Genomic DNA, 72,089 nt, shown 5'->3' on the forward strand with positions numbered 1-72,089 from the left:
TAAGTACTTTGAAAAATAATCCATGCAAAGGTATGAGAGTCGATGACGATAAAGTATGTATTTTATGCATAAATGAAAGGAAATTAATAAAAACCAAGAAGTCATAATAGAAACTTACGTAGGCATAGGAAGATTGATGAATTTCGATTTTCGGTTCTATTTTCCATATATGTACAGTCTTAGAGCAATGCTCTAATTGTACAGTGCCACTAATTTTATAATTCCTATGGTATTGCTCCATAAATATTTCATCACATGAGAAAGTCAATCTTAAAGATATAAAACGTGCAGGTATCAACAGCTTTTAGAGTAGTTTTGAGTAGTTTCGCCTGTTAAATAAAGTCTGTAGTTTTCATTGACGTACAATTATATGGACGTCGAGTCCGCACTAAAGTGTCCGAACTTATAGGGCGTTAAAATCGTATACAGAGCGTCATTCACGCTTTAGTCTTCGTTTGTTCGATTGACAGCGAAGCAAGCAAAATGAGACAGTACTGCGATGACATTACAATTTAAATTGAACGTTTTAGCTTTTTCATATTCCTTTACATGTCACTACGTTTAAATAGGTTGACTTGGGACATTTTTTTCGTGGTTTTTGTATTAGACCCGTCGTCCATTTATTTGTAAGTCAATGGTAGTTTTGCATATTAAATTAAATACATAGAATTTGGTGGCACTGTATTATATATTTATTCTATTGGCAACCCACCTCCGTTTGTAACTTATAACTGTTCGGTGCTGACTGGTGCTAATTCTAGATAATAAGCTTTTACATTTATATACTACAGAGATATAAGTAATGTTTTGAAGTGTGCACTCGTTTTTTTATTTTTTTTATTTATAACAACCGAGACTCACGTCTTAAATTGTAGCAAGATGCTGGGCGCAAGCGATCCAAGACTGTAGTGACACTTAAATGGAGTGACGTGGCTTTTATTGTAAAGACAACAATTATAGGCAAATTAAAATTACCTAACAATAATATTGTAATAATTCATTTTTAGTTCATAGGGCTTAAAGTTAAATTGAATTTTGCTTCACAGCGCGCACTTCAAAAATGCCTCGATTTAAATTCAAGTACTATTTACGTTCATTGTTGTGTGACTTTAATACATTTTTGTTGATCTTGTGTGAAAGTGTGTATGATAGATGTGCGTGTGTATTTATATTTATTTTGAAAATCTTAGATTTTAATTGTGTAAATAAATCAATAAAATATCTTAATAATATATATATGTAGTTTTAGTCGAAAAATTTTAAAGCTACCAGTCTTAGCTACTTAGTTTCTTTCAGTGTTTAATTATTTACTACTTTAAAAGAGTACAAGCCAAACACATATACAAGGGCACTTTGCATAAAAATAGATTTACAATTGCATAATTTAAAAGTAACGTGATTTTAGCGCGCAATCTTTTTTTTATACGTTATCAAGTGGCGGAATGAACAAGTCATGCGCCTGGTGGTAAGCGACCCTCCAGTCCATAACAGTTGCAGTGCCAATCAGAGCTTTTAATCGTAAAGACATGAGGGGCACTGCCACTGAGCCCGTCACCCTGAGACATAAGTTGAATAGTCTCATGTGCCTGTAACTTCACCAGTACCCTTTTAGCAGAAAATGTAGTAACTAAAGTACCGGCACGCTATGATGACTGTTTTAACGTTTGTCCACTGATCCAGTTTCGTATTAATTCATAACTACGTTGAAGGAGCTAATTGCTGTACATTGTTGACAATAGTGACGTGCAATAAAACTCATGGAATGTATAATTTTACGACACAACTCGAAATTGGAAATTTAAAAAAGTAAAATCTAATACGATCGCTGGGCAGGACAACTTCTACCTCCGGCAAACTCGCGTCAAAGCTCAATGCAAAACAAAGCAGTTTCGAATTGACGTTGCTTCGAAAAGAACAAACTGTGATTGTGAAAATATATACAGGGTTATTTTAAAAATGCTAACAACTTCTCAGGTGTGTTATACTAACACCATGAACAACTACTTTTGTTCCATGACTTTTGAAAATTCGTTACATTTTACTTTCATACAAAAATAAAAATATTTAAATAGATTGCTCTAAACGTTACAACTCTGTGACCGCAACGCACGCAACAATCACACAAAGACAGTTTCATTCAACCGCGCTATGAGTACACTTACAAGCTGGAGGCGCGTGTGTGCGTGAGCTCTGGCGGCTTCGTCGCGTACGCGCGTACGGAGAGAAACCTGTTCAAACCGGGTCGGATATTCGAGCACCTTTTTAAAATAATTCCCTACTCATGATACCAATTACACATGATAGTCTATTATTGCAAATAATCATGAAATAAAAAAACAACAGAAATAAATAAACCACGTTAAATATTCAAGTAAGTACCTAGGTGCTTATTAGCTTAGCGATTTTGATACCCAGATATCAAACGCTATCGTCCTACAAACAAATAGGTACGTCCTACGGGTCGATGACTTTCAATGTTGCACTGAACACGTGCATTTGTTTGCCGTTCCATCACTCAAATCATGTGTCGCATGTCACACGTATTCCCGCGAATTGCGAACCAAGAACTTCCAGAATACACTGTAATTACTACACCACAGAGACAGTCCCTATGGAAATAGAATCCACGACCCCCAGACTGAGAGATAAACACTAACCACTACACCATTATGGCAAAAAAAAAGGTTGCCAACTACGCGAACCAAACCCACGACTATCGGAACAAGACTCTAACATTGTAATCACTACACCATATAACTTATGGGAACAGAACCCACGACCACCAAAACAAAAGCCTAACATTCTAATCACTACACCATAGAGGCAGTCACCTTTTTTTTCATGGTAATAGAATTCACAACCTCTAGATTGAGAGATAAACGCTCTAACCACTACACCATGGTGGCAGGCTGTCAACTACGACAATCAAACCCGTGAGCACCGGAACAAAAGCCTAACATTGTAATTGCTACACCATGGAGGTGGTCAACTATGGGAGTCGAATCCACGACCTCCAGACAGAGAGATAAACACTAACTGCTACATCGTGGAGGCAGGCTGTCAATTACGGCAATCAAACCCTCAACCACCGGAACAACAGTCTAACACTCCTGCTACACCATGTAGACAGTCAAATGTGGGAGTCAAACCCACGATCTCCGGAAAGCCTAACACTGTAACCACTACACCATGAAACCAAATCACTTCCATTCATCAATTGCGAGTGCTGGTGGCGAAAAATCAAAAGAATTTTGGCGATATTTTTTCATTGTTTTGCCGCCAAAAGACTTGCAGTACTTCTCTGCGACTGCGCGTGCCGCCCGTTTTGGTATGTAGGTAGGCTATTAACTACGGGAATCGATCCCACGACCACCGGAACAAGAGCCTATCAATGTAATCACTACACCATAGACGCAGTCGCCTGAGAGAATAGAACCCCCGACCTCCAGACTGAAAGCTTAACACTTTAATCACTACACCATAGCGGCAGGCTGTCAAGCAGGTACGCGAATCAAACCCACGACCACCAGAACAGAAGCCAAACATTCAAATCACTACACCATAGAGCCTAATCACTTCCATTCGTCAATTTTGCTAGTGCTAGCGGCGAAAATATAAAAGGAATTTTGGCGATATCTACTTTTTCATTGTACGTCCTACGGTGAACGGTGAACTTTATTCGCCATAAATTTGTTGTGACCCGGTGTGACCTTATTTGTAAAGTAATTGATTTTTATGTGGTTTTCTTACTTTATTCATATAATTTGTTGTGACAGTGTCATAATTCAACAAATATGTGTTTTAGCGGTGACAGTTGTATTGATCGCGAAAGTTAATTAACGGCGAATTTAAAGTTTTCTTTTAATGATAAACTAAAAGTAGTCAAGAAAGGGCGATGTGTACCCGACTTGGAGTTATCTCAAAGTAAATGTAATGTAACTCGTCAAATCCACAGTTCATATTACAATTTTGTTGGCTGACTGGATATATAGGTTGTTTTTATTGTATTTTATTCACAAACTCTCCAAATGTTTGGAATGACAGCGGTTATGTCGATCTGAGTGTGTGCGCGTAATTCACGCAGTAACACTTGATTTGATTTTGGTAAGTACTTAAATTATTTTTGCTTTTTTAATATTTTATTTTGTATCTATCACAACTAAAATTGTGTCAAAGTGTCGTCGATCGAATTGTATTAATGACAACACACGGGAGGCGTGTTGTTATACAGACCTACAAAGTGTCAGAGAGTACAACAAAATCTGAAAAAATTGTTAGCATTTTCAAAATAACCCTGTAATAGATATGCATTACTATTGACCCTTCCTCGTTAATATGGATTTTGTTTATGGTTTAATAATCTAAAAACTTATATGTGCAACTAGCATTTGATTATATTTTTTCGATAATGTATTGAAATGTCACCTCATTATTGCAATCTGTCAAAACGGCCATCAAAGCGTGCCGGTACTTTAGTGAGCCAAACTATGCTGAAAAGAATTGACGTGAAAACAAACAATAACGAAATTTTATATTTTAAAATATTGCTTTAATATAAAAACAATATAAATGCTAACGTGCGTACAGAATACAAACAATTTTATAGTGCTATTACCCCGCATTGGCTTCTTCGGATAGATATTTTGACATTGTCTGCAAACATTTGACAGCTGCCTTGTGAATCGTTTTGTCCAGCGCGTCTGAAATAAAATATACTTTCATTATTATAAAATAAGGGAGTCACACTTATCAACGCGAAATCGATGTGTGGCAATCGTGGTTGACACAATAAGCTGATGCACTGTTCGGGCGTTTTGTTACTACCATTCGGACGCCGACACAGTGACGAGGCGTATTATCAAAAATCTGTACTAGATAGCGCGCATACTCCACCATTTAACAAAAACTTATGTTAACAAGTATAAAAGTTATTTAAAAAAACAAAAAGCCGATCGCAAAAATATTAAGCTGGAAAGATAAAAAAAATATTCAACCATGTCATAGGCTATAAAAATAATCAAAATAGTGAGGATTTTGATTATTTTTATAGCCTATGACACTCGCACAGTCAAGACGAGTCTAACGACTACTCATAAATAAAATCCATTAAGCCGTTTAGGCTATACAAAATGAAAAAGAAATGGACAAACATGCATACATTTGAAAAACATAATATAGCAATAATAAACGCGTAGTCACCTGTCCTTGATAATACGGAACGGAGTATGATGGATCTCGACCAATCACTCAGCCTACCACGCAAGCAGGTCGGATTGGGTTCAACTCACGCTGGCGCAGAGTCGAAGCAGTTGTAAAAAATTAAAAGATAACTCACATATCTTATGTTGCCCTTGGATTGGGAAACGTAATTTCAAGCTCATGGGATTGGAACAGATGAACACATATGGACTATCGCTTTCACCGTCGGGGTATCTGTAAAAAACATTATACAACTATATACGTTACGCTAAAAAAGAAGTTAAGACTTAAAAACGCCGCGCTGGCCAGTGCGTCATGGCGAGCTCTACTCCCGATCGCGTCGGCCTGTGATAATGCCAATTACTTTTGTACAATTACTATTGTACTTCTCACCACATTTATAACTATCATGATAATAATAATTAAGCAACAAAAAGAAAAGAAAATACATTTATTTGTTAACCACAAATGACACCACAAAATAAAACTGTAGAAAAACAAAACACAGTCAAAACACGCAGACGTGATGATTATAAATGCAAAGATCGGACACACAGAAAAAGTTTCGTCGACCCGGTGGGGCATGAACCCGCGTCTTCATCGCAATTTCATAGGAAGCTAAGTATTTGTGTTTTGTTTTTGAAGGTAAGTAAAAATAATTCTATAAATATATACACACATCAAAAGTGTCTAGGGATCAAGTACGTTTAAGAGTATTGCTGCAATTTGGGTTAATTATATTAACTTTTTTGTATCGCTATTGATACTTTTTATGAGTTTTAACATTTAAATAAGGAATATTGTTTATAATTCGATAATATGAAGAAAATCGATTGTCAATGTGGTTTTGTATACAAATGAGTTATAGCGTTTTGACAAAATCATTACAATATCTGCATCGGAACCGAAACAATTTACATTATTATGGAGAGACGACATCATTTAACCCGAGAAGTGATGATGCGAGCCGTCGGAATGTTGGAAGCTGGTTCCAGGCAACGTGCTGTGGCTTTCACTCTTAACACTACACAGAGCGTCATAAGTCGCCTCTGGACGCGCTATCGCATGACGGGCAGCGTGGCCGAGCGACATGGAGGACGATCTCGCATCACGACTCGCAGACAGGACCGGTATATCCAAAATACTGCTCGACGGAATCGTACCATGACCGCCATGATGTTGGTTACGAGGCTCCACAGCTCCTCAGGCTTGCTAATAAGCGATCAAACAATCCGAAATCGTTTACGTGAAGTGGGTCTGCGATCCCGAAGGCCGCTCAGAGTTCCACCTATTGCACCCTGCAATCGCAGGACCCGTTTACGATGGGCTCGCGAACACAGAAACTGGGAGGAAGAAGACTGGCGCTATGTGTGCTTTTCGGATGAATCCCGCTTCGGTATGAGACCGGATACAAGACGTACTCGAGTTTGGAGAACATCTGGACGTCATGAACGTTTGAGATATTGTCAGGAAGTTCATCCATATGGTGGGGGAACAATAATGATATGGGCCGGTATTTGGATCGGCGGAAGAACCGATCTCATTTGGATCAGGGGTAACCTCAATGCTCAAGTTTACGCAGAGAGGATTGTTTCAGATGTTATCATCCCTTTGCGAGGCCAGTTGGGTGATTCATTTCAACTAATGCATGACAACGCACGTCCACACACGGCTAGAGTCGTAACACGCATTCTTGCCGAAGCTCGTATCAACGTTCTGCCGTGGCCTGCTCAATCGCCAGACCTCAATCCAATTGAGCACGCATGGGATATGCTTCAAAGAAGAGCTGTGCCGAGTATGCATACCGTACATGCTCTACAACAATATTTTGACTTGTTAAAAAACACATGGGCGGCCATTCCTCAAAGTGATTTTGATGAACTCATCTTAAGCATGCCAAATCGCTGTAATTGTGTGATTCGTGTTAATGGTGGAAATACAGATTATTAATTTTCTTATCTTTACAATAAAAATGGGCAAAATCATCATTTTCGCCATTTTTTTGTCATTTAATTGACGCCGTTAATTTGAGTTTTTTCCCACAATTTGCAAAAACATCAATTTTAGTTTATTTTAATTAAATATAGGGGTAAGCGGTTAAATAAAACATAAGCATTAAAGTAAGAAGTCGTCCTGGAAGACTGGATTTGGTAAATATTGCTTAAATAATTTTTATTTCAAAAATATTCACTTGATCCCTAGACACTTTTGATGTGTGTATTTCATTAAATAGACATCTCAAGATTGTTTACATTTAGTTAAGTACTATAGTGAGATTTTTGAATAACCTTCTCAACTCAGACGTAAACCATAAATAAATAATTATTAAATAAAAACACAAACAAAACTAAAACGAAAAAACAAAATATAAAACATGAAAAAAATTTAATTAAAACACAAGCTATTTATATACAAACACTACGTAAAGAGATACTTTGTGTGGTGCCAGCTGCGTTACAAAAGGGTCACTAACTCAGCATTTGTTGGAAAACGCAATGCGTTCTTTTTCGCTTAGGACCCAAAGTGAGGTCACGGAACAACCATAAGCAAGCATACTTACTTAAATATGATAATAAAATTATCACGACAAATATAAAATATAATAATATACCTTCCTATTTACTTGGAACAGCAAAATGCTGCCGCTAGCAATGTCGTTCCATAAGTTTGTATCAGAAACGTATCCAAACGTGCTAAATGTCAATCTTAGGAGTCGATACTATAGACTGCGTAACTCAGACTGCTTTGAGAGAGGTACTTTTATAAGAGAAACGACGACTATTCATAAATATAACATGTATTCCATTTGGAATCTTGGTCTAGAAATATTAAGATGTCCGTTTGATCAACCCTCTATTATTTATGTAATTCCAAATTCAAAACCTAAGCTGCCTGCTACAATACTACCCCAGCTTGAATTCAAATTTTTCCCGTACTAATTAATACGGTTAATTTTTCTTGGGTCGAGTGACAGGAACACTGGCTTTATTTCAGAATTATTTTTTTTAGAAACGAGAATTAAAGTCATTTGAAAAATGTATATCGTATACTAAACATCATTGACTTACAATTATATGGACGTCGGGTCCGCGCTAAAAAGTGTCCGAACTTATAGGGTGTTAAAATCGTATACAGAGCGTCATTCACGCTTTAGTCTTCGTTTGTTCGACTGACAGCGAAGCAAGCAAAATTAGACAGTACTGCGATGACATTACAATTTAAATTCAACGTTTTAGCTTTTTCATATTCCTTTACATGTCACTACGTTTAAATAGGTTGACTTGGGATATTTTTTTCGTGGTTTTTGTATTAGACCCGTCGTCCATTTAATTGTAAGTCAATGCTAAACATGCTCTATTTAGTTCAGTTGATATAAAAAAAATCATTAATACATGTAAAGTACCTACTGAATACAGCGGTTTTCTTGTAAAATTTCGAGGTACGTTTGTGTTTTTTTTCTATCGTGAATATTTTTAGAAATCGTGTTTTCACTCCGTATAGTAATTAGTGTATCCTCAATTTTACTACATATTTTTTCCAAAGTGATCAAAACATTTCTTCGTGTTTATTTAGTTCTCACTGTTTGTCATTTTTAGTCAAAAATTAAAGTGACACAAACTATAAATCAGCATGGCTAATTACCGGATATATATCAGATAATTATTGTTAAGCACAGACATAGCAACACTGTTCGCGCACCGTGCAGTAAAATTTAAAGAAAGACGTTTAGAAAGGAGGAGGTTTTCAATTCGGCTGTATTTTTTTTTTATATACGATAATCGTATGTTACGCAATAACTCCGGATTTGTGGACCAATTTTGATAATTATTTTTGTTGGAAAGGGGGAACCTCAGTATTGGTCCCATTTAAATTTGAAGTAAATATTCAACCCCTAAGGGTGGCAAACTAGGGGATGAATCCGGTTTCGCGCACTTTCCGGTATCCGATTTCAATATACCATTTCAATATACCAATATAACTGGGCAAATATATGTAATTCCACGAACTTTTGAAGTCGGTTTCTTTTTATAAAAAAGTTACAATTATTGAAATTACCTTTTGTCGAACATAATAAGTTAATTTACAGTCCACTAGCATTTTATGTAACCACTGGGCCTAAATGACATGACAATCATCAAAGAAAATAAACGTCTTGATAAGTTCGGAACCTTGATTTTAGTAACTATTGACTAAGCCTTGTTGATATTTAAGTTGTTTTAACATATTTATTATATTTATTATATTTAATATAATAAATATATTAAATATTTATTATATTTAATATATTTATTAAAGTCTGTTTTTGTTGAATAAAATTTACTTTCCAATTAATTTCAATTATCAATATGATTGACTCACTGTTTGATGTACTCCTCCTGCGGCAAGCAGTCGTCCACATTGACACAGCCAAGAAGACAGCCAGTTGGGTAGAACGATGGGAACTTGAAATTTTTTTCTGTAATTAATTTAAAATTAACGGTAAAATAAGTAAAAGTTGGGATGTGGTTATTTGAGTAAATGAATGTAATATTCTTTATTGTTATTTAAACATTACAATGACAACACTACTGCTGCCGGTAGTTGAAAGGGCTTGTGACAAAATCTCAAATACGAGAAAATAATGTTTTAAAAACAATTAAATTAAAAAATATCTATTTTTATCTTACGGCAACTTAATTCCTTATCCACGTAAGAAAAAATAAAAATAGTGACAGCTCGGCCTTTTTTTACTGATCACGAAAGAATACATAACTTTTTTTTAAATGTCACATGCCATCTTTCAACTAACGGTGGCAGATTAGAGCTCTCAGTCTTGTTGTATTTCCGCATTCCGGGAAACAAATATCGAGATGCAGTACGGTCTCGAAAATCCCGAGAAAAACGCGACTTTCGAGACTGTTTCAAAAGTAGGTTTCCACTTATAGGCTAGATATTTAGGCAGTCAAAACTCAAAACATGATATTTTAATTTTAAGTTCTCAGAAGTTATAAAATGAAAAATTATTTATGAAAATTACTTTTCCATTTATATAATGGGTACGTAAAAAACAAAGGGCGTTTATTATAATTTACTTTTTTATTTTTTTTACGGCCGTTCCCAATATTCTATCTATCGCCCATTTAGGCATACTAAAGATAGAAAAATCTATCTATCTCTGGTTTTAATGTCTCAATAACCTATCGGGGAATAAGGAGTCCTAAGCCCTAGTCCTAGAGAACCTAATTTTGTTACTGCCGTTCTTCAATCTCCACAGATTAAAGTTAGCTCCGCTCTACAGTGTTGCCAAGTGAATGTAACCCGAATAAAAAAATACAGTTTAAGACTTTCGTGGTTATCCATTAGATGAATATCACTAATTACGGGTTTCCTACCTAGGTACGACTTCTTTGATAATCGATTCGAAATGTCAGGAAAATAAGAATAAGTCATACCGTGGTAAGAAACTTGTAATTAGTGATTTAAACTTTTCAATTTAATTTAAATGACATTTGGTTTAGTACATTTTTAATACTTTTTAATTCTTTTGCTTTTTAACGTGTCGACACTTGGAGACTTCTAAGTTGCTGCTGTGGGGTATCTCTCCTTCCAGAGACCAATTCGAGATTGGTTAGTTTAATACTTTTTAATTAAGTGACATAAATCCCGATATTCCCGAGACTGAAAAAATTAATTTATTTTTCAAAATTAGTCTTGAGTGTCGAAAATGCCAAAAATTGGCGAAATTGAATTTTCGAGATTCCTAGGAATAAAACCCTAGGCAACACAGAACAGTAATGTAAGTATGACAGAATAAGCTAATATGCAACAGGCGATCTTATTACGAAGATTTTTCTATTGGTTTCGCACGAAACCAAAAACCTTTAATATTTTAAGACATACCTGGATAAAGCACCCGGTACTGGTTTTCTATTGCTTTAATGATGTCAGGCTCCGGGGGCTTGGCGGTCGATGCAATCCACAGCCGCCCGCGGTGGCTCGTATACCACGTACGCCCCTCATGCCTGACAAATATGAAACAGTTATCTCTTGCTAACAAATCCTACAAAAAATATTTAAAGTTTTTTTTATGACACCAAGTGACGGGACGAACAAGTCGTGCGCCTGGTGGTAAGCGACACGCCTGACCATAGCAGTGGCAGTGCCACTCAGAGCTTTAAATCGCAAATGACACTGCCACTGCGCCTTTCCCTCTGAGACATAAGTTGACAAGTTCCATGAGCCTATAAACTCACCAGGACCCTTACCATTCAAAACCGGCGGCAGAAATAGGTAAGGCTAAGCCAGCACTTCCCTGGACGAACTCTTTCACAAGGAGCTCTACTGCTAGTAATACAGTGCCAAATCATCGGTGAACACAAGGAATACAGAAATAATAGACATTTATTTTCTTAGGCAACTATATACAGTTTGTTGTTTAATATATACAATTTTACTTATTTATAAATAAGTAACATATTGCACGTTGAAAACAACACCGTCATTATATACACAAAACTAGTTTTTTCAAATATACAACTTAATTTCAGAACCATTTCTCAAAAATTTACTTTTTCATTTAGTGACGGTATCGATTTCAACGTGCAATAATCATTATAAGACAACAAATATCACATACTAAAATTCAGACAATATTCAAATTTAATTAATTCCTCAATTTCCTATTCACACAATTACAGTAGGCTTGAGTAGTTCATGAACTAAGAACTATTAGGAATGAATTCCTGACACGGACCGCAAGGAACTAGTTCCTTGTGCATGGTGTTTTTAGTTCACCTGTATTTTTAGTTCAGTCGGAATGGGACCTGTTTGCGGAGCCACAAACGCGAGTCGATCATATGAGTCTACCAGTCTCTTTAATTCTTTCAGTTCACAAGCGCGAGGCGAGACGGTGCAAACGAGACAACTAAAGGACCATCATTGCTTTTAGTGCAAGTTCGAGTGAGATGCACAATTATACATTTGCCAGCTCGTATAAGAAATCTACAGTGTGTGCGTTATTATTATTACAAAAATCCAAATAAATATTAAGATTTAAATAAGGTTCAAATATAAACTTATAAATACTTATACAATAAACTTGTATCATAGTTATTTTTATTTTCTTTATCAAATTTAACACACTTGCACACCATGTGTATTTATTTTAAACATATATACATATTAATAAACATATCTATATAAAATATCAAACTCAAATACAACAAATATAGTATATCGCACTGCTGTTACAATAGTGTTGTAACTCAAAATTCGTGAAATTCAATATTATATCATAACTGAACGTAAAATTTGATATTCTCTACACGTCAATAAAACCGTCGTTTGAATATTGTAAGAAATACTAGAAATAGTTAAAAAATATCTACTTAACTCCTAATGTGACACACGTTTAAACAAATAACCAGCTTTTCCCATCTCAAATTTTTTTATTGGGAATCGCTCCTCTTAAGACCGAAGTAAGGCACAAGTCCAAATTAGTGTTTCTATATGACGATTGTCATGTAATACAGGTATTAAAAGGGTTTCAAAAATTAACCGCTCAGAAAGCGACAGCGCCCCACTCTCCCCCACTCGCATGAGGGAGCGAACGATCATCGAGGGCTGATGGTGAGCCACCATCGCCTACCTCACGCTCAGGGCGCCGCGCCACATCTCATCGTCGCGGCTAACAGAATCTCACGTAGTGTGAAACTCGCTTGAAGAGCTTACTATAGAAATGATCCTATGAAGTAAGGTCTTGTCTCACTAAAATTGTACGAGCCGGGTCATTCATCGAGGGAAAATCTTAACACCGCGATTCAGAAAAAGTGTAAAATCGTTCAATGCCATCTAGCGGTGCGCCACTAGAAATAATCGCTTCTGATGCGAAACGTCATATGACGTCACAACACAAGGCCACATGGCCTTGGCCTTGTGTCGAGGTTGTTATAAAGTGCGACGTTGTTTTGACACGTAGTTTTGGCAAGCCAATAATTTATTTAGCAATTATTTAATGAAAAATTAGTTAAGAAAAAATGGCCAAACTGCTACAAACTGTTTGACCCTTGACTTAATGTGTTTGCAATGAGCATACAATTTATTTAGGTGTTAATATCATGGTCAGCCAATATCAACCCACTGCTGGGCATAGGCCTCTTCTTTATAGCGCCAATATTTTCGATCCTGCGCACTCGCATCCAGCGCGATCCCGCAAATATGACGATATCGTCAGACCATCGGACTGGAGGTCTGCCCACAGGCCTTTTCGCTTCTCTTGGCCACTATTCCGTGACTGCTTTAGTGTATAGATGTGTTAATATGGTGTTTATAAATAATAATAATATTATTATTATTATTAATCGACTTCAAAAAACCTTGCTGTTAACGATAACGTTATGACAATAAAACTTGGCAATTTGAGATCGTTTTTTTAATAAAAAAGTTGTAATAATTTTGAAGTCAAGTAAATTGAACCCTTAGTAAAAGCTATTATTTGTACAACCTCTAAGAGCACCACAGTGTTCACAAGCCAAGTTCCTTACATCTTGATTCCCTCAACGAGCAGCGAAGCCCACGGTTGGTGCATGGAAAGACATTTCCCCATATCGCTCATCTCCTGCAGCATGGCGTCTTGCACCTTGCCCGCCGCCGGCAGCCGCGTCACTGCAGCGTACTCTTTTTTTTCCACTGTCTCGTTGAACTAGAAATACCATTGAAGACAAATAAAAAAATTGCAATGAAAATAAATTTCAAAAGTATTTTTTTTGTTCAAAATTAAAATGGCGGGCTGCAAGGGTGCAATAACAAAAAAAAAGAACAAAAATTATCGAATTCTTAGGTTTTTGCGATTGTTACACACAGGAAATTAAACTATTTTTTCTGATCTAAATCACGTAAATTTGTTTTTTCAAACAAGTCGACGTTTCGGGCTTTTTACGAATCCCATGGTCAAGACTGACAAAACTAAACATACACGGTTTGAAGAAAACAAATATACGCTATAGTAGATTAGTCGATCCCAAAAAATTTATTTTTTTCCATTTCCTATGAACAAAAATTCCTTTTTCTTTTAATTTATTTGGGAAGCATACAGCATCATTATTATAATATATTTCATTATTAACACATATGAAACTAAAACTAGCTAAACAATTTCCACGAATGTTTAAGACAAGTTACAAATTTGTACATTCAAATAACCAGGCAATAGCCAATATTATAATTACTACCAAGTAACAAATTGAGACGATCAGCGCAATAGTGGTGAAACCCAAATTTTTTTCTACAATATTACTTTATACTTTATATGATACTAAATTACATGTATCCAAGTATCAAGTATCCATAAAATATTATGTGGAATAAATGCCATTTAGTTGATTTGTTTATATTACTAGAAATTAGAGTAGCTTTGATCAATTGTAGTTCCTCAATTATTTACAAATTATACTTATTAATACAAAGATTGGACACCGGAAAAAAACCGGCCAGATTCCAACCGACGTCTTCTAGACAACGTATGCTAGAAGACGTCGGTTCGAATACGGCCCGATCGAAAGAAGTGTTCGATCATTGTATTAATAATTATAACAAACTAGTGGAGTAATTTCACATAAAAAATAATTGAATATCAATTCAATAAAAAAATATTTACAAACTGCTTACAAAAATAGCTATTTGGTACTCATCGCGACATCTGGTGTACAAATGGGTACTAAATACCCGCTGTTTTGTACCGCGATTAGCAGTTCTATTGAATTATTGATCCATGGTAACATTTAAAGTTTATATTGTAGAAACAAAATGAATGCGGGTTACACCACTGTGCTGATAGCCTCAATTATAAATCACTGTACCATGTTATAAAAGCTTCCTAATGTGGATTTCAATTGGAATGTCTCGAGTCAAATATATCAATTTCTGGATATTCATTATTAAATGAAATTCGTAAAATACTTATAATAAAAATAATAAGGTGGTGGCTGCCGCGAATCAGTTAAACATTGCCGAACATAACTTATCAAGGCCAGGAGGAAAGGGGGGAGGAGGAGGATTTACGTCGATTGGATTCGAATACGTACTTGTACCAATACCGGATCAACTCCCGGGGCAAGATCCCTGCCTCCGCTACCTTCAACCAGCATATCGTTCTTGAATTGAAGCTGCGCGCGCGGTTTGCTCGCGCCCGTAATCTGCTGTATTTTATCCATGTCTATTGCATGTTCGATCGTATTTTCTTCCACTATTTGACGACCTGAAAATTATTAAAAATTTTATATAAATGTGAGAAAACTTTACACAGGTACATGTTTAAAAAGCCATGTACAATATATAATATGAAGAACTTCTTGAAGAAATTGTTAGACTTTACCATTCAAGCAAGTCTTTGCTTCATATGTTACTTTGAATAGAATAGAATCATTTATTTCATATTATCAATGTCACAATATTACAATTAAAAATACAGTGTCAAGGTATCCCTTATGTGGTATATGATCGTCACTAACGCAAACAATAATAATGAACATAAAATAAAGTAGTATAACTACTGATTGTCTAAATACAACGAAGTCAAGTAAAACATAATTACAATTGTTTCAAAAGAAACTCATCGACACTGTCGAATTATCCAATGAAATGAGTTTTAGTTGGGTATTAAACGTTTCGTCATTTGTAACACTTTTCAGGATTGTTCGTAGAATCGGGGACGTATAACCCGCGGATTTCCCGCTACGATTTCGGTACAGTGGGCAACGGATTTTACTTTTTTCTTTGCTTTTAGTTAAGCTTTATTTTAAGAAGAAGGTTAATTATGTACATAATATAGGCTCTGTAAGGTCCTTTAATAAAACTCCGTATAGAACGTGTAAATGTGTGTGTATTGAACTCGATGTATGGACTGTATAATACACACTTATGAAACTTATGACTGAATATTTAAGAGCTCTCATGCCAAAAAAGTTTTGACGTTGGCTCCGACCAAATTTGTGAAACAAATATATGCCTGAAGTTCGCGTGACATGCGACAGGAGATGTTGAATTTTGCGTATTAAAAGTACCAAATTCGTTTTAGCGGAATAACTCTAAAACTACAGGGATTTAAAAAAATCCGTAGTGACAGTTGTCGATCATGCATAAATATAATTAATTATCTAATTTTTGTCCTAATAACCTGTAGCATTTCGAGGATAAATCGAAAAAATGTGAAAATTAGAGGTCATTTCATGATTTTTATCTATCGAGGAAACTTTATTGTTTTATGTTTCTGATTAATGTCTATGCTTGAATATATCGTGTAGTTACTCACACAATATTTTATTTTTAACTTTAAAGTGGATATACCCCTCTAAAATCAAATCGAAGATTAGGAATTTTTCCTCTGCTCCCTCTTAAATCTTCTTAATCTTATACAATCTTGGTCTGTGTCTATCTGGGGGCCAATCGCGCTATTTTCGCAAGGTTTAACCTTACAACATTTGAGGTTATGGTTTTGGTTAATTAATGGTTCTACCGACGCACAAAATGCAATCGCGCTATCAGTTTTAATGAACCTAAACCTCAAATTAACCTCAAACTATAACCTCGTATTAAATTTTAAGAGACGTGCCTTGACTTCCTAAAACCGACTAAATTTTACCGTAAAACGCACTGAAATGTCAATATCTACGAATTCAAGTCTATAAAAGAGCGATTTAAAAAAGTGTGTAAAAGAAATGTCATTAAATTCTTTTGTAAACAAACATATGTGTTGTGATTTGAACCAAATTAATTGAATTTAGTGTGTTGTTGTTGTAGATAAAACACGCAGAGGCAAGTACCTACACATTGTTTTCCTTTTCTAATATTCTATTTAATAAAATAGTATCTTTTTATACAATCAAATAGGTACGCTAACTACTATTAATTTCGAAATGTTAGCAATGTAGAATTAATAATGATGCTCGTATTTCAGCCAGTGTGGATGCGGTCGGACGGCGAGCGACCACTGTAAGCCAGCTCCATCTTTGCTGGAGTTCGAATCGCACAGAGATTTGGCTTGAGAATGACTTCGCTCGGCGTTGTTCGCGCGTGTTATCAGCACGCCTTTGGTGCGAGTGTGTGGCTATTTTGTGGCCCCGCAATAGATCCCAAAAGGTGAGCTATAATGCTAGGTAATAGGATACAGTGAGTGGATCACTCACCGTTATTGTACCAGAACTCATATCACTATAATATGCAATGTTATTATTGTTATTCAGGTATGGAATGGTATGAAAAGCAGGGTGAGAATCTACGCCACATCGACTGCGGCAGAGGCCCTACCAACCTTCCTAAAGGACACCAACTCTAGCACAAAGTAACTAAATAACTTCAAACATGCAATTAAATAACAAACTTTCTCACTCTTTATTATTAATTAAAAAACAAAGTAACTTTCAATTTGAGCAAATTCTTTCTCACTCTATTACATCACAGTCATCTATTATTTCGTTGACAGCGAGCTGATGAGCGTTGGAGCAGAGCCGGGTAGAATTCTTATGCATTGAGGAGCTGCGAGCATGCGAAGCATTCTTGCAGCAAGTGAATGCTGGCAGGGTGCAGGCTGAGGCAACTATTATTTCTGCCAAAGCAGATGATCTGCATGCCCAATCCGTAGCTGCCATTTGCAAAGCAATTACCGAGTTGGTGCCTGCAGTTAACCTTTTTGATAGAATATTTAACAAGAATGACAGGTTTGTTTTCGACATGTTTTCTTAATTCCTGCTGATGATATGTTCAATTGTGGAAATCTGAAAGAGCGTAAGGAACGAAGGTCTAATCTGTAGACTTTTGTCCCCTTTATATTTCCACAGTGATATAAACATTTTTTAAAATGTATTTTGAAAAGGCCCCTAAACATTCTGGCGTTTATGTTGGCTTCATACTGTATGTATATAAATACCCATCCTGCTTTATCTGTCACTACTCTCATGAGAGGTATGGCACAGTCTTAAATTTAGGTCTCCAATCTTACTATATACATATTTTTGTTTCAGACTTCTTTGAAGAATCAAAAGCAAGCTCGCTCTGGAAATGAAGGATCATTTGGGGTAGATTGAGGCAATAAATAAACTAAAAATACACTCCTTTTTTTATTTCAACCTCTTAAAAGTATACATCAATTTAGATATTAAGATAATAAACAATTACAATAGGTATACATCGTCATCTTAGAATGAATACCTCATATTTCTATGTAATTTTTTAGGATGAAGATAAAAATATGGTGTGAAGTATAGTAAATGCAATAATGTGTGTAGTTAGCATTTTAATTACTTAAATTATACCTCTTTTAGATACTATATTATTACATTATTAATTTTTATTCAACAAAAATCAGTAAAAACTAACTGAAAATGCATATGTGAGGCTTCACTGTAAGGGGACGATATGTTGTATAAAGTCAAGTGTTAAAAGAGATAAATTGTAACCTTGTAATATATTTTTATACAACTATACATATTTTACCTATATCTCTCATTTTTATTTGATAATAATAACAGGAAATATTAAGACAAGAACTAATAAATATGATGTACATTGTAAAGCTTATTTTCTCACCGCCTTTTAATACCATCTCTTTCGGCATGCCTTTTAGGAAAGCTGCATATTTATTCATAATAACTGGTTTATTTGAAGCAGCTACCGCTTGTGCCTTTCTGACACTGGCTTGGGAAAGGGTGATAAGCACTTGCCAATGGGGGTCTGGTACACCCCAGTTGTTAAAGACTATACGAGCTATTAAAATCTGTAACAAAATTAATAATGATTTACACAGTATAGAAATTTTGGTTATTATGCAAAACTGAGAACTTTCGGATTCCACTTAACCCTTACCTTTGTCTCCACATCCAATGCAACAGACCGTCCTTTAACGAGAATATGTAGGCATAGTTCTTCCACCAATCCTGAAATGAATTCCGTGGACAAACGGTATATCGTTTGCGGAATTTCTCCTCAGACATGTTAAATGTGATCGTCTTTCTATGCTTTTCTTTTATTTAAAGCCCGTTCTTAGGCCACATCCACCTCATAAACACTTTCCGAAACATTTAAGTAACCATGGAACATCTTTAATATACGATAAATGTAGTGAAAAGTTACTCTCCATTAACTGCCACACAAACGTTAATCTTTCAAAGGTTAATCTATGCCCCCAAGGTTACATGTGAGGTTAATACGTCAAAATATTTAGCGCGATACCAATTGGCAACGTTTAAGGTTTAGGTTTTACCTTTGACAATTAGCGCGATACCAAATGTGCGTTACGTGTCACACGTCTAAGTTTAGGCTTAGGTTTTTGTTTTGACAGTTAGCGCGATACGAAATGTACACAACGTGTCAGATTGGCGAGGTTGGAGGTTTTGGTTAAACCTTTGACAATTAGCGCGATTGGCCCCCTGATTTAATATAATACCGTAATCTTATAAGTCAATCGTAATACAATTTTAAGTCGCACTGTATCTTGTTGGATTCCTACATATTAGTATTGAGTTATATACGAGGCAACACTTTTGTACCTCTCGCTTGGTTAGTTTGTCACAACACCTCGTGTCATAAAAACGTCCCACCTTACACCTCACCTCATGTCATAGCCTCATGTCACAGCCTCACTCATGTCACACTGGTTCGAATTCAATAAAATAATGCAACAATGATTGGTCCTGTACTGCCCGCCTTTTAGCTAATTTCACATCATATGATTCATCGAGTATATAACCAGAAACAGAGACGAAATAAGGGCCATACTTTCCTGGTAACTCATCAGTGATACATCACTTATAAATATCAACTCTCGTTTGCACTGATATTACAAATTAGAAAGCTGAAATAGTACAGCGCCAACAACTGACCTGTGTGTACGTCTCCGTATATTCCAAAAATATTCTGTATTTATTGTAATAAAGATAATATCTCTAACAAGGGCGTGCTATTCTATTCGGTGGTGTGGGGAAAAACAGCAGAACACCTAATTACAAAACAAACGGAATCAAATGTCATCGGTAATTAAATATTAAAAATGTAATTTTACAAGTTTCGTCCATTATAGCAAAGCTCAAGTTAACTGGTCGATTTGAACTTAAACCCATTGACGACACCCGTCAATTGTTTCGAATTCGCGCTGGCCAATCAGTGCGCAGTTGTCACAGTAATGATATGGCAGAATAGTTTTCAAACAAATTAAACATTGACATACCAATAAATTAAATGACATTTCGTCTCTATTTTTGGTTATATACTCGATGATATGATCATACTGCCACAGTACTAAATAAAATTAGTATATATTAGTATTAGTATTTATTTATACTATATCATAACAGTTAAGTTATCCAATTGAGTGACACCATCAAGTTATGAAAATGTGTTTAATATTGAGTCATTGCCGTAGGTGGAAACATTCTTACCACTATGTCACCGCATTAAATTGAAGTAGGATACTGTACCGCCTCATTTTTTATGAAATGAGGTACTCACTCAAAATCATTTTAATTTCATGTCCTACGGACAAGTCGTGCACCTGATGGTAAGCTACACGCCTGTCCATAACAGCCCGTCACCCTGACACACAAGTTGACAAGTCCCATGTGCCTGTAATGTCACCAGCATCCTTACCCTTCAAAACCGGAACACAGTAATGCTGACATTCCTGCTTCTCGGCATAAATAGGTACGGTGACAATACTTCCCTGGACAAATTCTTTTACAAAGAGCTCTACTGCTACTAACTAATTAAATTGTTGAAGAGGAAATGAAAATTCTGAGTTATCAATTTTGTTGTGAGTTTTAATTTTTTTTAACAAGAAGTAAACCGTGGCGGAGACTTTACCACACACCTGTTTATAATACGTGCATTAAAGGTATGCCAACAATCATCGTGGCGTGGCTAAGTTCTGGGATGTGATAATATAGTGTATGTGAAATGTCTGTAAGTAGTAGTATGCCATAAGAAGAACGATTATCTTACTCACCAGCGAAGTCGAACGTCATCTTCTTGCTCAGTCGCGAGGCGTGTTTCTTCTCATGCAACTCCTTTTTATATTTATCAAGCTTTTCTTTCTCGTCGGCGCCGATCCAAACGCTGTTCGTGTTGAAGTAATCGCTGTCGTCATCAAATACTTGCGTACGTTTTTCGCTGGAATATATTATATGAATTTGTTGAGTTTATTGAATATCTTTTGTGTGTTTGAATATTGTATTAAATATCTTGAATGTTTTACTACCATATTACAATTTTTTTCGTGAAATTACTACTACCACTAGTTTAAATAATTCCTTCGACAAGTCTGTATTCCAGGGCCTTCAGCATACCGTGCTTGATGAAGATGGAAGAATGTATAATATGAAGATAGAAGAATTATTTTACCTCGTCAGGGTTTCTGCTTTGTGTTTTCTTATGCAAACACAAAGTTACATCTCAGGGTGAAATACGAATAATATTTTTTTAAATTTCATATTAGCGTAACGATGAGTTGTTTACATTAACATCCCATTAATGCGATTATTAACAACAAGCGAGATTTTATGTTTGTGATTTCAGCATCTAAAACTAGTATTATCTTATTCACTCATGACTAATGTTAAATGTACTTATTTACCGATGACATTTTGTTTAATATTATATAAGATGTGTCAACGAGGGCAACTTGTAATTAGCTTTACTCTAAGCTTATATACCATGATAATATCTTATGTAACGCCGTTGGTTTTCTTAATAAATAAATAAATTTAATGTTATTCCTTTAAAAACTCAACGATGAACTTGTTGACCCAACAACGGTTGCGCGGTGGGCACTGGATGAGGCGGTCCCGGGTTCGATTCCCGGAAGGGCCAATTTGGGAAATGAACTTTTCTAAATTGATTCTGGTCTGGGTGTTCTGGGAAGTGCCCTGGAGTGAAGTCCGTGAAGCCCATGGGTACCAGACTAACGAACTCGGGTGAAAAAAAAAACTTTGGGTGTACTTTGTGGTTGTCTATGTATGTGTGGCACCCGCCATACAGGGTTTCCCTAGTGCAGGACTATAAGCGCGTGCGTTGTTATTATTACATTATTGTTAGCAGCGTTGCAAAGTATAAAATATACACAATGTATGTATAGCACAACAAAAACAAAAACACATGACAGCGGGTACTTAAATTGGCTCTGTGGCCGAACGGCTATACCCTCCCGACGCAGTCGAGTCGCCAAATGGTTTATTCGTGTTCCGGCTCGTCGAACGGGAGTTGCCATTAGGAGGTCGAATCTGAACAGTTGCATTGCATCCAACGACGAGTAGTAGCTGCTTGTACTGTCACACTGTAGTTGAGGTCTTGCGATTGGGCATGGAGTATTATATACCATACTTCGATGTACCCAATGGGCCCCAAGCTCGTCCATGGTTTAACGCTGACTGTAGTCGTGCTGAAACACAAAAACAGTCTGCGTACCAAGCTTGGGCAGACGCTCGACTACGCAAAGCTCCGAATACTCGGAATCTGAAGAAAGCCGCTAAGAAGAGCAAAAGTGTGTTACGCAGGGCCAAGTTCATCCATGTGCGCCGCATAGGGGCCAAGCTTGCCTCTTTTCCAGCAGGCAGCAAGTCCTTTTGGTCCCTGGCCAAAGCGGTCGAACAAAACTTTAGTAGCCACTCATTACCATCTCTGCTTAGGCCAGACGGCTCGCTGGCTCATACTGCGGAAGAGAAGGCGAATCTCTTCGCCATTACTCTTTGCAGAGTTCGCGTCTGGATGCCGCAGGATACCACCTTCTTTACCTAAGACTGCACTATGGCGCCAGTTCGCATACGCCAAAAAGAGGTACTCAGAACTCTGCGTTTTTTATAGGTCTTATAACCTATCTCAGTCACTTCCATACTCTGCAAGACTATGGAATGTGTACTTAACAATCGTCTCCTGTCGTACCTTGAAGACAACGATCTCCTCGGTGATCGCCAGTACGGATTCCGAAGAGGCCATCACTGGGGATCTTCTTGTGTATGCCTCTCATCTACGCAATGAGGCTATAGAAGAGCATGGCGAAGCCATTGCAATGTCTGACATTTCTAAGGCCTTTGACAGGATCTGGCACGCAAGCCTTTTAAGCAAGCTTCGCTCTTATGGGCTTCCTACTGACCTTTGCAATTGGATTTCGGATTTCTTGAGTGAACGTTCGATTCGAGTGGGCTTAGAAGGCTACTCTTCCGAACATATGGCGATAGATTCATCTGGGTTCCGTACTGTTTGCAACTCTCTTTCTGCTGCATATCAATGATATGTTAATTCCAAGTACCTTTGCGTATGCTGATGACAGCACAGTTGTAGATAGGTGATTGACCAAAGCAAGGATCAGTGGAGAGGAAATCCAGTCTTGTCCTGAGTCCATGGTTAGCCGTTTGGATTTGACACTCCAGGCAGTCTTCGATTGGGGCGATGCCAATATTGTCAAATTTAATGCTACCAAAACGCAGGCGTGTCTTTTCTCCACTAAACGGAGTCCTTTCACCTGACTCCGACTTTTCGTGATACATCCATACCGATAGCCGACCGTCTCCAGCTACTTGGAATGGACCTGTCGTCCAATCTGTCCAATACATGGCCAAAAATGCAGCCAAGAAGCTTGGCATCCTTTCCATGATGAAGCGATGCTTCACACTGGGACAGTTGCTTCAGCTGTACCAAGCACAAATCCGGTTGTGTATGGAGTACTGCTGCCACTATACTACTAGTGTAGTCCAACTATTAAAATAAGCATAAATAAGGCACTAACGCAATTAGTAATCATTAGGACGTCGTAACCGTCCCAATTCAGATACTTTTGATAAAATTTTACCTTCTTTCACAATCTATCGCTAAAACCGTCGACAACAACTACATGACTATTTAAAATTTTATGAAAACTGGCAACCCTGCTTATGTCATTTTACTCCATCTTCAAAAGACAGACTAAATTTTACCATTACTTTTTATTTACTTTTGATTATTATCCCTGTCCTCTCAACCAAAAATGTATCATATTATTTTTAAATTCATACATATAAATCTTATTAAACTTATTAAATATTATTCACGGATTAACACTATATTTAATATGTATACATGTTTCTAAATACTTGTGTTGTCTAATTTGAGCCGTCTCTTTTGTTCTAGGATTCAATTTGTGCAAAACTCTCTTCGATACTCCCTCTGAGTGACCAAACAATATTGTCTGTGTATTGTCTAACACACCCTCCATGACCTTTATGAAACTAGAAAGCGGACACTGGCAGAATTGAGACTAATTAGTCTCACAAGTAATTCATTATGAAAAAAAAATTAAATATAAAATAATTATTATATGTTTCATACAGCATCGACATGCTGTGGTTGTGTATGGTAAATGCCCTTCTCCTAGACTTACCCGTTCTGATCGAATTCGAGCAGCCTATTTCTGTGAGCCAATGCCTCTTCCCAGCCCTGCGGTTTCTCGCGTTCCATCAAAGAGTCTTTCAGTTGAACTCCGCTCGTTGAGTTCGAGTTTATCTGCTTCTCCTCTTCCTCGGTGCAAACCTGTAAATATATCTCTACTTAAAAACTTTTAAAGTATCTACAATCAGTCACTAGACTTCGGCTTCTCTTAGTCATCAAACACATGCTGTCGTTTTAGTCCCATGATGTTGCCAACATCAACCAGTGCTTTAGCTTTGAACACCTTTCGGATTCGGATGAGCTCCGAGCCAACTCCTATGTTTACGTCTAAAGTCCATTTCTTCTAGAATCGTTGAAATCTCTAGGTATTCATGGATTTCAGTGTTCCTGACATATTATGTGGCACCACTGATAGTTTTAAAGATGTTGTTATGGACTCTTTGAAGGCATTGGATATTTTACTTGGAAGCGGTGGACTATAACTAAAGGACCATAAAGCCATAGAGACTACAATATGGCGCAGTACAACATGACCTTGTGCTTCATGAGCTTGCTCATGCTCGCTTAAAATTGATGATCATTTATTGAATATTATTTTCTTCATATTTCATAATTCATTTTTTTCTTTTCACACATAGTGTGGGGACACTAGGGAAATATTGAATTGTTTAAAATTGTGCAGGATGTAACTGATGCAGTAATATTTAATAAAATATTGATTTGAAATTATATTACCAATGCACCGCAGAACAGGCACGGGCCCGAGCCCTCTTGTGTGCAGACAACGCGCCCGCACTCGAGGCAGTTGTTAATCAGCTCATGTACCGACGCTTCGCAGTCACACGCATGACGCCCTACAAGTTCAAGCAGTAGTTTAAAGACAGAAATTTTCATCATTTCATAGGTATTAATTATGTAGCTTAGTGGCGAAAAAAAGCATAATCTGAAATATGAACACTAAATTGCGTATATTTGTTTTTTCTAACAAACCAAGGTTTCGGGCCCTTCCATACCATGTCACGGTTCGGTACCATGGTCACGGTTAACAGATTTAAATCCGGTAAAATGGTTTCATTTTCTATGTGTAACAATCGCGAAAACCTAATAACTCCAACTGTAAATAGGATTTTTAAATGTTTTGTTATTTTCGAGGGTAATAATATAACAAGAAACATAATTAAAGTTAAATAATTAAATTTCAGAATGTTTCACCACCTTGTCATTCAATTATTTTTTGTGAAACTACTGCACTCGGTTTGTTTGAAAAAACAAATATACGCGATTTAAATCCGGAAAAATAGTTTCATTCCTATGTGTAACAATCGCGAAAACCTAAGAACTCGATACTGCACTAGTTTGTTATAATTATGAATACAAAGACCGAACACTTAGAAAAAAATCCTTCGATCCGGCGGGATTCAAACCGATGTCTCCTAGCATACATCATCTAGAAGACGTCGGTTCAAATCCGGCCGGATTTTTTCTGAATGTTCGATCTTTGTATTAATAATTATAATTTGTAAATAATTGAGGAACTACAATTGGACAAAGCTACAGTAAGTGCCAGACGCTATAGCCACGGAACGAATCAAAACCAGCAGACCCCGCGAATTTTTTATGTGCTTGTTGTTGATTATAATTAAACTGCTTCATACTATCCAGCCATTATAATTTTACTCTGCAAAATAAGCTATTCTGTTGATAACATCCAGAAGATTCCTTTTGCAATGAAATTACGCAAGTTGCCATTTGCCTTGCAGTGTTTGACACAACAAAACAATCACATAGTCTCACAAATTAAAATTACTTCTAAAGCCAAAGTGTATCATCCTTAATATAGGAGTATGGCTGTACCTAAGTCAAGTTCTCTCAAATTTTAGTTCAAACCCTATTTAGCAGTTGTTTATTTTATAATTAGTGGGCTAAAACTTATGATTGAATAATCAAAAATACCTTTTAGCAAAATGACCTGAGCATTCTTTCCTTCCTTTGAATACAGGTTCACAAATTTGGTTTTCTTTTTTTTGCCATCTTTAGTCTCCTCCTGAACGGCAGGCCTGGAAGCCTCGTCGGGAGTCTCCACAGTCACAAATTCCTGTTGAGGTTTACTCTTTGCTATTTTTTTCTTCTGTTTTACTGGTGAAGCACCTGGAAAGAAGTAAAGGTTCTCTGTGTCATGTCTTGTCGTGACGGCACCTACTTTTGTGTGCAAAATAATTATACGCTTTATTAATAGCTCACAAACTATACACTTTTATACTAGTAACATAATGTTACCTGGGTAGATTTCTGTACCTTTTTACATTTTACAACTTTGTATGTGTACAATGGACTGTGCCTTTCACACATACTACAATACATGCATATTACTATCACACCTTTTCTTTACAAGGGTACGCATAGAAAATGGACCTTCTCATAATGTTTCTGAGACACTTATTTTGCTCCTTCAACTTGCATGGGTCATATCTAACATGACCATACGTCCCGCTTGGAGTGGGACAGTCCCATTTTCAAACTTCGTATCCCACTGTCCCCAAAATACTTAAAAAGTCCCACTCAGGACACATTTGTTTATTTTATTTTTTTATTTATTATTATAAGTCCTGTACTAGGGCAATCCTGTATCACAGGTGCCATAGAAACACACATAAACAACCACAAATTACACTCTAAAGTCACAAAAGAAGTAAATGTATGCTATACTAATATTTCTCCCTGCCCAGGAATCGAACCCAGAACCTCCACTATGCAATCCAGCACGGTAACTGTTCGGTCACGGAGCCAGTAACAATAAATTTAATAAAATTGCGCGAAAGTGTAGCACAAGGTAAGTCTTTTCTTCCGCGACTTTTAATTGTTTTTTGCAGGAATGAATCTATGGCATGATATGCCAGGCTGCCCGCTGCTGTAGACCGTATTTAAAAACTGCACCTGAAATATTAAAGCTTTACTAATCCGAAAAATATACACTATAATAAAGCCAGCCCACCAGCAGATTAGTTCTTTTTTGAATTTTTGATTAAATAATTTAATTCTATTTTTAATTATTAAAAATTTCGTAACTATCCCAAACAAGCAGTTTATTTTTATAACTATAATGAATTTATATGTGTCCCGTTCCTGAGGAAAAAAATAGTGGTCAGTCAGGTTAGTGATATCACATGTGCCGTTTTCGGGATCCTCAATAAATATTTATGTTTATAATGTACTTGTACTCTTAGGGTCGTATTCCAGAACTCTACTCAATGCTCAAGTAAGGACTTGAGCAGACTTGAGTATGATTTCAAGCACTGGAAATATAACACTAATGGCAAGGACTTGAGTATAATTTTCAGTGCTCAAGTCCTGACATAAGTATTGAGTAAAGATCTGGAATATGACCCATAGAATGGCAAAATGAACTTTCGATTTTTTAAATGTCTTTTAAACAGCGTGAATCATTATTATTTATTATTTCATGATACTTTTTTAAGTGGCCTTTTAAAAAACCATCTCGCATCAGGTTAATATTATGTATGCCAACATTGATCATTACACATGTTTATAATTTAATATCATATCAAAAGATTAATTCAGTATATCAGACATGCTGTTTTCCTATCTCCATTTTTATTAACAACTACTAGTTGGTATTGAGAATGAGTAATAGAGAATGTATTTTACTTTTGCAAATGAATTATTACAAAAAAGTTTTGAAATATTGTGCAACTATTATACATGTATAGCATGGATGGATAATCTAATTATACTCTATTTTAACACAAGAAGGTACAAATTACCTTTACTAGGAAATTTCTTTCTGGACAACTCAATAAAAAAAGATTTATGCTGTTGATTACTAAAGTCCAATAGAGTCTTCATGTATTCATTGAAATCTGATTCTCTTTTTATTTCTGTTATATATCTGAAAAACAATCATTATTAATAACTATCTAATAAAATTACGGAAGCTATTGTACTAGAAATAAGTTATAATGGCATCTATGTTAAAATAGGTTTAGGGTACCATATGATACACAGGAGTTGTAAGAAGTTTGTTTCATATTTCTTTTACAAAAAAAAACGGTAGCACAAGCACATGAAACAAAAAAAACATTGATAGCTAATAGGTGACTTTTGTATTTTCAGTAGTATAATTAAATAATATTCATTTTTATGTATGTAACAACAAGAACATTGAAATAAGAAACAAAAAATGTGTCACTAACTTTACCAAATCCTCCGGTACTTGAAAACCTAATACTTTGGACAGTTCCTCGTTTATCCAGTTCTCCATATTTTTAAAAACCAATAATTCAAGGATTTGGTTTAAAAAAAACTTAAACGTTTTCGATTCTATTCTTTTTCTATAACACAGTAGTTATTAGTTTTGTGATAATACAGAAAAACAGATGTTTTTTTTTTCCTCTTTCTTGCGGAAAGGCAAAGTTCAATGGACCATGCAGCCTAGTTTTTTTTTAAATCCATTTCGATATTTTTTTTTATTAATAATTTTGGCTTGGATACAAGTTCTGTGAGCCATGTCTTCGGTTAATTATGTTTCTGTAAATATGGCCGACACAAAGAGGATACGCAATTTGAGGCGGCGTGTTTGGATTGACTCGGGATTCCTTAGAAAGAGCCGATACGGGTATTTTAGTTCGAGATTCGTATAATTTCGCGTTTTAAACTTCAATTAAGGCACAATAGCACTATCCTATTCCACTTTAAACAAAAATAATCTAATTATTCGTTTATAAACATAATCGAAACAATTCGATTGTTGAAATAAATTTTCTACTAAACTTCACTTTTTGATTGTTGAACAAATATAAATTGTGAATCGAAACAGTTACTAATCTATTATTTACTAATATTTGATTGTTCATCAAATATCGTAACAATAATAGGATTAATTGTTATTAAATTAGTAATAGGATCGATTTTTAACATTCCGTACTATAGTACAGAGGACCTTTTTTGAAATTTAATTAGTAATTACTAAACTAGTATAATAACTATATTCGATTATTTTCAGTAATGACGACTAAATTTAAAATCGAATATAGGATAGTGCAACTACCGATTTGTTCGATATTTTTTTGTTAATAACATTCGCCCATCGCTACTCTCTACTCTATTTTGTACATTATAAGAATGTACAAATAGAACAGAACAGACGCAAACCGTACCGCAAACATACGTATAATAAATAAGTAGGTTTCATTGCAAGGAGATCAACTTACCGCACAAGTGCACATATGATCTAGAATAAGTCGTATAATATTATACTTGAGAGGAGCTGTTAGAAAAATGCAGTTAATTTCTATAATGTTTATATTTAAAATTCCACTCTAATTTCGTTAAAGTATAACGAGGGACATACGTAGTTTGTAGCTTGTGCAAGCAACAGGGGCGACCCCACTGCTTAAGATACATCGTCGAGTTTAAAATTACATTAATTAGAAACTAGAAGACTATAGAATATAACAAAACTGTAGAAACTATATAGCCTAACTCCGAAATCACTATTAGCAGTATCTCTTGATCTGTATGACGAAAAAATGTCGAACAATATAGCATGCAAATTAATCTAAAATTACTAGCAGGGATAGTGTTCATGAATAGTCGGTCATGGACAAAATTCCATTTTGAAAAAATCATAGTTTCAGAAAATTAAATATTTCGAGTTCTTAGGTTTTCACGATTTGTAACAACACATAGGAAATGAAACTATTTTTCCGGATTAACCGTGACCATGGGATCTGTAAAGGGCCCGAAACGTCGGTTTGCTTGTAAAAGTAGATATACGCAATTTAAATCCGGAAAAATAGTTTCATTTCCTAAACTAAATATTTTTCCGGATATTTTTCGTTTATTTTTCTAGATTTGGCGTTGGGCCAACAACAAGTGGTGGTAGCGTGGTTGTTGGAGGTTTTTTCGCTGTTGTGAAATCATTTTAAAGCACGTTTTTCTTTATGTAGTTTTTAGCTATACAAGTTTATTTTATAATAATTTACGCTAATAAAACTTCAAAAGATATTTCTAAACGTAGAACGTATATGAGCCTTCCAAATTATATTTTTCCAATTTTTACAAATTTTTCAAATTTTCTGGTATTTTTCCGGACAAATTTCCACTATTTGAAATTATTTCGAAAAATTCCCCAACAGTCTCTACGCCAACAGTAAACAGGAAGTCTTGCTCGGAAATGGAAACACTAGAACTATCTGTCTGTCACTGTCAGTCGTTGTAATCGACAATTTTTCGACATTGAAAACAGAAAAAATTGATTTCGAATAAATTTAAGGGTATAAGGGTAAGTTCACATAGTCTTTTGACATTTTATTAAATATAGATGACGTAAGATTTATTATGATAAGATCAGCACGCAATTAAAAATATAAACATAAATGTTTACGTAATTTTCTAACCTAATAAACTGATCTGTTTATTCGTTTTTATTATTGTGTTTTAGGGTAAAATGTCGCTGTCTCCGTTTTTCCGGTCCCCGTTTACCGATATCACCGCTTGTCTGATATCTCATCAGACGTTTGGCAAATGCCAAAAAGAAGAGATGCGCTACATGGACTGCCTTGAGGTGTACGGCCTGGAACGGGGAAGAGTCAAATGCGAGAGACTTTTCGCCGATTTCCATGAATGCCAAACGAACACTTTGCAATTCAAACGATTTATGGTAGGTACCTACTTCAAACTACTATGTATTAGCGCTATGCTCCTTACTAATAATAAATAAATTATAAAATGGCATTTATTTATCTATGAAACATATGCAAGTATAAGCAAACAATTAAAACCAAAGAACAGTAGTGTAGACAAAAAGGATGAAGACTCGGCATTGCTGATTTTCAGGCTTCACCTATGACTATTCGCTTGCTGCTTCAGACTGGCAAGTGAAGTGTGTACTAAACACCAGGCCATTAAAAGAGGCTGTCTGTTTTGCACTTTGTATAAAAATTTAATGTTGTAGTTAAAAAAATTTCATAATTTTAATTATTAATTTTTATTTACTGAGAACGATGATGTCATAATATACCATTTTAACATAAAATGTAAATATGGGCAAAAACATGTTTCACATAGATCTATATAATGTTTATTATGTAGTATTTACACATATATTTCTTAGAACATTCTTAATATTGAGTTCTTAGGTTTTCGCAATTGTTACACATAGGAAATGAAACGATTTTTCCGGCTTTAAATCATGTATATTTGTTTTTACAAACAAACAAATATATTATATATTTAAATATATTGTATATTTGTTTGTTTGTAAAAACAAATATGCGCGATTTAAATCCGGAAAAATAGTTTCATTTCCTAAACATTCTTAATACTCAAGTCAACTGTATCTAATTCGGAATAGTTTGATTTATGTTAATTAATTTTAGATATAACTGGAAGATGACTTTACCATCTCAGTCAGCCGTGACCTACATGTAAAGAGTCTGAATTTTTTTAAAACAAATGTACAGGATTTAGGTTTTTTTTTTATGTAATATTTATTTATTTATTTAGGACAAGTTAAAAAACAAACAAACAAGCGGTCAAAACAATAGATATTGTGGCTCGAGTTTTTGTGTTGTTTCATTTACAAGTTGCCATGGCATGCGTTTATACATAGGAGTATTAAAAAAAATAAAAGTAATGGACTACTTACAAATTAACTGTTTAAACTTAAAGTTACATGTATTTATTGGTTTAAAAAAAGTATATTATTCATTTCCAATGTACTTATTTCATGTCATCTCCATTTCTAATTCCTCCTTACAGGCAATGCGCGCGGAAAGGGATCGACAAATAGCTGAAGGTAAACTTAAGGGCGATGAAAAATTCGTAACTCCAAGGATTGACAGTTTTTGATCATTAATCACTACTTTGTAAAGTAAAAAAATAATATATTAGCAATCTGTAATAAGTGTATGTAATAAAGTTAATTATATGAAATATTGATTTTTCTTTTTTTTTATGATTCCCAGTTACAGCAGTTCCAGAGCCACGCAAGAGCTTTAAATCGCAAATGGCACTGCCACTGCGCCCGTCACCCTGAGACATAAGTTGACAAGTCCCATGTCACTGTAATTTTATGAGCACTCTTGCCAATGTAAAACTGGAACTGAAATTTTCACATTACCTACTCGTAAAATCTACAAGTTGAAGGTTAATCTTGTCAGTCTTTAGTTTACTTTAACTGCCTCCGTGTCCGAACGGTTACCATGCCGGACTGTCACGCAGAGGTCTCTGGTTCGATTCCTGGGCCAGGAGAAATATTTGCGTGTCCTACATTCGTCTCTTTCGTGTCTATGTGTGTGTCCATGGCACCTGGACAACTTGACATTTTTTGACACTCCATAATTTTATTTTTACAAACTTGACGCTGGCGAACAAAAGCCTTCGACCAATGTGTGTTGCCAATGATGACTTGGTCACTGAGACGTGGTCGCTCACTATGGGCCTATGAAGCCTCAATCTCAAGAAGACTCAAGGTCACTCAAAGGAAAGGGTAATGCTCGGAGTTTCGTTGCGAGACCAAATCGGTAATGAGGATATCCGCAAAGGAAACAGAGTAACCGATATAGCCCTAAGAATTGTAAAACTTAAGTGGCAATGGTCAGGGCACATTGCTCGCAGAACAGATGGCCGATGGGCCCGAAGAGTTCTCGAGTGGCGACCGCGTACCGGAAGACAGCGTGGGCAGACCACCCACAAGGTGGACTGATGATCTGGTGAAGGCAGCGGGAATCCGCTGGATGCAAGCGGCGCAGGACAGGACGTTGTCGCATTCTTTGGGGGAGGCCTATGTTCAACAGTGAACGTGTTTTGATTGAAATGATGATGGCGCTGGCGAAGTCTTACTAAACGCGCCGCCAATGAAAAATGACTAGCTAATTTGCTTCAATGTGGATATGTCCCTTACTTCGTGTTTTCATTGAGTACCTACCGCCAATAATATTTTACTTTATGTAACTGACATTGTTGTCACAATCAAAGAGAGTTTTAATGTGTGCGTCATAATAATATGTCAAACTCATAAAAAAACAATTTGACGAACAAAAATTTTAGAACAAATCCACTTTTAGCTAAGATTTCTTATTAAACATTTCTTAACAAAAATGGCGTCATCGCTTTCGCCATTTTTACGGCTGCCCATCACGGACGTCACATCGGGATTGATCTCGCATCAGATATTTGGACGATGCTCTGTACAGGTAAAGTCGTAGTGTTATCCAACTTATTTACATACATCTTCATCCAAGTTATGCATAAAGATGTATATGTATATTTATATACATCTTTATCCAACTACTGAGGACGAGCCCTCATTTAAGGGTGTATTATCTAAAGTCCTTTAGATTTCCTGCAACACGGACCTCGCGTATGGAATGATCTCACATCAGGGGGTCTACTCTCGATCTCCGTCCGACACCCGTCCGAAACAATTACTGTCAAATAAGTAATATTCGACAAAATTAAAAGACAAGTATCAAGTATGAAGCTTCATTCGCATCACGCGTCTTTTCATTTGGTCAAGTATTGCTTATTAGGCAGTAATTGTTTCGGACAGATGTCGGACGCAGATCGACAGTAGACCCCCAGATATTTGAACGATGCGCTATACAGGTGCAGTCACATCTTAATCAACTACTGCCCATGAGGTCTTATTTAAGATGCGGGCCTACAGTCGTAAGTATACCCTCTTTCATGCAGGTCACTTAGGGAATGATCACACATCGGATATTTGGACCATGCGCTATAGTCTACAGGTCTTCTAAATCGGACTCTCACCATTAAAATAAGTAAACTGCTTTTTAGTCCTGCAATTAGCTCTATTCGACGATGAATATGAAATGGTTTAGTCCACGTGCACACCGATAATTTTAACTATGTTTTACTACAGGAAATGCAGCTGATGGACTGTTTGGAAGCGTACGGGCTGGACCGCGGCCTCATCAAATGCAGGTGCTATATCGACGACTTTAAAGAGTGCCAAATGATGACAAAGCAGTTTGCCAGGTTCATGGTTAGTCTGTGGTTTGTCCTTCTTATAATTAAAATGATTATACACAGCGACTTTGAATAGCGCGTGTGCAGTGATACGTTAATTTTATACCTTTACACGTACGTGACTCAGTAGCGATAGAATCGCGATGCAAATGCGATACAGTCGCAACTGTAATGATACGATCGAAATTGGTATAAAACGATTATAACATTCATATATTTAGGAAATGAAACTATTTTTCCGGATTTTAATCGCGTATATTTGTTTTTTCAAACAAACCGACGTTTCGGGCCCTTTACAGGTCCCATGGTCACGGTTGACTGAGGTGGTACAGTCTTCAACCAGTTATGTCTAATATTAATGCAAACCACCCTATTTTTTCACTATAATTAAATATTCATTTCCTATGTGTAACAATCGCGAAAACCTAAGAACTCGATATTCATATATTTTTTTAATATATAACGTAACCTACGTTGGCTCATGGGAAGGAATTAAGCACTTTCAGTAGGCAACAAACTTCTAATGTCTTAAACTGTCTTAAAACCCATTTGGACATACAGTGTTCAGATGTGAGGTGTGGCTGGCAAGAGTATATACTTTGTCTCCAACGAGTGCAGAATTGTACCCTGTGGCCGATTATCAATGCCCCTTGGTTCACTCGGAATGAAGAGATCCATAATTACCTAAACGTGCTATCGGTAGCTGTTGAGATCAACCGACACAAAACCAAGCCAAAGAACGTTTATCCTGCCATCCGAACGAACCTACTAATCGCAGAACTTCTAGAGCCATCAACTATGGTCAAGAAGCTTAAGCGAGACATGTTCTATAGTTGGGAGGTGCGGCACTGGCCGCTCCACCAAAAACGCCCAATCCCGTTCAAAAGATTCAGAAGATATATGGCTTGGCGGTCGATCGCAAATAAAATAATTGAAAAAAAAAAATGTATATATATATTTGAATAGAAATAGTAAACAGCCCTATCAAAATGACGAATTTCAGACAAGTCAGCAACAAAGCAGCGTAAAGCACTTGATAGTCCGCTTTACGCCAATTCCGATCTAGACACGTACCCTGTTGTTCAGGGGTACGATGATGGTGAGAAAATAGCGGAGGCCCAGCCACGTCACTGTTTTATAGTCAGTTCAAGCGCGGGATTGTATTCATCTATCGGTACTAGGGGGTCACAACTTTGTTTTTTTTTATAATACCAAGTGACGGGACGAACAAGTCGTGCATTTGATGGAAAGCGACATGCCTGTCCATAACAGTTGCAGTGCCTTCAGAGCTTTAAATCGCAAAGATATGAGGGGCACTGCCACAGCGCCCGTCACTCTGAGACATTAGTTGACAAGTCCTATGTGCCTGTAATTTTACCAGCAACCTTACCCTTCAAAACCGGAACGCAGTAATGCTCACATTATTGCTTGGCGGCAGAAATAGGTGAAGTGGCAGTACTTCCCTGGACGAACTCTTTCAGAAGGAGCTCTACTGCTGCTAACTGAAACGTATTAACCTGAGCAAGGGCAAGATCTCTCAGTCTTAATTGTAATTTCCCGCCATGACCATTAAGCACTGTATTGTGATCTTGTAACTTATAAATTTCACGGAAAAAATTATGTTTTTGGAAAATTAAATTAAATTAAAGTCCCCTAAAACCCTTATATTAGGATATTAGGACCTATCCTTTTTGTTTTGTATTCGGCGGATGTCATAAAGAATGTGAAATACTGCAATTGCCATCTTTATGCGGATAATGTCCAAAACTATATTCATACGAGTCCACAGGATTTAAAACTGTCCCTGATCAACTCCGATCTTGATAGTATTGCCCGATGGTCAAATCATAATGCTTTGATTCTGAATCCAACTAAATCTAAGTTTCTGGTTCTGGATTCAAAAAACCAGGTTGTGAGCATCCTTTTACACAATCCTAGGATTGGTATTCTTGGATCATCGGTAGAATTTGTTAACCAAGCCAAAAATTTAGGTGTTACTGTGGACAGTGGTTTGCGATTTGTGAGTCATGTAGAGTCTTGCCAGGTCTTGTCTCTTTCGACTCAAGGTACTATATAAAATTCCTCATTTACTCAGTGAAGATATTAGATTCAAAATGTGTGAATCGCTTATTTTATCAAAATTGAATTATGCGGATACAGTTTTCGGTCCCTGTCTTCTCTCTGCCTCAAAAAAAATAATACAACATGTTCAAAACGTGTGCATTCGATTCTGTTACAAAATTCCACCCTAGAGTCACATAACACCTTTGCTAAAGCTACACGGTATTCTGAATATGGAATCTAGAAGAACTTTTGCATTTTTCTACATTGATGCACTCTGTTGTTAAATACAAGAGTCCACCTTATCTAATGCCAAGTTAAAATGGCGTACTTATTCCTATAACTCACGCAGAGTTAATAGTTTTTTATTGCTAACGCCATTCCATAAAACAAGAGCCTTTGAGGGGTGCTTCCGGTATCAGGCATCTAAATGCAGGAATAATCTGCCTCCTCCACTTAGACAGCCAATTTCAAAATCCGCATTTAGAAAACGAATGACAAATCTGTTGATGGAAAACCAGCGTATGCTCTGATGCCGAATGTTCCTAACTCTTGTCTTCTAACTTATTTATATTTGTGTATATTTACTTGTAGTTTGTATATAATATAGTATACATGTAGCACATGTGTATTGTAAATGAGTAGTGTGGCATAAAGCAGAGGATATACAGAGCATGTACCATTTCCTTAGATCTCAGCCGACGCTGAAACAGGAACGACTGAAAATCAGCGTCTATCTCGCCTGAGACAGACATATTGCTGAGTCGTATCCTTTTCTTCTTTTGCGCCGCTATACACACTCTCTAACTTAAAATCCCGCAGCCATTTGTTGTTTTAGTGTTAAGTATTAGATTTAAGTGTTATAGTGACTCAATTTAATGAATAAATGTTTTTATTTCCTTCTTTCTTTCTATATTGGACAATTAATGGACTATTAGCATGATAGTTATCAAAGAAATACATATTTTGGTAATTTCGAACTGTGCTAAAATGGTCGTCAATTAACTACATTGGGCCATACACAAAATCATATCCTAGGACCGACTTTATACAGCATTAGATTTAGTAGCAATAGAGCTCCTGGTGAAAGAGTTCGTCCAGGGAAGTACTGCCACCTTACCTATTTCTGCCGCCAAGCAGCAGTGGCAGCATTACTATGTTCCAGTTTTGAAGGGTAAGGGTGCTGGTGAAATTACAGGCACATGGGCTTGTCAACTTATGTTTCAGGTTGACAGGCACAGTGGCAGTGCCCCTCAGATCTTTGCGATTTAAAGCTCTAAGTGTCACTGCAACCGTTATGGACAGGCGTGTAGCTTACCTTCATTTATTGTATAACTTATTTACATTCAAATGCCATTTTGAACTTTTTACATTAAGTTTGTACAAGAATGAACCGTCTTTAAAAATCTTGCTATAAGGTATCTTTGCCTGTTAATAATTGACATATATATCAACCATTGTTTTTCCCAGGCAATGCGCAAGGAACGCGATAGGCAGATCCACTGCGGGATCTTGACTGGAGAAAAGAAGTATGTAACTCCAAGGATTGACAGCTATTAGCAAATACTTGTGTCCGTCCACAAGTAAAAAAAACTTGTGGCGGAATTTTAAGGAAGTTTATTCTTGCACTAATGAATATTACTCCAAAAGAGCATATAATTCCAAGACCATAAGGTACCTGAACCAACGAACTGACACGTTGTTAGGAACACAGAGTCCTTTACGATGATATAATTTATTCGAGCTCATTTCGTAGTACTGAGTACCAGCCAAAGTTTGACCGCGACAATTCTTTCTAGCGACGCGGATATTAATTGTTGTTGTGACAGCTAGAGGCACTGTACAATTTGCCATATGAAGTGTTTTAGTCGCTTGTGACAACTGTTGTTACTGTAAATCACATGCGCCCATATTGCTCTAAGTTTAAAATAAAGTTTTGATTCAATCTGTGTCTTTACTTTTTAAATACATACCTAATAAACCTATAGACTAATTCTATAATAAACTGGGAACTGGTATTAAGATTGGGTATCACGGTTTTATGTAATTTCTTAGCCACTAGATGACGATGGAGGCGTGAAACATAGTATATAATAGTTTTTAGGCTTAGCGTTACGGTTTTATCTAATCTTTTAGCCTGCAGATGGCATTGCTGGCGTGAAATATAGTTTAGAGTTTTTAGCCTGGTCGTTACGGTTTTATGTAACCTCTTAGCCACTAGATGGCGTGAGAGGCGTGAAACATAGTATAATAATAGTTTTTATGATTTTTAGGCTGAATGTTACGGTTTTATGTAATCTTTTAACCTGTAGATGGCATTGGTGTCGTAAAATATAGTTTAATAGTTATTAGCTTGATCTTGCCGGTTTTATGTAATTTCTTAGCCACTAGATGACGTTTGTGGCACGAAATATAGTTTATTTTTAAATTTTCACGACATTACCTGCCTAAACATTATAAATTACTTATTAATGTTTATATTACGCGGCTTCACGATATACAAATATAAAGTTTATTCGTTTTCTGTGTTATCGTATAAAGAAACAATCATTTACGATTCTGCTAATTATAATAATAGCTTAGGATTAAAACTATACTCGATTCATATCCTAAAAAATAATTTCATTTCCAATGTATAATAATCGCGCAAACTTAAGAACTCTATATTACAGTCTCTGTAAATAGCATCATCTCTTACCACTTGTAATGCATCATGACCTAATGTTTTAAAACATAACATCTTATTTATTAACACTCACACACGGACAGGAAACTGTCCGGAATTGCTATCACAAAATAAAAATAACAATTTCGAATTTTTAGTATGAATTGTAATAATCGCTGCGTCTTTGCAAGCAGACGTGGCCCATACACAATGTCATAAACAGCAATCCGTGCTTTTTCATTAAGCTAATCACTGATTCCGTGTAAAACCTTAAGGCGATAAAAACATTCACATAGAGTTACTACATCCGGATTTGCACTAACAACCTATACCATATATTTAGATTTACATGGATTGTGGAATAGACTATTATCACAGGTGCATTACTAAATAGTGTGCAGGTCGTGATTCAAGCTATTCGAAGCCGGACGTACATTACTAGGATCTACATAACCGTCAAAACATCATCTGCATTGTAATGACATTTACTATAAGAGACTGCACTTATCAGGTCGACAGTGTAAATAATTAATACAACAGGAGCGGTCCTATTACGGAGCCCTGAGATACTCTGACTATTAAAGTCCTAGGTTGCGATGTTAATAATGCCGTACCATCAATCTGCCTTGAAAGTTTAACCCCATGTGTTCTTTCACTTAAATAATTGCCAAACCAGTTCACTGAAAGAATACTTAAACTGTATTAAGCCAGCTTCGAGAGAAGGAGTGAGATATTTATCGAATCGAACGCGCGAGAGAAATCCAACAGAATGCAATCCAACAGCTGTTGTCTTTTTATGTAATAGCTTTGTTAAATTGTGAACCAAGGTTCCTTATTAAATGATTTATTTGTGAGGGTCTATTATTGGCTTTTAGTTGTTCTTTCTATGATACCATACACACTGGTCCATAACATTGCCGCTTAGAGCTTTAAATCGGAAAGATCTGAGAAGCACTACCACGGCGCCCGTCATCCAGAGACATAAATTGAAATGGTCTTGTAATGTCACGATCGATTCTAACCGCAGTAATACTCACGTCATTGCTTGGCGGCATATGTAAGTAAGGCGACAATACTTTTTTTTTATGATACCATGTGACGGGACGAACAAGTTCTGGGTCTGGTGGTAAGCCACACGCCTGTCCGTAACAGTTGCTTTAAATGAAAAAAAAAAGGGGGCACTGCCACTGCCACTACATACAATTACTTCCCTGGACGAATTCTGTCACAAGGGAGCGCTACTGCCGCTAGTTGTTATTATTATGTAATTTAGTTTTAAGCTGTTGGTATTCCTATTAAATAAATAAAAGAACACTGATGGTAAACGCCTTTAAAGGAATTCATAACACAATCTAAAGTTCATATAATTACATAGACAAAAATATTTACTTTACGCCCTCGAAACTTGTTACGCACACATAAAATAGTGTGCTGTTCGCTGTCCTTTTTTAAAATATTCATGAATATTGAAAATTTCGAATTTGAACATCAAGCCATAAAATATTTTGTTTTTTTTATGTAAGTAATTAAGATTGTTCTATATTGTTGTTTGTAAATGCTATTAATCATTTTACGTTAAAGTAAAAAATAGTAATTTTTTTGTACAGAAATTAAACGTGACGATGAGACTTAAACAAATTAATTTGTATTTTTGCCGTTCTTAAAATTAGAACTCAAATGGCAAAACTCTTAATTCCTATCGGTTTATTTGTAGGTAGTTCCATTCCTTGATTACTTATTGTTAACGCATGCTTATAAGACTTGAAACCCTGTATAACTCCACACAAAACCAAACCTAGCAGTAGCAAAATAGTAGTAGAGCTCCTTGTGCAAAAGTTCGTCCAGGGCAGAACTACCACCTTACCTATTTCTGCCGCCTCTGTGAGCATTACAACACAATTTGACAGTTAAATAAACTTTACTTCGTTTTTTTTAAATTAAAAAAATGTAAACAAAAATGCTGTGATTGTAAACCTTTTTCTTTAGACAATAATTACTGTAAAAGAAAATATCATGGAAATTGATGACAAATGACACGATATTATTATTTTATAAAAAGATCCGTTTAGGGTTTGGGACCTCTGTTTCTTTAAGTTTTATATAGAACAAGTCTTTGAAATAGATTAAGTATATAAAGTTACAAATATTCTATTTAATCTTTAATGAATATTACGAGTAAAAAAATGTAATAATTACATAAAGGTACTGAATGTGTTTGAGAATGAAATGGGCGTCTAATAAAAGACCCAAAATTTCCTTCTGTCTAATGCTAAAAAAAAACAAAGTTTAAACAGCAACCATGACCTTCTGGTTCTATTCTCTATCTATATCTGTTTGTATTTTTTTTTGTCGGGTAGAGGCGCAGCGATCGTTTCATACAAAGGGCGTCTGTTGCGCGAAGCTAAACTACGACCAATAAATATACCAATTAACATTATTTTGTAGATTGCCTTCAAAATAAATTACTTAATAAAGTATCAATTAAGGTGATGCTCTGTAGTGCTTAACGTACCTTAAAGAGTTAAGGTTTTAAAGGGTAAGAGTAGAGGTGGGCGTTTGAACGAAAAGCACTTAAAAAAGTCTGCTTTTTAAAATAAGCGCATAACCACGCTTTTCATTTTAAGCGTAAGCGTTGTTTTTAAACATAAAGTCTTTGCGCTTAAACGTTTTTCTAGACGATTTTTTAAGTGTCAAACCAAAAAGTGTTTTAAGTGAAAAGCGCTTTTACAAGCATGCTTTTTAAACGTACGTTTTACCGTTAAAAAAATAAGCAGCATTTTCCATTTCAACGATTAACAACTACAAAAGTTAAACAACTTATGTTTTTGAACGCTTTTAAACGCCAATGAACAAAATGTTAATATAATAATATTATGTCATAATAAAAATATAACTCGATTTTTCCAAAAAGACTTATATTAATACCTTTAGTGGTCTACTCTTGCATTTCGCTATCAACACAACGTTGCAAGCTTTTTTTAACATAAAAGTCTATGCGCTTAAACGTTTTACGATTTTGTTATCTTCTAAATAAAAAGCGTTTAAAAAGCACGCTTTTTTAAAAAAGCATAACGTTTAAACGTTTAAAAAATAAGCAATTTTTCCCATCTTTAGGCAAGAGTGCTGCTGAAATTACAGTCACATGGAACTTGTCAAGTTATGGTGAGATGGACGCAGTACCAGTGCCTCTCAGATCTTTGCTAGATCATTTTATTCTGTACTAGACCAATAGTGACGCCGAACGAACGAAAGGGAGTGATTTGATTGATTAACTACTACTACGAAATAACTTTCTTTCGTTCATATTCGTCGTTTTATCACAGTGCACCAGTGGGAAGGCTTCTTTGTTTAAGAGCTTTGTAAAAACCACTACTAAACCCACAGACCACATCTAAACCTCTTTATCTGACACGTTCTTGTACGTATATATACAACACCACGTTTAGTAGCAGGAGATCTCCTTTTGAAAGGATAAGTGCACATGAGACTTGTCAACTTAGGTCTCAGGGTGACGGGCGCGGTGGCAGCGCCTCCTCAGATCTTTACGATTTAAACATGAATATCGCGGCAACGGCAAACATGAAAAAAAACTATTGGAAAATCATTATTTCAATTCTCGCATATGTATGAAAAGGGAACATCAGCCGTGACGACCGACAATAGAACAAAGTTTATAATTATCACATCAAATTTGCAGTAGTATATAGAAGCCGCCTCGTTTGGTTTGGTAGTTTTTTCGATCAAAAAGTCACGGCCGGTCGAGCTCGTTTTTGTATACAATTTTGGCGCCATAATATTATATAATTAGATGTTACAACTTGATCGATGGTCTGATCATGCGCAATTAATTTAGCATAAAATTAAGTAGCCGGTAGTTATTAAAATATCATACTAATACAAAGTAGTTCCTAGCAACTAATGTACCTTTTTTTTGCTACCACATTAAAATGGCAAGTGTTGCGAAATAATTTTATTTGTTTCGACTACCACATACAACCTTTTAGTTTGGACAACTTTTGTTTAAAAAATCTTAATTACTAATCAATAGCTGCTTGCCAACTCTAAGTTACAGTATTAATAATATAATCCTAAGAAACTATTATAAACCCTGATAAGAAAAACGAAGATATTATATTCAAACGCAGAACTCTTAAAAAGATCCAGCGAGGAAAGTCCTCACCCATTATATCATAAAAAGTTTTGCCATTACGTACCATTCTTTTCCAGTACGTCTAGAGCGCTTTGGGCAACAATCGGCGAGGAATTTACACTGACTGGCAATCCTTTAACCACAATGAAAAGCATTATAGTGTATGCCATCGATACGATAAGAAGAAAAGAAGACAAGAATGTTAGCTCACAAATATGAAAGAAAGCCACAAGCCAAAGGACCATACTCAACAGGGAGAGGACAAAATATACGTGCGAAATACGTGCACTCCTTATCATAACTAACGTAATCGACATTTTTACCGAAACAGAGTTTTTAACACATCTGGGATCAGCGAAACTAGATCTATAACCCCCCCTCTGATTGGTTTTTTAATATCTTATTTAGCTTTTTGACGACTGTTAAGCAAAATCAGCGTAATAACATTTTTTTAGGTAGCAGTAAAAGTGCAAAAAAGCGACAGTGAAGGTAAGCGACACGCTTGTCCATAGCAATTGCAGCGCCATTCAGCTTTAAATCACCCTGAGACATAAGTTGACAAGTCCCAAGTGCCTGTAATTTCACCAGCACCCTTACCCTTCAAGACCGAAACGCGGTAATGCTAACTGCTTGGCGGGAGAAATAGGTAAGGTAGCAGTACTACCCTAGATGAGCTCTTTCACAAGAAGCTCTACTGTTACTAAACCGAAATAACTGTCGAGTTCTTAGGTTTTCGCGGTTGTTACACATAGGAAATGAAACTATTTTTCCTGATTTTAAATCGCGTATATTTATTTTTTCAAACAAACCGACGTTTCGGGCCCTTTACAGCTCGACTGACTCGAAATATTTGTGTTACGTAATAGTTACCGAAATGCAAGTGCGTTAGTTATAACAAGGAGGACACCGCAAATGTTCGCCAGCTCTGTTGTTAATCGTCCCTATTACAATAACTTTAGCCTTTTACACCCGGGTTAAAGACGTACTTCATGAACCTGAACCACAATATCCTCCCTTCCCAATTTCTCCCGGCTCGGGAATCGAACAATGCAACTTCGATAATTTTAATTTTAACGCTTGCGATAGGAACGTCCAAGGTCCAAGGTGGCTTGTTATGCTCTTGGCTGTACCTCGTTTCAGGACTGCAAATAGTGTATTATGTGTGGAGGTTGGGAGGAAGAAGATTGAAAATTAATAATTTAAAAATGAAATCAGATTTTTGTTGGATTGCGAGTGGCGTCTCTATCCTATAGGGTCCTGGCAGAATACCAGCGTCGCGGGCAGCCGCGTCATTTATGCTGAGCCAGCGCCTTTTTCACTGCCATGACTTCCAAGTGTAATATTAGTAGATAAGAATATCATTATTGTTATATATAAGTTAATGCCTATATCATGTATCTGATGTCATGGTGGTGAATAAAGCTTTTATCTATCTATCTATAGTGTAGTGAAGGTAAGTGCGCAGCAGGCTGCCAGGACATTTACTAGTTTTCTAGGATTATTTTCTTTCCTTCGTATCTGATTTCAAACTTGGTATCGTAGACTGCTCTATCTTTTTTTGTTTCCCTTTCCTTGTAGCAAGTTGTATACCCGCTGTATCTTGCATACCGATTTTCATGGTGTCGCCATTTCTGAGATTCGGAGTTCCAACCCCGGCCGGGTCAATGTAGAAAGTAACTTTTTTATATTGTCTCAGGTCTGGGTGTTTGGGGTACCGTCGTTGTTTCCAATTTCCATAACACAAATGCTTTAGTTACTTACTTTGGGATCGGAGCAACATATGTGATGTTGTCTAATATTTATTTATTTAAATTAATGTAAACTACTGTCCCTACTCTTCCGCGAACGTATAAGATTATATTGTTACCGAGACTATGTGCTTGCCCCAGTCTATTAAAAAGATACGACATTCTATTCCCTCAGCTTTAAATCATACTCTTGGAATAATAATGTCACATGTGATCATGTATCAAAAGTACTTTTGTCATATGAATGCACAGACCACATAAATACTTATCGAGTTCTTAGGTTTTCGCGATTGTTACACATAGGAAATGAAACTATTTTTCCGGATTTAAATCGCGTATATTTGTTTTTTCAAACAAACCGACGTTTCGGGCCCTTTACAGGTCCCATGGTCGCGGTTGACTGAGGTGGTACAGTCTTCAACCAGTTATGTCTAATATTAATGCAAACCACCCTATTTTTTCACTATAGTTACAATAGTTATTAATTTATTTAAATAATGAATAACTATTGTAACTATAGTGAAAAAAATAGGGTGGTTTGCATTAATATTAGACATAGCTTAGCATTTATTTAAATAATTAATAACTATTGTAACTATAGTGAAAAAATAGGGTGGTTTGCATTAATATTAGACATAACTGGTTGAAGACTATACCACCTCAGTCAACCGTGACCATGGGACTTGTAAAGGGCCCGAAACGTCGGTTTGTTTGAAAAAACAAATATACGCGATTTAAATCCGGTAAAATAATTTCATTTCCTACACATAAATACTTTCTTCCATGTATGAATGCAAGACAATTAGCCTGATGTATCTCACTGATGGGTAAAGCCCGATCCTGAACTAACTGGACTCAATCTTTAACGTAGGCGGCCAGTTCATCACACCATCGCTTATGGCGTATCGCTTTTCTATCCGTTATAATAATATTATTAGAATAATACGAACTGCATGAAACAAATAAAAGGTCCTATTCCTACATCGAGTATATAACCAGAAATAGAGACGAAATGTCTTTTACTTTGTTTGAAAATTATTCTGCCAAACCATTACGGTAACACCTGTGCTTCGATTGGCCAGCCCGAATTCGAAACAATTGACGGGTCGTCAATTGTTTCACTCCAAATCGACCAGTTTAACTTGAGTTTTGCCATTATGGAGGAAAATTGAAAAGTTACATATTTAATATTGAATTACCGACGAAATGTGATTCCGTTTGTATTGTAATTAGATGTTTGCCAGTTTTTCCTATTATAGTTGACAGCGCAGGGTCGCGTACGACAAGGTTGTTTAATTTGACAGAAAGTCTGACAATAACCTAATTAGGATTTTCACACAATTAAAAACATATTCATGTATGTTTAATATCAAATCCTTATTGACCGTTAATTACATGTCAACCCCGTAGATTTTCAATATTTTTTAAATAATTCAAAACTAATGTGGTTTTAGTACGCAATCTTTTTTCTTCAAGGGACGAGACGAACAAGTCGTTCGCCTGAAGATAATTGACACGCCTGTCCATAACAGTTGCAGTGCTATTCGGAGCTTTAAATCGCAAAAATCTGAGGCACACTGCTACTGCGCCCGTCACCCTGACTGGCACTTAAGTTGACAAGTCCCATGTGCCTGTAATTTCACCAGAATCCTTACCCTTCAAAACCGGGACACAGTAATGCTCACATCACTGGTTGGCGGCAGAAATAGGTAAAGTGGCAGTACTTCCCTGGGCGAACTCTTTCTCAAGGAGCTCTACTGCTACTAAAAATCGTAATAATCATCCCTTAACCCGGTACAAAAATATTACTAAGTACGTCAAACAAATTATGTAAAAAAAAATGTTATCGACCAATTTCGTTCATAGAATCTTTAAACCCCTGTCCTGAAAATTTGTCATTTTGCAAATATGGCCTTATTACTACCTACCTTATTACACCAAGAGTGCTCAATGGTCTATTACATACATATACCTTTTCATAGGAGCCAAAATAATATAATTTAAATATAAGAGTGGCTACACACGGCGACGTTTAGCAGCGATGCGAACGCGCGACTGCATCGACACAAACACGGGATTGCATCGCTGCAAATGCCTATAAATCCCAAGTTTAGCGGATGCAATCGCGCGTTAGTATCGATGTAGTCGCACGCTTGCATCGCTGTTTAAACGATTAGCGACTCGCGTTTGCATCGCCGCTAAAAATCGCCGTGTGTAACCGCTCTTAATGGTATTCCTTATTGTCATTTTCTGTAGAAGGAGAACCAGGACTATAATGTCTTCGTGCTCCTACCAATAGGACTATTTATTAGGACCCTGGATTGTTGTATGCGAAGGATTTGTCGTAATTAAAACTACACACTACTAAACTTAATAGTTACATAAACGGGAATAGAATAAAACGGGCCCTATCTCAACCGGGAACTACATAAGTGTATGTGCAAACTCTGATCGCAGAACAAAAATCGATGAGACGAAAAGAAATCGTATTTACACGATTGCGTGGGGCAGTTGTTTGCCAATCCAGTATTTATGAGGGGCCAGAGGAGGCAGGCAAAACGGAAACGGAATATGTGTCTGCTCTGCCTACATAATAAATTAAAAATAGCTCACTTTGACAAACATCGTTTTCGGTCACGTATTATTTCGATTCGATAGGCCAGAGGAAATAGACTATTGTATGAACAATGTAGAAATATGCAATATATTCTAGAACTATGTTGCCGATATTGGAGCACTTACGATTGTCGATTCTTAATTTAAATTTACTAAATAATTTTGCGCTTCCTATTTTTTCCTATATCTATGGTCCTATTCAACGATGGTTTTTGGACGTTCTCTGGACATGAATTATAAACCAGCTCCAACCCTATACTGGAAATCATTTCTAGTAGAGTGAACTCTACCTACATTCATGCGCCATCTTTTTTCGCCTGTGTGATTCTGCTCCTTTGATATGTTTTCTTTTTTATATTTAACGTGGGCTAATTGCAATACGTTTTGTCTGAGCCAACAAGTAGAATCGCGAAAATTTTGCATACATGTTATTATTTTAATTCATCGGTTTGTTGATGTATTTTTTTTCTAATGGGGCTGACATGTTCAATAATGATCAAAACCCGTAAATATATAGAGTAAAAAATTTAATGCTGGACTTTTGTGTCTGAAAAATGAATTATTATTATTCAGTCAGGATAACACCTGGATAGTGAGTGCGCTTTTCAGTGATAATTACGAATATTAGGAAATTACATTTGCTTAGGAGTAATCCAATGAATAGGTATCTAAATCATATTTATATAAATGTGGCTGATGATTTCAATTGCGAGGCAAGTGAACAGCAAAAAAGTGTTTGTTTCGCTATTTAATATCCTTGTACAAAGCATTTAATTGATTATAAGTATTATAAGTCACACTCGGACAATGACCCCGTCCCAATGATGAAATAACGCCGAAGGTTGTATCACTCGCCCAGCGTTGCCCTCTAATTATGAGAAAAAAAAAATATAAAAAAATATACGGAACTGTTTGACAAAGGGCTTCGACCTCAATTTTTTGGGCCATTTACATAAAACTACCTCTATTTTTTCGAGCAGGTAAAGGACGATCAACTTCGGAGTTCATACGAAAGTATAAACCTTTATGGGGTCTACAAACTTTAATTTAAAACTTTTTTATTTCGTAAAGAGGTCTTCTACCCTGATCAGTTTCTGGTTTGAACTTTAACGCAGGTAATTCTACCTTTTGGGGAAGCCGTGGCCGTTTAGTAAACATTCCAACTTCTTAGCATACTTGTACAGTCAGCAAGTGTATATAAGTCTCTAAAAGCGATAGTAGACAAAGGATCTGAACAAAATTGCTTATCTAAAACACAGCAAAACAGTATACTTAGGTCTAATATCAAACACTATTTAGCATTGGTATTTTGACTTTGTAATATACTCAATTTAAAAAAAAAGAAATCTGGTATTTTATGTGGGCGTCGAATTTGAAGTGCCCGCTAAATATGTATCAATGGATTTCTAAGCGACGAATTACTTACAAAAAAGCTGTAATTATTACTAAGTTAACAATTACTAAGTTATAAAATATGTAATAAATATAACTTAAAAAAACTTCAAAAGTTTGAGGATTACATCTATTAGCCAAGTTCTGTTGAAATCAGTAACGGATCCATCCCCTAATTTGTCATCCTTAGAGAGGCGGAATATTTTCTTCAAATTTAAATAGGACCACTACTTTTTTGTAGGAGCTGTCCAACAAAAAAAGAATTATTTAAATCGGTTCACAAATGTCGTCACAGTAATTACGTAATATAAAAAATACAGTCGAATTAAGAACTTCCTCTTTTTATTAAGTCTGTTAAAAATATGTAATAAATTCAAAAGAGAAACGAGTGTAACTGCACCTATTGCCAGAATTCTTGTACACTGTCATTTTCTTTGTGTCGAAATCGCCTTGATTTAAATTTTTTTGACGATCTCGGAGGCTCAACGGTTTGCACTCTGGGTTCGAATTCCTGTAGGACTAATTTGGAAAATGAAAAATTGGTTCTGGTTTGAGTGTTCTGGTTAGTGCCTCAAAGTGACTTCCATTGTTCTGGCACTCATAGTACAAGGGATTCCCTAGTTTGACACGGTTGTCAAACAAGGGAATCCTAAGCCAAACTAAGCCTTGTGAAAGAGTTCGTCCAAGGAAGTACTGCCACCTTACCTATTTCTGCTGCCAAGCAGTAATGTGAGCATTTCTGCGTTCCAGTCTTGAAGGGTAAGGGTGCTGGTGAAATTACAGGCACATGGGACTTTTCGAGTTGTGTCATTGTGATGGACGCAGAGGCGGTGCTCCTAAGATCTTTACGATTTAGAGCTCTGAGTGGCACTGCAACTGTTATGGACTGGCGTGTCGCTTGCCATCAGGCGCACAACTTGTTCGTCCCATCCCAGTGGTTATTCGGCACAAAAAAGAACAGAACGTACCTAACTAAACGCATCGCTGTGTCATTACAGTGTTTACCGTTGTACCTATAATGCCTTTGTTAGAAATCAACTGTGTTATTTAAATTTGACCTTATCTAATGGTAATACTGCCATACCCCACGCCAATTAACTGCCTCCGTGGCCGAACGGTTACCATGCTGGACTGCCACGCAGAGGTCCCAGGTTCGATTCCCGGGCCGGGAGAAATGTTTGTATGGCGTACATTTATTTCTCTCGTGAGTTTGGGTGTAATTTGTGGTTGTCTATGTGTGTGTCCATGGCACCCGCGACACAGGGTTTCCCTAGTGCGGGGCTATGTTGAGTGTGTGCGTTACTTATGAAAAAAAAAAAATTCCCTGGTGTCAAACTAATCTGAGTTCCAAAAAATTTTATTTGTTTACTTCATATGGCAACTTAATCACTCAACTTAACTGCCTCCGTGGCCAAACGGTTGCCATGCCGGACTGCCGCGCAGAGGTCTCAGGTGCGATTCCCGGGCCGGGAGAAATATTTGTATGGTCTACATTTATTTTTCTCGTGAGTTTGGATGTAATTTGTGGTTGTCTATGTGTGTGTCCATGGCACCCGCGACCCAGGGTATCCGTAGGGCGGGGCTATGTTGAGTGTGTGCGTTATTATTATTATTCTACCCTAGATTGGATATCAATGTTGTCAGCATCGAGTTTAAGGACATGGACGAAATTTTGGAGGTATGTACGGATATCCCTATCCGTGCTAACGACATGCTGTCGTATCTGTGGATTTAATTTTTTTAAATTCATTTATTTCACAAAAGAAACCAATTTTTTATTGAAAAAAATTATCAACAAGTGAATCTATACAATAACACTACCACAATAAACGTTTGCATTTTTTTCAGTAAAATAAATCGAAAAACAACCATTGTTATTTGGCGCGTAACTAAAAAAACTAATTGAAGTTGGCACCACTTAGATTTAATTTTTTTATCACGAAAGCCTTTTTAGAATTTTTTTTCTAACGTACCTACCGATAAAGTAGAAAAATTTTTCGTCGTTCGGGACAAACTAAAGCGTCTAATTACTGCCAGATCTTAGATTTTTTTTTAATGATTTAATTTTCTGGTATTTTTTTGATATAAGATCATTGTGTCCAATCAACCGCTAAATAAAGGATAGTGTATAATTTGTTCAAGATTTATGACATTTACCAGAATCATAGCAAAAACAGAGGACCATTAATATACCACATACCAAAGACAAGCGTTGAGAATACGTAGTTGTTCGAAGCCCAAAATAGAATGAAATATGTATTAAACCCTTCTGGAACACCCCACATAACCGGCGCGTTTGACTCATAAAAAATTGGACCAAGAATCGGAATTCATTTCAACGACCATATAATTAAATGTATAAGTTTTTGTATTATTTGTGGCTCGCAAAGGCATCAACCTACCTTGTCTGTCTTAAAGGGCTGCAGGGTCATTCACCTATCAGGCGAGGTTGAATTCTTTTACTCGCTGTTGCTGTGCGGAAAAAGTTGCACTCACAGAGAGGCATTTAACTTATTCTTTACTAGATCATAGTGACGCCGAACGAAAGAAAAGAAGAGATTTCTATGATTTGCGTACCCTATACTTTTGTTGATGTAAACCAGTGAAAAGTCTTATTTGTTTCAGAGCTTCGTAAGAATCACTACTAAACCTCTTTCACGTGACACCATTTTGTGCGTATTACGACACCACATTCATACATAACTAAGTACATAAATATTACTATAAACTAAATTTACTAACAAATTATTTAGTTATAGTAACTACGAAAATAAATGCGCCTGTCATTGATCGAAAATGAAGTTTCTCGAGTTCTTGGGTTTTCGCGATGGCAAAATATTACGAATGAGACTTTTTGCCGAATCTATAACCGCATTTGTTTTTTTTTTTCAAAGAAACCAATGTTTCTGGCTTTTGACAGGTTAGTTGTTTCAATTTATTTTTAAATAATATATTTGCGAAAACTGCTAAAACAAAAAACATATTACATGGCATTAATTAAAGAAAATAGTGTACTAAAATGCTTACCTACTATAAAAAAAGAAAAGAAAAACTCATCTAGTTCAAAGAAGACATTGCGTTGGAAAAAACATGGCGGGTTTTTATAGTTGCAGTTGTTACATGATTTAATTTTCAGTTTAAGTATACACGTATTACGTTTTTAATGTCTTAATGATTTATTACTTTTTTAAACTGATGGCTCTACAGCCAATTCTCAATAAATAAATTTAAAAAAAAACCAATATCGTACCCAGTGCCTCAGGGGCCCTGTGCCCGTGGAACTGGCAATGTTTCCCCTTTGATGGCTAAATTTATTCTTATTATTACGTATTGGCGAACCACGTGACACCAATTTACTGATTTATTTAATAAATCTTACTGCATGTAAAAATTTATTTGTTCTTATTTCACATTACTTGTGTAATGTGGTATGAAACTACATTAGAAAAGTACGTAAAAGTTAAAAAAAGACATCTGTTTCTCAAGAGCTTGTATTCAATAAATATGTGCTTGTTGGTAGTTCAAGAATGAGAAATGTGAGGTCAAGAAACTTTACACGTAAGACTTTGGATCGTCTAGGCATATAGTTCAATTTTAAATGTAAAAGAAGACATGTAATTGCCTGTACTTACTGTAAGTGTTTAGTAAGACTTTCTTGCTCACCTAAGTTCGTATCTGTGCAAAGTGTGAATGAGTAACGGTAGAAAGTGTGGTTTTGGCTAACCTGTTGACGTATGTGGCCACGAGACAGCGCGTCGGCGCCTCGTTACCGTTAAATATAATATATAAGTGTACAGTGTATGTAATTATAACTGTGGTAACTGATAAAAAGTGTAAAATACGAACCGGAATGAAAGAGACTAACCAAGAGGTTACCACTGTAAACGATATACGATGAACTCCAGAGTTCGATTACTTATATATGTATATCAAAAGTCAGAAGTCAAGAAATCATTTATTCCTTATGATGCTCGCGACATCGTCTGTTGTTGTTTTCATAGTTTTATTTGTTCTCTATACAAACATTCATCCCTTATTTCACCCCCCTTAAGATTTATTTTTGTAATAAAAAATAGCCTAGTTCTCCTAGGTTCCATCTATCTCTATATCAAAAGTCATCATGTTTTTTCGGTTAGGTTAGGCGTCAAATCGTAGTAGACAAAATACCTTTCGCATTTATAACCGAAGGTGGAAATTTGTAATGTCCCACAGGACATTCTTCGTTACGACATAATATCCCTTACGACATTTCAGATTTCCACTGTCGATATAAAGGTTGTAATTTTATTGCCTATCGAATTTTTAAAATGTCGTAAGGGGCATTTTGTCATACGACACGCCCCTTACGACATTTCAAATTTCTACCATCGATATTAGTTTGGATTTAAAATAAATTTACACTTGAAAACATCATTTTTTAACAGTAGCTCATTCACTGTGCTGCCTTAAGAGAACAACGAGCAAGAAACTCTAGGGGTTACACTTTGAATCAAATTTGTGTGGAAGCTAGAGCTATGTCGTCTTTCCATATATATATATATAGTATATAACACGTAGTCTTTAATTTTGTAATTATGACTTTTCAATTAAAATACTTTTAATGTAGGTTTAAACTGAGGAAATGATAACCTATGATCCGGAATTTTATTGTAAAACGCATACAGTTCCCCACAAAGCAATCGTTCTACTAACTAATTTAGGCAATGAAGTTTTCTAAATTGGATCTGATGTTTTTTTATTTTATAATTCCGGCGTTTTTTTGTATTATAATTTAAAAAGGGTACAATTTTCTTGGTAGCCTTAGCTTGACCTACCGCCTCTCAAGTAAGACCGTGGGTTTGAATACGGACTCGCACCACTGAGCTTCTCGGAATTTATGGGCGAAATTTAATTTGAAATTTGCCATGAACTTTTCGGTGAAGAGAACATCGTGATAAATCGTCGGAACATGTCTGAAGTCCCCAACCCGCCCTGGACTATTTTTTTTATAACATCTAGTGACGGGACCAACAAGTCGTGCGTCTGATGGTAAGCTACACGCCTGTCACAATTACAGTGTCACTCAGAGCTTTAAATTGCAAAGATCTGAGGGGCACTGCCACTGCGCCCGTCACCTCAACGTGACGTAAGTTGACAAGTCCCATGTGACTGTAATTTCACTAGCACCCATACCCTTTAAAACCGGAACACAGTATTGCTGACATTACTGCGTGGCGGCACAAAAAAGGTAAGGTGGCAGTACTTCCCTGGACGAACTCTTTCTCAAGGAGCTCTGCTGCTACTAAGACTACTATTATTGTTAATGCATTTACGAAAATATGTCATCAAAACTAGAAATTATTTAGGTAAGGGTGCTGGTGAAATTACAGACACATGGGACTCAGGATGACAGGAGCAGCGCCAGTGCCCCTCAGATCTTTGCGATTTAAATCTCTGAGCGGTGTTGCAACTTCTTCTTATCGTGTGGAAGGTATACACTGTAATGCTTGTTGTAATCGCGGTGAAAGGATTTGCCAATAGGCGTAATATACCTACTTGCCGATTGTTGCTCAGGAAGCGCCAGATGTCAACTGACAGGCGTGTAGCTTATTACCATCAGGCGCACGACTTGTTCGTCCCGTCACTTGGTATTATAAAAAAAACAACGAAAATCTGTCTGAAAGTTTCTGTTGTCGTTAAATCTTGGCTCCCAAGAAACCAAAGTTTTATTTAACCAACAACTTAAATTATGTAACAAAAAACAATTATGTACATTCGAGATAAACAAATAGATGAGGTCAGAGAGTCAAATATGAACACTAAAAGGTCTTAGGCAGTCACGCGCTGGCAATTAAAATTGACTAAAAAAATAAAAAAATTATGTAATAAACATTTCAACGTATTACATGCAAATTATAACGTTATTAATAAACATTTTGCAACTAAGCCGTGTTTCTCTATTTTATTCCCTCTTCCCCTTTGCATCATAGGGGATATATTTGGTGTTGTGGCTATTCCTAGGATTCGCACAAAATGTGGAAACATTAATGGGACGAGCTAATTTGGAATGGAATTGCTCCCCTGTTGACTTATTTCCTTTCAAGGTGAGAGAGAATAGGCATTATTTTGGTGTGCATGCTTTATCGTCGACCTCATCGTCGCATTCCATCAGGTGAGGTAAAGGTCAAATGGTAGTGACCCGTTTAGTTCATGCAAGTAGTCTCAATCTATGATGTCTGAAATTAAAAAAAAATTGAGTTTCCTGCTCATTTTTCTCAGGGGAATCTGCCTTACGAATTAGCAGTAGAGTTTAATCAATGTAGCGATTTCAAGGGGACTTTGTTTTCCAATGATATAAAGATTATTTCAGATTGAGTTTGATGAAAATGTACACAAAAAAATGCTGCTCGTTACCTCGTAGAGTAATGAGCAGTATTTCATCACGGCCCCATCGATCTCATCGCAAAAAGCCTACTCCAAGATATGCAGGAGCGTCTGTGTCCACTGAACTACAGCTCGGGATCTTTCATTTTTAGATTCAAATTAGAAGAGTATGTAATTAATTGCCGGGAAGATTTTAAATAAAGTATTTTTTTTTTTGTAATTGTTCGGCCACTGGGGCTGTTTGTCAGAGTTTATTTAGCTTGTAAATTAATAGGCGTACTGAAAAATAATCTCACTTATTATCTTTTTTCTTTTTATTGTTCGGGATCAAACAGAGTACTGCAAGAAGAATTATTTCGGTAAGTGAATTGTTTCAATGAATTTTGTACCCTTTATATAATAATAATAACGCACACAATGAACATGGCCCCGCACTAGGGAAACCCTGTGTCGCGGGTGCCATGGACACACACATAGACAACCACAAATTACACCTAAACTCACGAGAGAAATAAATATAGGCCATATTAATATTTGTCCCAGCCCGGGAATCGAACCTGGGACCTCTGCGTGGCAGTCGATTTCGCCGCATGTGTGGCCTCTAAGACCTATCGATTGCGGTTTTAGGTCTGTCTGTAAGCACTATCTTTAATGAAACAGACTTTTTACTTACAATCTTTTTTTAACGTTCATCGTTTATTGTTTTTTTTTAAGATTCAAGTTCAACGTTCAACTTAAAGCCATTGGACTGTAGGGACAGTCCAAAGTATAAAGATGAGTATGCCGTTGACTCTACTTTTTATACCGTAAAGTAAAAAAAAATGTAAAGGTTTGTGTGTCAAAACTCTTTCCTTTTTTACGATATCAAGTAACGGGATAAACGAGTCGTGCGCCTGGTAGTAAGCTACACGCCTGTCCCTAGCAATTGCAGTGCCATTCAGAGCTTTAAATCGCAAAGATCTCAGCCCGTTACTCTGCGACATAAGCTGACAAGTTCCATGTGCCTGTAATTTCACCAGCACCCTTGTCCTTTAAAATGGAAACGCAGTAATGGTCACATTACTGCTTGGCGGCAGAAATAGGTAAGGCAGCAGTACTTCTCTGGACGAACTTTTCAAAAGCTATACTAAATATACCTCGTGAACTACTATGGTTCCGTAACGCCATTGATAACGGGGTACATGACGTCACTTAAGCCCTAGTGCAACTCAGACCGTGTTGAATCAAGTGATCCCTCATTGTCAAATTTTATATTGATTAGCTTAGCAGATTAAATTTAAAAGAAAATAATGTTGATGTCTATAAACACGATTACTTGACCCTCGTATCTCGACACCTGCGCACCGAACGACTACAACGCCATAAGTGACGTGGGTGTTCAAACGAAGCGTGCCTCTGTCTTCATTTCATTCATTCATTAATAATATCAAATAGTTTAATGTACTGACTGGGAGATCCAGGGGCTGGCAGCTTCCTTGCCTAATATTTTGTCGTAGGCACGCAAAGTGAGACTGCTGCGAGTTTTTTAATCCTGTGGAGGTGTCAAATGTTCACCTATGGACAACCACGCAGAGGTCGATTCCCAGGCCGGGAGAAATATGAGTATGGCCTACATTTATTTCTCTCGTGAGTTTGGGGGTAATTTGTGGTTGTCTGCGTGTGTGTCCATGGCATCAGCGATACAAGGTTTCCCTAGTGCAGGACTATAATTGTGAAAGAACAAAAAATCTGTGTAGCTCTAGACTTACTATTTAATCCGCCTGTTAAAATGGGGATAATAGCAAATCGCACTGGTGTGTTTGTAGTGGAGTATGAACTAAACTAATCTAAACACAGTTTTTAAGTACAATTATAATAGATACAAACGCAATACGCGAACGAAATTGCGTTTTAACAGAGATATAGGTCGAATTCGACATAAAGAGATTAATGATTGTAATATATTCGTGTTAAAAATGTAATTTGCGTCAATAGAGTATATTTTGTACAAATTAAGTTATAGGTCACATACGTCACATAGAATGAGTTAACTAGTAATAAATACGATGAAGATATTAAGATATCGGTTATGTTATTGCGATAAAGAGAAACATTCGAAGGGAACAAGGGTCACCATTTCTTATCATAGAGAATGTAAAGTTCTCATTAGTTAGTGGATGGGCATTTCGAAAATCTTCTATCTAGATTATCGACTTTTTTATGTAGGAAAATACAAAATAATTTTCTTTCTTTCAAAAAGTTGCTTTGTTACCCTTCCGGAATAGTCCTTTTTTATACTGTAAATTTTACATCATTCACGTAACATCGTTTTGCTGTACAAAGATGTACATAAAAGCTGCGAATTTTTGAGTTCAACTATTGAATTGTATAGAATTCCACAGAGGTGAATACGTGTAGCTTTGCACGTATAAAGGATTCTCACATAGGTCCGCGCCGCCCGCGCAGCCGCCGCGACCGCCCCGTGTGCTAGACGATCGTGTGTCGTGCCTCTCGTGTGTCGTGATAGGATCGTGACCAGTTCGGGTCTTTGACTCCTCAGTGTGAACATCCTTGTGGATACTTCAAAGTTATTTACAAGGTCCAACGTCTACGATCGCCTTCGTCAATTTTTTTGTTACGCTAGACATAAATTTGCCTTTTAGAGATACCTAAATATGTTACGATCCTTAAAGTAGGTAAAAAATATTTAATAGGTACCTATATGTGTATGATGGCTGACCGATGATACATAAATTTAACTTAACAATAGAGAATTATTAGAATAGTCAGGTGCTTGATGTGGGAGAAGCGTTACCACACCCAGGTTCACAGGGTCATCTACACTACCATAACCGATTAAAAAAAGAAAACACATTTTTTATCCATCTTGTATATAATATTTTGGCGACTATGAAATTGGGACCTAAAACTTTTATTCTATGACGATTTTTTAAGTTTTGATTTTAATCATGCTTTTGACTACAACTAAAGGTAACTGAGTCCAGGATCGGACATGCCTGTTCACTAGCGGTTTCAAAATGGCCACCGTCAAGATATAACGATTTCCCGCGAAAAAATGGCAGAAAATGAAAGTATTGAAGAAAAATTACAATGTACGTAAATGTAATGTAATGTAAATTCTGGTGGTACGATCAATTAGAATTTACTACTATTCACTAGCGCGTTTTTTTATTCAGTCTGGAGTCTGAGAATCACAAGTCTTGTATATTGCTGTAAAATTCTTTTTAACAATTTGTACAAAAATTCTAATGTAACCTAGTTTGTTTTGAGTTTGAATAAACACACAAACAGATTACAACGAACTACTGCGAAATTGTTTATCGATGAGTCATGTCAGTTTTCTCAATTGTAATATGGCGCAACAGGGTTGGTGACTACTTACCTATTTCTTAGAACTAATTATTAATGTAAAAAATTGTCAATTTTTTGCTGAGATTTGTGTTGAATATCCGTTTCTACATATTTCCACATGTTTCGCAATAAAAGCGAAAATCCGAGTTCATTTTTAAGTGTACAAATATTCTTAATTATAATTTTATTTTCAGACAACAGAGAAGTGAAAAAATGGCGGGTTTATGTAGTTACAGTTTTTATATGAATTGAATCGAAATGAATTTAGTTTGAGTATATGATATTATTATATTATATTTTGAGTTTCTTAAGTACCTGTTATATTTTTAAGTTAATGTGGGGACATATACAATGCCCAATAGACAAATAATAATAAATAAGCAGAAAAGGCCACATTTGTTAGTAATAAACAACATTCCAAATATTATTATGGCGAAAAAAGTTGCCGCATAAAAGGAGAGTGAATTCTGCCGCGAATGGTTTCGAGTAACCAGGTTAAGACATGGTGGTGGTGGCTGACACGCAGTCTGCAGAGCAGAGAAGTCCACATTGTGACAGTGATATGGCGATCTACATAGTATATAGTTATAGTTAGCTAGAAGCTGTATAATATCGCTGAAAACGTGTGAAGTACTCTACCCACGTCTACTACTTTAAAGTAATGGATGGCCTTAACGCTGTCCTTAGAGCGGACACGTGGCTTGCGGTGGGATCTAATATTCCACAAACTTTTGCGGGCGTGGGCACAGCACAGCACCTTACGAAAGTAATGTCCATTGTATGAATAATAATTGAATGCATACAACAAACAAAGATATTTTATATTAAAAGATAAAGATATTTTATATTTTAAATTTTATTTTATATATAAAATATATTATATATTTAAAGACATGTATGTCTTCTATAAAAATAAAAACCTTTCTTAGAAAAACATCAAAATCGATCAATATGTTAATATTATATATTAGATAGGCGGACATAGAGGGAGACCCTTCGTTTTTACATGGGTTAAAGAAGTAGCAGTACACAGTACTACAGTGGATAGTATTTTCTAATCTCTACGTGTTTCCTCTTCATTTCAGGGAGTTCGAACTCAATATTTTCCCCCCACATTTCTTGGCGACTTTTTTATTATTTATTTATTTATTCATTCATTTAATTCAGGCCACATGACCCATATAATATATACCTTAAGGACTATCATACATACAATATAATAAACTAAATAACTAATCTACACGAATTGCACTTGTCGGCGATGTGTAGCGCAATCTAATGTCAGGTAACTGGCCGCGGAATCACCGATATATGACACCCTTCGGCCAAAAGTCTTCCTTCATGAAGGCTGACAGATGTTCGGTCGGCACTCTCATCACAAACGAATTAAAATTCACGTTGTAGCGTGACCCTAACCACTCGACCCTCGGGGTGTATTTGGCTTTTAATCAGATGCACTGCACTATCTCCTCAGAATTCGTGGTGTAATGTAGTCGCGACAGGTATAGCAGCGTCGTTGGTATGGCCGGACTCAGCAAAATGTTCAATGCTGTCGGTGCTATGCCACACAGGTTGCGGCTGGTGGGCTTCCTTTTCCTCGTCACCACCTTTGTGAAGCCGTCCTCGTGACACTGGTCCGTCTGCCTCTGTGGCCAAAACTGCTTATATCTCATAAAAGACATAAAAATAAGACGAATTACATGAAACAAAAAACAATAAGTGAAATTTTACAACCCTCCTATTTAATCATATAAAGTTCCCGACCAATTTCGTTCGTAGAGTCTTTAAGCCTATCTCCTGAAAAGTTTGTTATGTTGCAGATAGGTCCTTATTACATGAAGGGTGCGATAACGTAAAATTGCTAGTGTATGTGTGACCGAATTAGCAGTCGAAGCGCGTTGGAAATGAACCTACACTTTATCCGGATCTAAAATCACGAATATTCATGGTACCTGTAAAGATCCCGGATCTTTGGTTTGTTTGAAAAAAATTACCGCCATTAAATTATTCTAGGTCCGGAAAAAAATTGCTTCATGACCAAATATACTTTTGTAATATTAATCGTAATGAATATTATGATGTTTGCGTGCAAACATCGAACGCAAAGAAAAATACCTGCGAAAAACTCCTGTCAGATCGAAGGAATTTTTCTTTATGTTCGGTCCTTGTGTTAATAATAATAACTTTTTATTTACATGATAATCCAACAAGTTTAAAAGTGTAAGGAAGTCGCAAAGGAATCAGAACACACGACAACTGGCAAACAAAGTAAGTAAAGTACTATGATATCAGTAAATTCCAAACAATAATATATAATTCATATTAAAATTCTTTTATCTTGACCCCCTTGTCTTGTGTATTAATAATATCAGATCCGATTAACGTAAGATGTCGTATCAAAACAATATTTTATCTGTATTAGTTCACTTATAAGCTGTTGATTGTTATGTTGTGTTTTCGTAATAACATTGTCAAGTTTTTTTGTCAAGACAAATAACGTTAATATGTGACAGTGAATGGGCCTACAGTGGTATTCCGAACTATTGTGACTCTTTTTTGCTTTTTTTTTTAACCACTCGTTTTTCTTTCTTAGTGTTTAAAATTGAAATGAGAGCTTATATACATACGAGGTTTTTTTATAACATCAAGTGACGGGACAAACAAGTCGTGCACCTGATGGTAAGCGACACGCATGTCCATAACAGTTGCAGTGCTACTTATAACTTGAAACTACAATAATCTGAGGGGTACTGCCACTGCACCCGTCACCCTGAGACATAAGTTGAGAAGTCCCATGATTGCTTGTAATAAGGTATGTAGAGTCTATACACTCCTAAATAACTCCTCTGTAACTCATTTAGGCCTAAAGGCCAACATATCGAACCGCATCTGTTGCTATTGATCTTTGTGTATATCGTGTTAATCTTTTTATACAAATTCTAAATTTACACATTCTTATTTTTGGCGCCTTTTTGATGACATATTTTTCTTATAACAATAATGCTTTTTTGTTTATACTTTTGTACATTGTGCAAGTTGTTCAATAAGCTCTTTGAATCGTAGCAAATTCAGTCTGGACTTGATTACTCAGCTTTGCACCGGATCCACAAGCAGTTCGCTATTCATCTTACTGATCAAAGCTAGGTTTTTTACAGCGTATAAATTAAAAAGCAATGTACAAATACCACCGCAGCATATTTCTTCAGCATTTGCATAATCTATTTCGTAAAGTGTGACCGAAGGTCTGTTGAGATCACAGCCCCACTACTAGTAATATTTATTGGAGTTAACGGTCGTGCTGATTGTTTGATTGGATTATTGGGCGATACATGATGTTGTTTGCTTTACTGTAGGCAGGTACTTATTCGTGCTACGAGGGGTACTTCGATATTGTTATTATAATATGTAAATGTCGAATATACATTTGTTTTCGAATTGAGCACAATTTTAATTGTGTCATAAACCAGTCTCTCTCTTTCTGTGTATAAAGATCCATTTCACTTTCAAATCGTTCAGAATCTAATGAGAAACAAATGCCTGTTGAAATTCTGAAGAGTACTTTCAACTTTAAGTATTAATTAAGGAAAAAAGTATCGGGAATCCTTTCACGGGCGGCGTTTTTGGTCATTAAACCTTCCCCCAACTACCTCCCTCAGTTCCCAGAAGCGCTAAAGCCATTCTCTTCGTCTAAATATGAATACAATAGGATCACCGAGTTGAACGATTCCAGTGAAACGTTTCGAATTAATTTTTTTGCCCTGCACTGCAGTTTCGGAAATAGGGGCCATTCAGTCACTACGTCAAACTTCAAGAAAAGAAAGGAAGGTCAATGAAGCGTAACATGAAGCGGTAAAAGTGGGCGACTGTATCTACCAGTCAAGCAACTATCTGTGATACTAAATGATAGGGCAAAAAGTCATGAAGTTTGCGTAACGTAATTCATGAAAGACCCCCGTTGAAAAGGAAAAATCGATCCTGTGCCTGCGTAAGGTTTAAGCTTTTCAAGCAATACTTAGAAGATACTTCTGGTGATACAGAATTATGAGTCCCATTTTCTCAGAAGTGACGCATCCGGGCCACCAAAAACCCCATATAAAAGCCGTAACGTCGTAGTGAGCTCACAGTTTCGATTTTGTTATAGGGGTAGGCGCAAGGTTAGGTTAGGTTAGCCTTTAGTTTTACTAAAGATTTACTCAGGATTTTTTAAACAGAGAATTAAATACATACACGGTGTAAGCAATTTAATGTAATTTCGGTAGGCGGTAAGCTATGACCGCTGGTGGCGCTATCCGGCGCCCAGTCTGATATCGTGCGGCGTAAAGCGCGCGCGCTCGCGTGTTACCTTGTGTACACGCTTTTCCCAATTTTCCACAAAGTTTCTTTCGTATAGCGATTGAATTTTTTTAAACCAAAAATAATTTTATTTAACTGAATTTCATTTTAAAAATTCAAATTTAAAATTTAAGTCGTAAAACTGTTTAGAGAAATAAAAAAGTCACATTTCGGGCGTGTGTATTTCATTCAATTCACAAAACAATTGCCTGTGAAATAAGATAAGACAAACATTACCGCGGCGAAAAGCTTACGAAAAAAATACGATAATGTCGTGTTTAAATGTAATTCTTAAAATGATAAGCGTTTTAGTGATAACGCAGCTTGCACTGGGAGAAAGTCAGCAACTTTTACAAGAGCCAATCGCGGCGAAGGAACAACTGGAGTATTTTCTCACGTACATCTGTAAATTTTTCCTCGCCATGACATTGCCTTTTGATACCTCGATGGAATTACGAAATGTAAGAAACACTTTATTTTATTTTATAGTATACTAGTTGTCTTAATAATATACTTGATTTTCAATGTGAAAATTGTTACAAAAAAATAAGTTAAATCGGTAGTTTTAATGTATAGAGACAGTGCACGTAAAAGTTGTTGCTGTGTGCACTTTATTTAATCAAGCTTTTAATTAATCAAATTTATTATTTATTTATTACATTGTCTTATTATATTATGCCCAACATTTTAGTAGTCATGTTCCGATAATGTCCGACATAGAACACAGGCGCAGACTGAAAAACAGCACTATGTTGAGGCTTCGTCCGTTTCATAAACATATATTATTAGAAATAGAAATCAGAGAAGCTCATAGTTTATTAGTACATGTAGCTGTGTGTGTGGGTGTGTGTGTATGCTTTTCTGTATATATTATACGTATGTGTTTTACGAGTAAAGTCCATTTATTTATTTATTTATCACAGAAAAACATAAAAATATAAATTATTATTTATTTCTTTATTTTAATACAGATGATATACTGAGAGAGAGAGATGAAATACTGTTACTTATTGCGACTAACATAAGAAAGTCATATTTAAAAAAACTGGTTTGTCCATTTGTCATATTCTGTTTTAAAAATTATATATTAAGTCTTAAAATTTACACACAATTGTGTTTATTAAAATTATGAGAAACTGCTAATTGTTGCATTTTCTAAACTACTCGGACATAAAACGCAATACTGTCGTAACTCAATTTTTTGTTTATAATATCTAAGTGATGGGACGAACAAGTCATGCGCCTGATGGTGAGCGACACGCCTATCCATAACAGTTCCAGTACCCATTCAGAAATTTAAAAGCTTTAAATCACAAAGATCTGAGGGGCACTGCAACTGCGCCCGACACCTTGAGACATAAGTTGACAAGTCCCATGTGCCTGTAATTTCACCAGCACCCTTGCCATTCAAAACCGGAACACAGTAATGCTGACATTACTGCTTGGCAGCAGAAATATGTAAGGTGGCAGTACTACCCCAGACGAACTCGTTCACAAGGAACTCTACTGCTATTAAAAAAAAATGGAATTAAGAAAAGACAATTTGAAAATTCAAAAAGTACTGAATGAATCTTGTTGCGGCTAATGGGTTTATTTTTATTCATACATAATTAGTAACCCACTTATAAACGGGAATATAAATTTATTGGTTCCATTCAGTAATTCAGTCATGTGAGTACTATTAAAAACCTGAGTTTCATTATAACATCTCAGATAAATATTTTTTAATGGCAGTCGAACCCCTTGTGAAAGAGTTCGTCCAAGGAAATACTGCCACCTTGCCTATTTCTGCCGCCAAGCAGTAACGTCAGCATAACTGTGTTCCGGTTTTGAATTGTAAGGGTGCTGGTGAAATTACAGGCACATGGGACTTGTCAACTTTATGTCTCAGGGTGAACGGCGCAGTGTTAGTGCCCCTCAGATCTTTGCGATTTAAAGCTTTGAGTAGCACTGCAACTGTTATTGACAGGCGTGTAGCTTACCATCAGGCGCACGACTTGTTGATCCCATCACTTAAAGTTATAAAAAAAACATTGCGCTATACCTAACCGACGAATTCGAAATTCTATGCTCTTTAACAACTTATTACCTACTCATCCTTCTAGCCGGAGCTGTGCTTCACTCGACAGCAATTTAAAAATTTCTTAACATAAATAGGTACTTAAGCCTGTAGGTGGCACGCCGGTAATGGTCAGTTATAACTTAACTAGTCGTAACATGTTTATACATGTTAAAGTCATGCCAACATCGGGCAGATGGATGGTAACTAGCATGGCATGTGTTAACACATAAATCGCTTGCCAACCACAGGTACGCCCGTTGTGGACTAAAAGTACTCTTTTAGTCCTTGTGAAAGAGCTCGTCCAGGAAAGTACAGCCACCTTACCTATTTCTATCGCCAAGCAATAATGTACGTACATCAGACACATGGGACTTGTCAACTTATGTCTCTAGAGCTCCTTGTGAAAGAGTTCGTCCAGGGTAATACTGCCACCGTACCTATTTCTGCCGCCAAGCAGTAATGTGAACATTACTGCGTTCCGATTTCGATGAGCAAGGGTGCTGGTGAAATTACAGGCACATGGGACTTGTCAACTTATGTCTCAGGGCCGCAGTGGCTGTGCCCCTCAGATCTTTGCGACTTAAAACTCTGAGTGGCACTGCAACTGTTATGGACAGGCGTCTCGCTTACCACCAGCCACACTTGTTCGTCCAATCACTTAGTATTATAAAAAAAATGTAGCATTTGTAAAAGGAAGCAGTAAATCTGCAGTAAACCGACTTTTATAGGAGAGGCATTTAACATTATTACTTTGTTATCTCAATGGCTAAACTTTCATTTTTGTACAGTAAGCATTAATTTATGTTGTCTACAGACTCATAACAATACATTCCCGTAAATGAATCTAATTCTTTTGTCTCAACATTTACGCGGAATTGATTTGGTCACTAAATTACCGAAATGGAAACTCATAATCCAATGCTAGTTATACCTAATTGCACTATCGCCGACGTTATGTCTCAGGGTGACTGTCACTGTGTCTCACATCTTTGTGGCACTGCAACTGCTATGGACAGGCGTTCCACTTACCACCATGCGCACGACGTGTTCGTCCCCTTACATAGTGTCATAAAACAACATAATTGATTAAAGTATGATATTTATTTTATTAAATATTTTTCATATACTTACTTTGATACCGTTCGGAACTTTTGGTCAACCCAATATTATATTATGTTATATTATATTATTACATACTAACATCGTAATAATGATAACACTGCCTTAAATTTACTGTCATCGCAGGCTACGCGATGCGAGCGATGTTATCGACAGGAATTGGGATAAAAATACGCTATCAGGATTATCAATAAACCCATCATATTGAGTACTGAAGGTGACCGACCCAACATAACAAACTTTTTCTAGAATTCGGAAACTTTTTATCCTAAAACATAACTGTCATATTAGTCGAATAAAAAAATTTCGTATTAATGTTTAGTAACAGCCGGTGTAAATGCAAAAATAAATTTTTATTTATTTTTTTTGTGATATGAGTGTTGCAGTTCCACTCAGAGTTTAATCGCAAAGATCTGAGGGTAGTGCGCCCTTCACCTTGAGACATAAGTTGATAAGTCCTGTAACTTAATAAGTACCCTTGCCCTTTACAATCGGAACACAGTAATTCTCACATTACTGCTTGACAGCAGAAATAGTTAACGCGGCAGCACTTCGACGACGAACTCTTTCACAAGGAGCTCTACCTACTGCTGCTACAAAATTTTAAGCAGGAAAACGTAGTCCTTGCCACCATATCTACTAGTAGTTGTCTACTGGACGTAGCTCTCTTCAAACAAAGAGTTGTTAGCCGTTGTCAATTAGCTAATGCGTTAGCATACGCAGTAAAGTTAAGATTTATTAAAATCAGTAGTATTTACTAAAATCGGAAAAATGTTTAAGTAATCTGTGGTTAACGGTGTTGGTTACGCATTACATGTACTATTTAGTAATGTATGACTGTTTATTGACCCCAATAAACTTAAAAAATTGAAAAAGTTTCATATTAATGTCTTAAAGTATATTGTGTATTAACAGCGGTAAATAATGAATTACGAACGAGACTATAAGCGCCCAGTAACACGACGCGAAAGGTAACCTATCACAAACTCTATTTTTTCCGAAATAACGTTTGTTCGAATTTTCGTTATACCGAAAACCGAGTTATAATGAAACCTTTGTTCTTTCTGGATATGTTGGATGTTTAGCACAAAGACATGATTAGGTTAGGTTAAGTTAGGTTTAAAAAAAAAACATTTTTCTCTCAAAATTACTTTCAAGGTCGTGAACGTTATTTCTGGAAAATGTCATTTCGAAATACTGATAGGTAATCGACGCAAAAGCTTTCGCGCGGCCGCCGCGCAGCGACCGCCCAGTTACCACGCTTTCACACTACTAATTTTCTTGAAATCACTGATTATTGTAATTCCATTTAGACTCCACTGAGATTATATTCCAATTATGATAATATTTGTTATTCTACTAAAATCTAGTTGAAATGACAGTTGAGACTCAATAGATTGTCAATGAAATGGCGGTGATGGCACTCTTCCATGGAAATTACTATTCATCTCTTAATTTTTTCCTCGTTTATTCAGCAAATGTATTCTCTTTATTACCAAATATCGACGCCTTACTTTCTCAAACTCGTATCTTATAAAGATCAATTAATTATTCAGGAGATGGCAAAACTTGACAAATTTGAATGCATTACTTGAAACCCTTTAAGAATAGGTAAAAGTCAAAAATACGTAAGTATGAAGGAAATGTAATGTGAAATCGGCTTGCAAAATTTATATGTATTTAATCCAGTTTTTGCATTTCAGTAACTTCGTGTTTTAAGATACGAGTTTGAGAAAGTAAGGCGACTTCGCCACGCCAATAAAGATAATTAAAATAAATAATTTAAAAAAAGAATACCAAACAATTGCAATGGTAGTTGAGCTGACAAGCACAACACGTAACTTTTAGCAAAATACCAAACGTACAAAATCCTACCATTGGCACTATATAGACAACTGAGATAATTTCAAATTAGCACACTTGGTGCTCTGTTTTTATGGTCACGTTGGTTTGTTCGAGAAAACAAATATACGCGACTTAAATCCGAAAGATAGTCGTCATTCCAAAATGTAACGCATTTAGGTACTCTTAAAGTTTTAGTCATTTTGTGTTCGAACAGAATATGTAATACTGCATATTGACACGAGGCAACATTAAAATTCAATCGAGACGGAATCCATTTACAGACACTTCCATTGGAGCTGAATTTTTTTGTCTTAGTTGGGGAATTATTTCTTACGTATGTACACGTGTCAACACAAGTACAGTCGATGGCCTAAGATACCTGACCCCCTAGCCGGTCTTTGGTTATGAGAGCCTTCTTACACATTCAACTGAAAAGTCTTAAGAAATGCCAGCTTTATGGTTCCAATTTGTATTTATGTAATATAATTACTCAAATTGACGTCATTTACCAAATTATAATACCAAATAATAATAAATTTACGGCTCCCACGTAAAAGGTTACGTTTTACTTAACACTTTTCTTTACACTTTTCCTTTTCTTCTGTTTGAGACGCCATCTCCTACCGGAGGTCGGCTGTCATTAGTGCTATCTGTATTTTCGACACAGCTGCACAAAACAAGGATCATGTGCTCAGGTTGAACCGTGACCGGAGCTTCTTAACCCACGAAGTACGCTTTCTTCCAGGTAGTCGTTTTTCTTTACGCTTATCTGAACCAAATAGTTTAGGGCATCAACTGCACATACAATTGGTCATGTTCAGTCATTACCAAAAGCAGTTGAACAGCTAGTCAGTGGCGTAGCGTGGGGGGTACAGAGGCGGCGGTGACCAGTTAGTCAAAATTATTTATTTTTTACTTCAAAATTAAGAAATAAATAATTCCACTATTTGAGAAAACGATATCCTGAACAACACAAAGGTGGCGACGGCAGGCAACACAAAAACACAATTGGGCCGACTCGGCCCGAACGAACTACTTTTGTGATTCACTAATCAATCAATTACGGCGAAGCGCGCTGTAAACTGTTTACGGCAGTAGGACAGATATCCGGCTGCGGAAATATCCAGCTATCCAGCCTAAATGCTCGCCAAATATCCGGTATCCGACCAAATCACTAATAATAACACGCACACACTCATAACCCCGCACTAGAGAAACCCTGTATCGCGGGTGCCATGGACACACACATAGACGACCACAAATTACACCCAAACTCACGAGAGAAATAAATATAGGCCATACAAACGTGTCTCTCGGCCCGGGAATCGAACCCGGGACCTCTACGTGGCAGTCGACAGGCCATTTGATAGTTTATTTAGTTTATAATTTGATAGACGTACTGAAAAATAATCTCACCTATATCCTTTTTTCTTTTTGTTGTTCAGGATCAAACGGAGTACTGCAAGAAGAATTATTTCGGTAAGTGAATTGTTTCAATAAGTTTTGTTCCTTTGGTAGGATGAAGGCACATACATGTGATCATATGTCAGAAGTGCTTTATCACACGAAAGTCATATAAATAAAGACGACTTCACACGGCCCGTAGCCCGTCTCGCGGCCCTTGGAAACGCGCCGTGGAAAGAGGGCTGCCCGAGCGCGCCCGTGCTCGCCCGTGGCGGCCTGTTCAGATCCGTCGCTCTAGTCGGTAACTTCAAAGGCGCGGCTGAAGAGGCCATTTCATATATATATATTCATTAATGTCCTATTTAAACATAAAGTTATATGAAAAATAACTTTTGGATAAGACAAAATAGATTTTTTTTAAATAACGTACGCAATACTGGCCATATCAAAACTTTGCCTTCATATTGAACCAAAACATTGCACGACCGTCATAAGACCGTATAGTATTTTGTAATAAAGATATTACAAAATACTGTACTAGGATCTTTCAGCTTGTTATCAAGGCTAAAGAAATTGCTTAGATTTTCAACAGAAATGTCTTATTTTGCGAAACACAACTTGTAACGGCTAGATTAAATCCTATAAAGTCTAATGTGCAAAGTAAGTTATGGTTATCAAGGCAAAAGAAATTGCTTAGCTTTTCAATAGAAATGTCTTATTTTGCGAAACACAATTTGTAACGGCTAAATAAAATCCTATAAAGTCTACTGTGCAAAGTAAGTTATGTGTATGTATGTATCTTTTTATGTTATTAACCTCAAAATGACAAAGAACCGAAAATTCTGTTTTCCAACATTTTCTCAAAATGCTGTTTTTGATATTACAGTGTATTGGTTTGACAAGGTAGGGGTACCAAATACGAAAGATTTATATTCGATATCTAATATACACTAGTTATATTAGATATATTTCGTACGTACTTTTTTGAAACTTTTATATATTATATATTTTATATATAAATTGTTATTACTCTGTATACGCTAACAATTATTTATTGTCATTATTTATAAAAATCCAACAAATTTCATTTACAGGATCGAAAGACCCACAATTACCACCGCCTTCGAAAATAGAGGATTGGTGTCAATCAAAAGGTGAAGTCAATTTTATGATAAACCCGTTAGACAAGTGGCAATTAGTTATATTAGTACCGGATGATGAATATTTATTGGTGAGTACATTGACCGAGTATAAAATTTTCATGTATAAAAAAGTATAATTCATTATATATTTTTTTTACATGAAAATACCGGACATTGCTCAGACACTTCATCGCGCGTGACACAGCAATAAGGTACACGGTCTATCCTACGCTATTAGCCATTACACGGACGCTCTTTCCGTTGTAACAAAAACGAACTGATTTCAAACACGTAATCGCGCAAGATTGCGCGTGCAGACTTTCCCGCGCTCAATCCTGTACGCTCCTGATCACGCGCGATAGAGTGACTGTGTAAAGCAGGCTATTAGTACCTAAATATATAATAAATCGTCCACACACACTCACATCCCCTCACATATATATAAAGCCACCACCACAAGCCACCGAAACAATGAATTTATTTCAAATTTCCCGATTGCATTTCTTTTTAATTTATTTTTTAAATTAAAAACTTTGATGAAAGAATCGACATCTTACTGTGGTCGTGGTGGACAATTATCAGATATAAGTTTTTCATTCATAATTGCCAAACCTTACTTTTTTTTAATACGATAAAAATGTATTGTTTTATGGTCATTGTCATCTAAATTTATTGTTTTATTTTGATTTAAAAAACAAAGTTCTTTTGAAAAACCTTTATATATACATACACATTTACACACACACTTAAAATCACACATATACTCAAACAATTACTACTACAAACAATATTTTTCTTTTTTATTCTTATGTTTTTTTTATTTGTAAACTTTACTTTAAATAGATAATTTAGTTATCGCAATTGTCACTGTACAAATATATAATACCAAGTTGCAAATTTCTATTTTCCAAGGGGTGGAATACTGGTGACCTGAAATACAGACCTTACGTCTAGATGACGCACCAGTCTCCCACAGTATAATTCTTGTTTTTATGTATTGTTCTTGACATCATGCCCAATGTACCTATATTGTGGTGAGAAAATAAACAAACTTATAATAATTATGTGGTTTAGTATCATTTAAAGTAATATTATAGAAAAAAAAATTTAATGTGCGTTAGCACATTTGCTTTGATAGAGAGATTTGAGCCTCATTTTATAATCATGCTCCGTATTACTATTTACAAAGGTCGATATTTTATTCTTAAATGATTCGTTTTTGACTTTTATTTTCGACTATTTTCAG

At 36.2% G+C, this 72,089-nt stretch overlaps 5 protein-coding genes and 1 non-coding gene across 7 annotated transcripts in view; 4 read left to right on the plus strand and 2 right to left on the minus strand.

Annotated features, from left to right (window-relative positions):
- The window catches only part of LOC113230746, a 50,064-nt gene extending 49,584 nt beyond the window's left edge, over positions 1 to 480 (plus strand). Inside the window, exon 4 of the mRNA XM_026464825.1 lies at positions 1 to 480. This exon is cut by the window's left edge and continues 2,653 nt beyond it. The gene's annotated coding sequence lies outside the window, so the exon portion shown is untranslated.
- Positions 481 to 4,570: 4,090 nt separating this feature from the next.
- LOC113230885 (activating signal cointegrator 1) lies at positions 4,571 to 28,876 on the minus strand. Its single transcript, XM_026464989.1, has 12 exons — positions 28,794 to 28,876; positions 28,365 to 28,489; positions 26,536 to 26,730; positions 25,318 to 25,436; positions 24,575 to 24,723; positions 21,170 to 21,333; positions 15,261 to 15,433; positions 13,722 to 13,879; positions 11,080 to 11,201; positions 9,559 to 9,655; positions 5,336 to 5,433; positions 4,571 to 4,700 (listed from the first exon to the last, which is right to left on the minus strand). The coding sequence occupies exons 1-12, from the start codon at positions 28,859 to 28,861 to the stop codon at positions 4,612 to 4,614; spliced, it is 1,557 nt and encodes a 518-aa protein (XP_026320774.1). The 5' UTR covers positions 28,862 to 28,876; the 3' UTR covers positions 4,571 to 4,611.
- LOC113231167 lies at positions 12,735 to 12,939 on the minus strand. The gene has a single exon (XR_003310542.1). It is a non-coding gene; the product is annotated as a small nucleolar RNA U3 (small nucleolar RNA).
- Positions 28,877 to 31,042: 2,166 nt separating the features above from the next.
- Positions 31,043 to 32,516, plus strand: LOC113231101. The gene is made up of 2 exons (XM_026465274.1): positions 31,043 to 31,261; positions 32,362 to 32,516. Exons 1-2 carry the CDS (start codon positions 31,049 to 31,051, stop codon positions 32,449 to 32,451), a joined length of 303 nt encoding a protein of 100 aa, XP_026321059.1. The 5' UTR covers positions 31,043 to 31,048; the 3' UTR covers positions 32,452 to 32,516.
- A 1,085-nt stretch (positions 32,517 to 33,601) lies between these two features.
- LOC113231094 (NADH dehydrogenase [ubiquinone] iron-sulfur protein 5-like) lies at positions 33,602 to 38,560 on the plus strand. 2 transcript variants are annotated; one of them, XM_026465267.1, is made up of 4 exons: positions 33,602 to 33,797; positions 34,210 to 34,272; positions 34,487 to 34,609; positions 38,125 to 38,560. In XM_026465267.1, exons 1-4 carry the CDS (start codon positions 33,702 to 33,704, stop codon positions 38,212 to 38,214), a joined length of 372 nt encoding a protein of 123 aa, XP_026321052.1. In that variant the 5' UTR covers positions 33,602 to 33,701; the 3' UTR covers positions 38,215 to 38,560. The 2 variants fall into 2 exon arrangements, with proteins under 2 accessions (XP_026321052.1, XP_026321053.1); XM_026465268.1 differs by lacking the exon at positions 34,210 to 34,272.
- A 25,007-nt stretch (positions 38,561 to 63,567) lies between these two features.
- LOC113230828 (tyrosine-protein kinase receptor torso-like) overlaps positions 63,568 to 72,089 on the plus strand; it is a 28,120-nt gene continuing 19,598 nt past the window's right edge. Inside the window, exons 1-3 of the mRNA XM_026464926.1 lie at positions 63,568 to 63,732; positions 69,743 to 69,776; positions 70,796 to 70,932. Of these exons, the coding sequence (XP_026320711.1) occupies positions 63,568 to 63,732; positions 69,743 to 69,776; positions 70,796 to 70,932 (336 nt within the window). The remainder of the gene's footprint in view (positions 63,733 to 69,742; positions 69,777 to 70,795; positions 70,933 to 72,089) is intronic.

Source organism: Hyposmocoma kahamanoa, unplaced genomic scaffold (genome assembly GCF_003589595.1).
Source record: "Hyposmocoma kahamanoa isolate Upper Pololo Valley unplaced genomic scaffold, ASM358959v1 64, whole genome shotgun sequence".
NCBI classification, from domain to species: domain Eukaryota; kingdom Metazoa; phylum Arthropoda; class Insecta; order Lepidoptera; family Cosmopterigidae; genus Hyposmocoma; species Hyposmocoma kahamanoa.

Coding starts and splice junctions, on each gene's coding strand:
- LOC113230885 (XM_026464989.1), bottom strand. CDS start 28,861: ATGGAGAACTGGATAAACGAGGAACTGTCCAAAGTATTAGGTTTTCAA. Junction 15,434..21,169: donor GATGACGTTCGACTTCGCTG/GTGAGTAAGATA, acceptor AATAATTTTCAG/GTCGTCAAATAGTGGAAGAA. Junction 9,656..11,079: donor GTACCGGGTGCTTTATCCAG/GTATGTCTTAAA, acceptor AATTAATTACAG/AAAAAAATTTCAAGTTCCCA.
- LOC113231101 (XM_026465274.1), top strand. CDS start 31,049: ATGTCGCTGTCTCCGTTTTTCCGGTCCCCGTTTACCGATATCACCGCT. Junction 31,262..32,361: donor TGCAATTCAAACGATTTATG/GTAGGTACCTAC, acceptor TCCTCCTTACAG/GCAATGCGCGCGGAAAGGGA.
- LOC113231094 (XM_026465267.1), top strand. CDS start 33,702: ATGGCGTCATCGCTTTCGCCATTTTTACGGCTGCCCATCACGGACGTC. Junction 33,798..34,209: donor TTGGACGATGCTCTGTACAG/GTAAAGTCGTAG, acceptor TGCGCTATACAG/GTGCAGTCACATCTTAATCA. Junction 34,610..38,124: donor AGCAGTTTGCCAGGTTCATG/GTTAGTCTGTGG, acceptor TGTTTTTCCCAG/GCAATGCGCAAGGAACGCGA.